The following is a 60,948-nucleotide window of genomic DNA, read 5'->3' as shown; positions in this document are numbered from 1 at the left end:
GTCCGGTATAACGCATGATTCAATGTGTGAGGAGACGTTAAGGACATTTCGCTAATTCAGCCATGTATAATACAGGCCAGTCAAGCTTTTCCTGCAGCAGGAGCTCACTATGGTTGAAGCTTCATGATATACAGAGAAGGGAATGAATTGGAACAACTGCCTCAACGGCTCTGAGCTCTTTTACTGAATAAGCCCCGAAGGGCTGCGAGCGAGCTTCATATTAGCGAAATTCACTGAAGTCATCGGTTCCAGCCCTCGTTTCCTATATTATCCAATCGGAATCACTCTACGAGAACACGCCCTCCTCTAGTCGCTTCCCCATTTGTCTTTCATCCCGCCTCAGGTGGAAGTTCGGGCGCGCGACGTTGCGGACTGTGTAGCTCGCGCTCTGATGACGGCAGCAGAAGTGCAGTGAGGCTCGCGCATGCCCAGTAGCGCTGTGATTAAGTCAGTGTCAGCGCTCCGCTTCTCTGTCCTGCGCTCGCTGCCGGTCCTTACTGACACTTGACCCTTCAGTGCGCGCTGCCGGGGGTTCCGAGCGCTTGGTGTCAGCGCGGGGAGACCGCAGAGCTTCTCTTCCTGCAGGACCTGGCGGTTGGCAGTGACTGTCCCACTGCACTGCTTCTGTCTGTGAGGGACTGTTTGCTGTCACGCACACGGTAGGCGTCGCATATAGATGAATACTGCCCCAGCCTGATATTCCGTAACCCAGCGGCTGCTGGGCTCTATGCGGCCGCAGGACCATGAATCTGCACCAGGTGCTGACAGGAGCCGTGAACCCTGGGGATAACTGCTTCTCGGTGGGAAGCCTACAGGATCAGCCTATCACGGTGAGAGCCGGGCTCTGGCATGTGCGGTACCCAGCCGTAGAGGGGCTGCTGCTCTCTATCTGGGTATTCCAGTCTGCTGACAGACAGTCTGTGTCACGTGTGTGTGTTAACTATTTGTATGACTACCAGTATTGCATAAATGTCTCTTCACCATCCTTGGTTCGTTTCTGCGGTTCCCATATGAAGAAGGTCACAGTGTCACTTGTCACATGAGATTGTGAGACTTTGTTAGCTGTATTTAAAGTGTTGTCTTTGTCTGATCAGCATCAGTTACCTACTTTACTTTTTAAATGACTTTACATTTTCAAATTCTGTGATGTTTTATTGACCGTGCTGCTTTTTAAGTTGTTGTTTTATATGGTTTAGCCTTCTTTGAGTTCAGGGATTTTGCATGGAGGACATCTGAAAAATCTTCAGGGAGATGTATGGGTCCAGCCATGGTTAGACAAGCTTGGGCATTATAGTAGACATTGATGAACACCAGTGTCTTCCACAAGCAACGTCGTAGGCACTGGTGTCCATCTTTTTGGCTAAGGCTCAGGTACGCAGTGATGGACAAATCGCAAGTCCTGTGGTGCATAACATCTACTTGTACTTATAAGACATCTTGGCTCCTTAATCTGTAGGCCATCTACATTGAATGTCCTAGCCCTGTTTATGTGTATCTTTATCTATAATCTACCTGATTAGCACCAGCGCTTGGTATACTTTTCCTTAACTAAATTTATCCAGAAGTTACTCAAAGAGTACAATTGTCTGAGGGAACACAATCTAGAAAATGTTTTAGCAGAGAAAAAACCATTGATGGTCATCATGTTATGGGTTTATAACCGTGTTTGCTTATCATACAGCTGAGCAACATAATACATTTTTGGTACATGTTTACTGATACGTACGATTAGGTGACCACCCATCGCTGATGCAGGGCAAACGTATCTTTTGGTTCCTGGGGGTTTACTTTATGGTGACTGCTCTATAACTGGATTCCTCTTTAGTACATCTTGGCTCTTAAGCATGAAATGCAATTGCTTTTGCAGATCCCCATGCTGGAATCATGTACAATGTAGCCATTTGGTGTTGTATAGTATAATCGTTTTAAGATTAAGAATGTTCAGTTTATACTATTTTGACGTTGCTGGTTCCCATAGCAACTCAATGCTTGCCAAACTTTACTTGAGTTAATTGTTCTTTTCCCAATGAAATATGCTATTAAATGTTTCACATCTATTCCTTTTCCAGATGTAATTTGTAATATAGTTTCTGTAGTGGGCACTATGATCTGTGAGCATTTCCCACTTGCCGATGCTGCAAACCATGTGTGTCAAGCAGGATGCGATAGGCTTCCCTGCGGAACTCATCCCCAAGCGGGTAATGGGACATGGGGAGAGTAAAACAAAAACGTTTTCTTTGGTAATTGGCCATTATCCATCTTAAAATTCAACTAGTTCTTTTAGTATGTTTTTATTTTTTTTCTGGAGTCTGATATTCATTAACATGCCTAGTACTTACAATAGACATTGTTGTGTCGGTGTCACTTTGTAAAATGGGCTATGCTTAATCTAAGATTATTTAGGGCTGTACCAGTTTTTAAGTTCTCCCTGGTAGTATACTGGTGATGATGGTATTTTGGTTGCTAGCATCTGAACGCATGATGGATGTTTATAATTATACGATACCTATTCTTTTTGGTTGAGCAATGATGCCAATCGCTTTGGCACGAATGAAAGTAATACTTGGTTGTGTTATGCTACTACTCCGGACCCTGCTGGGATCTGATTGATCCCCTGCTGGTTGATATTGCCAGGCTATGGATCCATGCTTGCTGGTCAGTGTGATTAGTGCAGGGAAGATCAGAGGGAAAAGAGTGAGAAACAAACTTTTTCCCCCCATTCCAAGAATGGGGGGGGGGCATTTATATAGGGAGCTCAGCAATGTCACCATTATATCACTGCCATTCATAAGATATAATCGAGATCACCATAGTGCCTCTAGCCATATTGCACTGAGAACAGGGTGTGTAAAATATATATCTACATCTACTTATGTTAGTGAGCAACCACACATCTTCTGCCAACTCCAGCCTAAATGAAGAAAAAAACCATTTTTTTTTATGATATATTTATAATTCGATCTTTGTTTTAAACCGTCCCAAACTGCATACACTTTTAATTTTCTTTATTTCCTGGGAGTAGCAGTGCCATGTTTGCTTATGAAAATAATATTGAACAATAGGACGCAGTATGTATTCTAGATTGATATGGGTCCTCTGACATTGGCGTCTTAGAGACTCCCCAGCCATCATATGCACTTTAATGCATATAATAGCATAGAGGCCCCTTTATATCTATGTGGCGTCCCCCTAGAAAACGCATGAGGGGTTTCTGCACAATCTGCATGTAATGTGCATTTGTTGCTTTGCCAGCCCTCTAGCCATTTTCCATTCAGGAGATAGATGTGTTCAGCCGAGCATTTCTCCTGTCCCATTAAATACCAGTTAGCTCCAGCACTGGCTCGGCAAATGCTCCAGGCGGGGGGTCTCACAAGACCCCCTAACGTATCATTGGTTTCAGTGGGAGTTCTTTCCTGCCACTGATTTAAAGATGCACCGAACATAAACTTCTTGACAGTAGACTCTGAATTTGGTAACCTAAAAAAAGCAACAAAATAAGTCTGCAATATTTCTGGAGTGGCATAGGTTCCTATTGTAGGTGAACACTGGATAAAACATTAACTTTAAAGATAAGGTTTGGATAAACCAACAGAGATGCCGGCTCTAATATTTATACTGCGCTTTTTTTCTCTTTTTAAAAAAAAAATAAAATATGTATTTGTATAAATTGTCAATCAGTTTACTTCCTTCTTGCAGTTAATACCTCTGTTTCTGTGGATAATTTCCTATTCTGCGTGGCATGACAGTAGCTTAGCCTGTAAACATGTCATATGGAAAGTATAACATTGCTTCAGGGTTACTATAAAATAAGTGTGTGTATAGAAGGTGCGTGTGCATGAGTGTGTTTGTCTTGTAGGGCTGTTTCTGGAAGGTCTGCTAAGAGATCGTCAATAAACCTTACCCTTCCCTGTAACCACCCCTCAGCACCTTTATTTGTTTATTTTTTATTAAGGGGAACGCCTACCATTTTGTATTTGTTAGACTCAAATTAAGTGTCTTGCTGCTTCCTTTTTTAAACAGTTCTGTCTTTTGCATGATATAATGTTTTCAGACAGCTTTGTTTTAGCTATTTGTTGTTTTTTTGGTTTTGTTTTGTTTGCTTGTTTTTTTTTGTTTTTTTTTTACTAGGCTTACTAGACAAACTTCTTGACTTTTATCATACTCCTTTGTGCTGAGCAGTAGAATACCTTAGTCTTAATCACCCAGACTGACACTGACTAAACAAGTCAATGTCATTTGACAAGCAGGACCTTTAGTATTACCATAAACATAAAGTTTATTTTTTTCTCAATACTAACCTTTTTTATGCTCAAAGACAAGTTACGTATGTATTTTTTCCCCCATATGCCTTCCACTTTAAGTAATCTTATTTTTCATTATTATTCCATCAACAAATGATTTCATTAAAAGATTAGAGGAATGTTTTAAATGTGCGTACGTAAAGACCAAATCTTAATGACCTTGGAAGAAACCACACAATGTATTTTCCTTCTTCCGTTACCCATCCCTCATTTCGTATTAAAAATTACAGAAGATATTCTGTTTTTTTATTTTAAATTCTCTCCATTGAAACGTTTGTCCCGCTTCTAGCTGCTTCCCAGATTAATGTTTGACATTTACTTTCTGCAGTTACAATAATAATGTTAAGTCCCTGTAACCTGAGGTGTGAGGCGAGAACAAATGGTATTCGCATTGATTTAAAACTGCTGCTTTTAAGCACAATCTAATATTTTGATTATAGTGCGCGTTACGGCTCAGATGCTGGCAGAGTTTTTGTATGCTGAAGACTTAAGAGCTGTGTAATTGTAGGTGTCGTATGGCTGCGCGCTGAAAAAATGAAAACTCATTTGCCTGTATTTACATTTTTTGGGGCTCTTTTCGTGGATCCGTTCATTTGGGCCAGACTGGGTATTTTTAAATAAAACAATAAGGAAAATATCACTTTCCTCCCAAATGTTTTGAAATGTAGAGGTCTTTTAACCGCAAAATGGAAATTAGTCAAATATTTTCATCTGTGAATAGTTCAATATTCTTTCTATTTAAAATGCACGTTGATCTGTCGTGTACTAGAATTGTCTATTAGGTTTATTTGTACAAAGGGCTTTAATCACTTAAGGGATAGCTGGAGAGGGAGCTTGACTGTAGTTAGATCTTCCTTACACATTGAATTATGCTTTACACAGGGCTGTCCCAGCCCTTCTTGCTTGATAAAGTTGTTAATGAAAAAATTATTGAATAAACCCCAGCTTATTAATGCGCACATCAGATGTCAATATATTTAATGCTGTAGGTTCGTTCTGTCACATTCATTTATCAGTTTTACATTAATTGTTAGTGGGTTGTTGTCTTGCATCAGACGGTGGTGCTACTACCTCCTAAATAGCTTCATCAGCTGAGTGGCGTCCTCTATGTATGTGTATATGCACGTTTGTATACCGTGTCTCTATTTTTGTTTGTAAATCGTTGCGAACACCAGATGCGGGACTAAAAGCTCATTCTTCTGAACTTTGAAAAAACATTCCACCGTCCATTCTCCCAATTTCACTGTTTTATGGATTTCTCAATCAGACAAGTTTTAATGTTCCCAGTTATACTGCATTACAGACTTGGTGGTACATACCGGTTTATATCCCAGTGCATCAGATGGATGCGGAACCATCTGTCCTGCCTTCATCTGACACTGTTGGGCATATTTCTACTTTGTCACTCCACATACGTTATTTTGTTTATGTCAAACTTGATACCCTGTTTTCATACTCTGCTCCTTCATTAGCAATACCTGTGGTGCTTTATAGCATTTTTCTAGTTAGTGTCCCCGCTCTGTCCTGTTGGACATTGTCGTTGCGTTGTGCCGTGGGATGTTTCCGGATCAGAGAATATTATACAACTACTTGTGGTTACCGTCAAGCATTGGGGTAAATTTGCTTAAGTGGTTGTTTGCACCAAATTCATCAAGCTTTCTGAAGGACCATCCTTGGAGGTCACAACCAGGTTAGCCTTTACACCGATCAGTTTTAAACATTATCGCCCCAGATTGATATTTTTCGTTAAACCAAGCTATGGAAACGGAGCTGTTTGCGATAGTTTTATGCAAGACTGTTGATGGGCATTCTTTCCTCGGTTCAAAAGAACAGCATCATCAGGCAGTTTGACACTGAATGTAGTTTCTAACCCCCCCCCCCATCTTGATTAATTTCTTTTGGGGATCAGATTCTACTATTTCCAACAGTGGGTAAAAGCTATCTTTTTTTTGTATACAGGAAACACATTTTAACTCTGTATCTTTCCTCCCTTGCATGTGATAGGAAGCATGGAATTCCTGTGGAAGCATAACTTCTGCGTGATGATATGTAACATTCATCCAACCAACACACAGCTCGGTCTTAGATATTAACTAGGTCTTATGTGAACTCTATCACACCTTCCAACTGTCCCTCTTCTAAAGGGGCAGTTTTTTGGGGACCTAAACACATCTGTCCCTCTTTCTGCTCTGATGTCTCTCTCACTTCTCGGGGCTCACAGTGTTTGCTAGGTATGCGCGTATCACAGCGTTCTGTGACCCTAAAACAACCAATGATTCCTATTTCATTTTTCCTGTAATTAGTTACATTTTAACACTTTGAGTGCCAGCTACATATGTGGCATTCACCTGGCCCAAAAGGGTTAATGTGCCAAGTATGTACTGGGTTCCCCTTCGCAGAGAAAAACCTTTCTGTTGGCGGAGGTCAAACAAGCACAATTACTGAATGCGTTGTCTAAGAAGGCAGGGCTTGTAAGAAAACGAAGTGTAAGTTAATTGTACGTTTGGTTTGGAATGTATTGGGGGAAAAAAACAGGGGACATGTTAGGTTTAAAAAAATGGTCAAGGCTCTTGGCAGTGGAATATATTTGCCCCGATCCCCTGCCCTTCAAGGGTTTAAGGGCCATGAGATTAAAGCCTTTCTACTTAGAGCAAATAGTCTAAGGGGTTTTCTTAGAGTCGCTGCCCCTGGCAGTTAAATGTGTTGTAACTGATAATGAGCAGTGACTGTTACACAGTGTGTGTATTTGCATAGATCGTTTCTGTGTTTTTACCTAAATTAAAGCTATTTTCATGGGAACAGGATTATGCAAAATTACAGTGAACTTAATGCTTCTGTAGATACATTTACGTCTTGGTTCCTGCTTGTGTTACGGGATACGTCTTCATTTTGTGTATAATATATGTGTATATATACATCACACATGCTTACTTATAGCGAGCTGCTATTTGCACAATGCCCTGTAATTTAGCCATGGCCATATGTTCTGGTAGTAATAAATTCTGCCTCATTAGCTCTTTTTGATTAAAAACGGAGTAAATTAGGTTTTCAATTGGAACTAGTTACAAGGTGTCCCTCCGTGCTTTTCTTCTGATATAGTGAAACACTTGTCTGCTTTACGTCAAACTAGTTTTAAGAGGTAATTAGCAGCGCAGAGAAACAGGTCCTTGTTGAAAAACAAAAGCTTGCATGTATTTTCCCTCTGTTTATTCATAGTTCATTTGTTTGGTTCCTCCATTGAGAAGCAGAAGCTCTGGAATAATCCTTGTTGGAGTGCCCTCAACTGGTTCTTTCTTCTCTGCTCAAGGCACGTAAACACAAGCTTTGTTTAGTCAACAGGCCAGCACAGGAGTGGTAGCTAAATGCTCTGTTTATTTGTGGCATTGCCCTCAGATATCAGTCTCTGGAGGTAGGAACAATACTTAAAAAAGCCTTTGTCCTTTTCTCATTCTGACAAGGTATTGAACCTTCTCAAACTGGTTTAAGAAACACGTAACATTTCGAGGAAGTGGAACAAGCCTCTGTACTCCTTCTGCACCGATATGTCTTAACTGCCCCCTTTTGTAGTGACCCTATGGAATCTCGTGGCCCTCCTATTAATGAAATGTACTGAGGACTGAGATACCCGTATATTCCACGCCATCTGAAACTCAAGATGTTATTCTCTGTGAATAAGACCAGAATGGTGTGGGCCGTGATCGAGTCATGCTGGCTAGGAGAGCTCTCTTGAGTTACGGACAAGGCTATGCTGGGATTTAAACAGTGTGCGGATCGTTGTATGTGGCCTGCTCGACATGTTGCATGATTCACCATGAGTCACGCTTATTTTTAACAATAAATCTTTCACTGGCGGTTCATTGATGTTATAAAGCAGTTTCAGCTCCACGGGAAGCCAAATAGCCATGTTTGGATTAGATAGGACTCGCCAACATAGGGGTGCTTTGACGTAGTGGCGGGCTAAGAAACGTATGCCCATATACTCTGACCAAATCCTTAACATTTATGCTTCAGATAGGTGCGCTGAGTCCTTACTTTATTGTGTGCACGGTGGGCCATTATTATCCTTGTTTGCTTCCATTATTCTGTGTAGTAATAGCAAGACTAAAAAAAACAAAATAACAAATCTGTATCTGTCTTTTAAGCGCCAAAAATAAAGCCCCAAATCCACGTGAACAAGTAAAACTGGCTTGTTTAGAAAGATAATTGTTCTTTCTGTGCATGGCGATGTGCTGAAAGCCTGTAAAAGAAATAAAAGCATCATGTCCGTACCTTATCCCGTCACTCCGGCATTGATGCGGATTTTAATTCTGAAAGACGATAATAAGCGCATAGATCTTTTAGGCTTAAAGAGAAAGTTCCACAGAAAAACACTTTTCTTTCAGAGCATTAAATGCGGTGCAGTGTACAATAATGCAGGTTAGTATTGTATAAACCTCTGGTTTATCTCATTTAGTTCCAAAAGCCTTTCTTTATTTGCAGACCCGGAGGCCGCCATTGTTGTCAATTGGGGGAATTTGGGGTGACTTTACTTGCTCAATCACTACACTGAGCTGATTCTTTATGGCGATGTTAATGAAGCCAGTTCATTCATAGACTTTTAAAATGTGTGATTAAGACTGAGTCACTCTGTTCACCACAAGGTAGTACGATAAGGCGTCAGGATCTTTGTCTTTTAGATTGGGCTTTTTCTGTACTGTCCCAATACAAACGTCATTGTAACATAAAGACTCTCTTCTTTTATGGTTTTAGCTGTTTTCCACTATGAGCCCCGTGTTACGATGTATGTTTATGCTATATAATAACTCGTTTGGCCTTGTCTTATACTGGCTATCCCATGCATGATGTAAGACTTGGTGTGTTTTTCTTTTTTAAAAGTATACCTAACAGGCTGTCCTATAGGTCAGTATTACACATTCTTTCTTCATACCTGGTAGCGAAAGTGCTGGCGTGTGCGTGTGTGTGTGTGTGCGCGTGTATATATATTTAGTTGCCTGTATGGCGCTCTTCCCAGTTTCACCCATACATGTAGTAACCAATTAGGGCAATAAATAGGTAAACAGTTATTATTAGCAGTTTTTTGTTCAACAGCGTGTGGTGAGAGTGCTGTTACGTTGTGTGCACATGCTTGGTGTGAGGCGAAATACAAGCATTCATAAATCAAATCTGAATACAACCGGGTCTCTAGTAAATGGTACCAAATCGGGGGGAAAACACTATGGTATGTCTAGACCCAGATTTTCAGTATCGTAGCCGGATCTCGGTTCTCTAGCACGCCTACTATAACCGGCTGCGTTGTACGACGTTTATCAGCACTCATGGTGTGAGTTTGTGGGTATTTTATCCTATCCTGTTGCCATAAGGAGCAATATGAGGCCAGTACCCAGCTGCTTATAGAATACTCCTGGATGAGTAAATCCTACTACAGCAAAAATGTTATGTATTTTTTTTTGCCTGACTGTTGATATTTGCTGTGACAAAAACCGCTGTATATCCTATTTATATATGCTTAATGTTTCTATTTAATGTTTTACTCTCACAAATAAATGGAGAGCTTTGTTTGGCTTCTTATGTGTTCCTTTTCCATGTGATTTTTGAATATACCTTAGCTGCGTTCAAGGTTGAGTGGTCATAAAAAACAAGATTTTGTTTTGCCTTCTTTCTTTTAGAAATCATGTCATTTGTATTGGAAATAATGTCTGCAACACTAATCCATACAATTTTTTTTATTTTTTTTTCTTTCCTCCCATCCCAGGCCTATGCATCAGGGTGCGATGTTGTGATTTTAGGAAGTGATTTTGAAAGATTACAAGTAATTCCCGGAGTTCAACATGGAAACGTCTTGGTGGGATGCGTTGACTGTTCCATGCAGCAAGGCAGAGTAAGTGGCAACGGGTCCTCCCTTTTATTTATTTATTTTAGTTCCAGAGTAATGCACTTTAGTGTTTTTAACTGGTCAAATTAATCATACAAAAAATAAGTACAATTTGGAATGTACATTACCGTATATTCCGGTGTATAAGACGACCCCCAACTTTTCCAGTTCAAATATAGAGTTTGGACTATACTCGCCGTATAAGACTACCCCTCTACCCAGCGTACAACAACCAGCCAATCAGGGCAAGCGATGTACCTTACCGGTGATTGGCTGGTTGTTATACAGACATATACATACATACACTGCCCTTACACACACACACACAGACACACATATATCTCTACACATACTAACATACGCCTGTCAATACATACACATATATGCACTGCCCTCACCACACACACACACACACACAGACACAGACACACGTGTGTGTATATATATATATATATATATACATACATACATACATACACACTAGGGCTGCAACTAATGATTATTTTCATAATCGATTAATTGGCCGATTATTTTTTCTGTTAATCGGATAAAAAAAAATGAATGTAGTTTTTCATTTATTTAAAATAATTTAATAAACAAATTGTTAAATACAAACAGCAGAATAAAAAAAAAACTTTGATAAAATGCATTTCTTGTCTTTATTTCCCTACCAGCCCCCCCAATTTATGCACATTTGAGCCCAGGCTTGCCACGCTGCCCCCCACATATGCCACTCCACGCTGCCTCCCACATATGCCACTCCACGCTGCCCCCCACATATGCCACTCCACGCTGCCTCCCACATATTCCACTCCACGCTGCCTCCCACATATACCACTCCACGCTGCTTCCCACATATACCACTCCACGCTGCCTCCCACATATGCCATTCCACGCTGCCTCCCACATATGCCATTCCACGCTGCCTCCCACATATACCACTCCACGCTGCCTCCCACATATGCCACTCCACTCTGCCTCCCACATATGCCACTGTGCCTGATATGCCTTATACCCCCTGATACACCACTCCATCCTCCCCAGACATGCCACACTGCCTCCCAGACATGCCACGCTGCCCTCCCCACATATGCCTTATATACCGTATATGCCTTATACCCCCAGATATGTCTCTCCGTTCTCCCCAGATATGCCTTATACCCCCAGATACCTCATAGAGTCACAAACCTGTTCACAGCGCACTGACACCATACTTTTATAAATAAGTACTGGGTTAATCTTCGCTGCCCCAGGATTTAGATTCCCCTTAGTCTGCCCCCCTTTGCCTCTAACTGCGCCTTAAATTAACTTTATTAAATTAATTAAATTAACCGTCAGTCCTCATTAAATTAACCCTAAACACACCATTAACCATAACTACCCCTAAATTAACTCTAAATACCCAAACACAACTATCCTAAATTAACTCTAAAGACCCCATCAACCATAACATCCCCTAAATTAACCCTAAACACCCCATTAACCACAACTGCCTCAAATTAACCCCAAACACCCCATTAACCACAGCTGCTCCTATATTAACCCTAAACACCCTATTAACCATAACTGCCCCTAAATTAACCCTAACCACCCCATTAGCCATAGCTGCCCCTAAATTAACCCTGAACACCCCATTAACCGTAACTGCGTTTGCTCTGAAAAAACCCTAATTTTATCATCGATAAAAATCGATAATGAAATTCGTTGGCAACGATTTTCATTATCGATTATCGATTTTATCGATTAGTTGTTGCAGCCCTAATACACACACACGTGTGTGTGTGTATATATAATATATATAATATATATAATTACACGTGTGTGTGTGTATGTGTGTATATATATATATATATATAACACACTGACCATCTCACACCAACATACATACACTGCACTCACACCCCTTTCTCCCCATCTTCTATATTCTTTCTTCCATCCAGTTGTGGGAGCGCGAGGTCTGTAATGTCAGACCTCTGCTTTACTGCTTCCTCATCGCTACGCGCCGGCAGTTGATGCCGAGCGCCGGGACATGACGTCATCACCGCGCTCAGCATCAATAGCCAGCGCGTAGTGATTATGGAGCAGGGAAGCCAAGGTCTGAAGTGCCAGACCTCGAGCTCCCTAATGTCGGGCTAGTTAGAGGGATGTCGTGATCTCCCCAACCAGCCCTGCTGATCAGGGCTAGTTGGGGAGATCACGATCTTGCACCTACCTCGGCGTGGCCCTGAAGACCGGCCCAGGGGAGTCGGCTTCTCCACTCGCCCCTCCCCTAGAGATACGTGGCTTCGTGAGACTCTCCGGCTGGGTAAGTATTCGGTACTCGGTTAGTACCCGGCGTATAAGACGACCCCCGACTTTTAAGAAGATTTTCTGGGGTTAAAAAGTCGTCTTATACGCCGGAATATACGGTAATATTAAAATGTAAATCTCTTTGGAAACATTTGTTTTTAATCATAGTGTAGAATCTGTAGTTCATTCTATAAGACACCTCCAGGAGGGTGAGTTTTTGTCGTTGGCTGATGTGCTCTGGATAATACTTGATCTGCAGTGTACAAGCCAAACTGCTTGTGAATATGTTTCTGACGTGTATATTGTAATCTGGGATCATGGAGGTGTGTTAAAGCCTTTTGAACAAAAGATATCAAAGTACTTTAGGCTTCTAAAAGCAGCCCAATGTGATGTATTGTACGTAGTTTGTTCTGTTAATAAAAATCAATTAATAAAATAATGAAATACATTAGTAGTAGAACAAACTACATCCATTCACTTTGGTGCTTTTAGTATTTAAAAAAAAAAATATAAAACTTGACACTACAGGCAGCAGCAGTATCCACACCTGCTGTCCCATGGCCTTCCTTATAGTGAGGGTTCTACATATCCAATATTAAAAAAGAGAGAGTAACCCTAAGTGCCGATGTCTGTGTGTGTATAAGAAGCGTGCAACTTTGACGAAATAGATGGTTATGATCAATTATTTGCATCCAATGGAATTCCATCCTCTATTGACAATGTTTTAAAGGTTAATAATTTTGCCCCCCCGGCAGAAACGTGAATGCACAGTGTTTACGCCTGTTGCCCTTGTACCCATTTTGCGGCTGAGTTGGTGCGGATAGAAAGCTCCGTGCCTAATGTGTGCTAAAGCCAATTAACAGTAAACATGTATGTGTTGCTGTACATGTTCATAATTCGCATACCCGTGATGAATTTCATCTGCTTTAAGTGAAAGTTCACACAATTAAATAATAATGACTTGGGGCTTTTTCAATGTTCGATGAGAGCTTGGCTAGCACTTTTAGGTCATGCTGTCTTTGTTATTCAATATGATAGATTTTTTTTTTTCTTTCTTTCTTTCATGGTCTCTAACGGTCCATCCACATGTGGAAGTGATAGCATATATAAGATATATGCAAACACTGTGTATTATTAGACATTAAAGCTTTGTTCCAGTTTTATTTAGGTGCCCATAGTTAGAAAGATGATTTGTTGTCAATTATGTGAGTATCGGTGTGTTTTTATATGTGAGCTTCTAGTTTTATGTTTAGTGGTGGTTCAATGCGTCTGTGTGTGTGTATATATAATATGCATATGTAATATATATATATATATATATATATATATATCTCAAATAACAGATGGAATAAGTATCTTGTGATAATACCTTTTTTTATTGAACTAACAGAATTTTGGAATGACAAGCTTTCGGGAGCTCTTCTCACTTTCTCAAGTCTAACCATGTTCATCTATATGTACCTGTATATATGATAACATGTGTAGACATATACATTTTCATCACTTTATTCCTATTCCCTGTATGTGAGCACTAGCATCTTATGGGGTTTTTTTTGTCAATTTATCTTCAGCAGTGCTAAACCCCCCCTCCCAAAATTCCCCACTCAGAACATTTATGACCCTCTGGAGGGACACATACTTTTACAACATCTCACCCTCCCTTATCAGATCTGGGTAGTAAGCCCCCCTCCCCTGCCACACAACATTGAATTCTATGTGTCGTTTTTGCTCAGAAATGTTTTAGACTTGAGAAAGGGAGAAGAGCTCCCGAAAGCTTGTCATTCCAAAATTCTGTTCAATAAAAAAGGTATTATCACAAGATACTTATTCCATCTGTTATTTGATATTGACACCACTGGACTAATACGGCTACAACCTCTACTCTACACTATATATATATATATATATATATATATATATATATATATATATATATATATATATATATATATATCTAATAGAATAGCCATGAGCTTGAAGTATAGCTGCATGGTCTCTTTAAATGTGAAGTGCTCTCCCCCTTGTATGCATTGGGGGGGATTCTGCATTCTGCCAGCTATAAGCCGTGTAGGGACGTTCCAAGTCAAACACGTCTCCATGCACGTGATACACTCTGTTCAGACACCCAAGGAGGGGGCTCCACAGCTGCATCGACCTAATTGGGGGAAATTTTTCGTGTGTGTGTATATAATTCTTTTTTTTTTGTTGTTGTTTTTAAATATTTTATATAGTACAAGTCCCAGTGCGGTATAGAGTAACATTAGACAGTTGACAGAAAAAAAAATCTGTTTTTTAATGAGCCGGTGCATAGTGCAGACAGTGAGGCAGCATTAAAGACCATAATGAAGAGACAGTAGTGTAATGTAAGTGAGTATACATGATTATGTTTAAAGCAGCGTAGTAGGTGTGTATCGCTGTCCGCTGACTGAATGTAAAATGAAGACTCTTTTTGCGGGAGGGGATGAGACATTAATGAATGCTTTCATCCATCCAGGTTTATTTTTATTGGGGAAACGAAGGCCTCCTTTATTACTGAGCTTCTAGTTCTTCATGACATCATTTCCCCAAGTAAATTTCCAACCCTCAATAGATTTTCTGAGCGAAAGGTTTTATTAAACAGCTCTGTAACCTCAGATCATTTGAAATATCGCAAGTTGGTCATTAAAGGCAAAGTAGCTTTGGGGTGGCAATGTGCAGATTCGTGCCAGGGGGGTGAATGTGTTGGTTTGCTGAGGTCTGTGTGTGTCTGTCCCATTCATTTTCCCTGTCCATCTCCCTCATTATACAGAAGCATCTTACTGTTTATCGAATCACAACTCTGTTACTTATTATACCTTCATTTGTTTGTCGCTGACTGTCTCTCTAATAGGGAGAGCGCTTGCTGTACTCCCAGTCCTTTTGCAGCTACGATAAAAACGATATAAAGTGACTGCTTCCAGCAGATGCTGTCATCGCTTTTAACTTCATATGATGTATAATACAAAATTGTAATGTTGTGTAATCACTTGAGACATGAGAAAACACACTCTCGGTTATCACAATTTTCTGTTATCGATAACGGTAACAATAAAAAAGGTAAAAAAATCTCTATGCTCTGAGGCTCCTCGCCTTTGAAGCATGCGCTCCCAGAGGGAATCGCTCACTTAAAATAGGGACACAGAAAACATCCGATCCAAATATTTTTGGGTGCATTTGTTTTCTTTTTCTCATAACAGAGGCTGCAGTAACACTTTGGTAGGTCAGTTTGTTTCCAGACTGGCATAAAAATGCTTATTAAATTATTTTAAATACAAAGTGTAGAAGATGAAGACCGCATATGCTTTTCCATATGTTATCCTGCTGGCTGTTTGTTGAAATTAGTATTTTTTTAGTCTTTTCCATTCCTTTGTTTTATCTGAATCAATGTTTCTGTACTTACGGATCTGTCACATCTTCAAATATCAAAAAAAAAGACATCTGGATAATTTTATTGTATTGCTCTTTTTCATCCACTGAAAATTCCTTACAAGAATTCTATAATGAAACTACACTGGACAGCTGATGAGAAATATTATTAAATCCATACAGCTGTCTCGCGCAATTATTTCATATATCGTGTCTTTTTACACAGAACAATTATATTTATTCCTGGCATGTCCAATAACAAACATCCATTTTTTTTGTGAGATTTAATGTGCATTGTGTATCTCTTTATATTGTTGGGGGTGGGCACATTTAATTTAAACTAGATAATGAAGTCTTTTGAATAATAATAAAAGCTTTTTGGGAATCGGCTCCTATTATGTACAAAGTAGTATGCCGCTTTCTAAAACCTTGCGTTACTGTGTAAGGGGTGGTTTGGATTTTTTTTTTCTTTTCACTCAATTTGAATTTTGTTAAACGATAAAAATTGTACCATTGGAAAGGACGTAAACAAAGACGTAAGGCTTGCGTTTTTTAGCATTCTATTAAATACATGTTGGATTTTAGTTACTAGAAATCTAGTTTCATTCTTTCTTTTTATTTTGAATAGATTGCGGCTTCGTATGACAATGTGATATGTATCTTTGAACCAGTAAACTTGTTGAAACAAAAGAATTCTCAAACAGCTGTAAGTATGGAAATTGACATAAAAAAAAAAAAAGTTTCTAGTATAAGCACTGGTATTAATAAAATTCATGTATAAAAAGCAAATCCAATCAAATAAATGTTACTCTTGATTGCTCCAAACTCCTCCAACCATGTCTTTATGGACCTTGCTTTGTGCACCAAGGCTCGGTCATGATGGAATGGAAGAGTCTTTGCTCCCACAAAGTTAGAAGTATAGCATTGTCCAAAATGTCTTGACATGTCCCCTTCAGCATACCAAGACATATTGGATAATGCTATGCTTCCAACTTTGTGGAAATAGTGTGAGCTTTTTACAATTAATGATTCTTATGTGAATACCATCATGTGTGCCAAGCCAGTATTGTAGAACAATAACAATTATGGAGACCTCCGAACAATGTTGCCACGTTTGATTTGTATTGGAGGTCTTCTGCCTGGATTAGAAACTCCTGAGCACTCGGTGGCATATTCAAATTCTCGTCAGCGCCTTATTCCCTGCAAATTCCTTTTTGAAGTCTTCAGTATTTTAGTAAACCTTTAGCACCTACATACTGTGAAAATATTTGTTTTCTTTATAGGGAGTTCGAGTCCAGTGGAAGAAGAGTGGTCAAATTTTACTTGACTCTATTGCTCATAATTTAACATGGGACCCTACTGGTAAGATGATATCACTTTCTTTTATACTTTACCATTTGTGATTCCCAACATGTTAACGCAACACACCAAACCAGGAGAATCTTGAGAGGAAAAACGCATGTATTTTGCAGATAATTGGAAACCCTGCCTCTTTTTCCTATTTAGTAATTCCTTATGACAATAATTGTAGGTACTCGCCTCCTGACCGGCTCTAACACTCTTCAGCTTTGGTCGAATGCTACTTTAGAAAAAATAGCCAATGATGACAGCCAAGAGAAAGCCGACGTTGACCTGACAAACTGGAAGTGCATCTGGCAGTGCAAGTAATTACTAACTAATGTCTTACAACCGATTCCCTTATTCTGTTACTTATGGACGTGGCTGTGCTGGTTAAATATACACATATTAAAATGATAGTACTCCTGTAAGATATACAAAATCAACTGGCAGATCAGTCATGTTGGCCTGTGTACCAATCATTTAAAGGTGGTTCAAAGATGCTCATCTAACTAGGGATGTGACGTCTTAAAGGTACACTGCAGCTGTTTTATGTACTTTCATGCATATGATAGCGGAGTGTCACATTATATTTATTTTCTCTTTGGTTTCTTTTCTTCATGCAAATGCACAGTGGGATTTCTCAGAATCCTCTATATATTTAGGATACCTGCCTTCCTCCTTGCACGCAGGTGCTTTCTTGCAGCTATTTACAGCACTGTTTGATTTCAATAGGCGCACTTCCTTGCCAGTGAGTAGCTGCTTCATAAAGCCAAAACTGTCAGGAATTGTGTGAGAAGAAGAAAATATTTAACTGCTTATCAAGTACTTTAATATGTATTAATAATTCCATAGTTTTATAGGTTATTGAGAATATAATTGACTTTTACTCTTTGTCTTTTTGTTTTTGTATTTTTTTTTTTGTAGAACTGCCTTTTCTGTACATTTAATGAAATTTTCCCCAGATGGGGAATTCTTTGCAACTGCTGGGAAGGTGAGTTTTTGTTTGTTTTTTCATTTTCTTTTAGGATTACATGTTTGCTGTAAAATCTCTGGTATGTTTCTTCTTCAGGTGTTAAAAGCTTGGAATTTTTTAAAAAAATGTACAAAAGTATCTAAAAGCAGAATATGTACTACCCGTGTTATGGATACTAAAAATGTTGGATTATTTTACTCAATGCTTTTACGGTTTGTGGAAATTTAAAGTCCTGTTTACAATACTTTGGCCTTTTCTTCTTCCTGATTTTCAAAACGAAAATCTGTTTGAACTACAGTAATGGAGAAGAATAAGGCATTGTTTAATTCTGTTTAATCTGTGTAACCCTTTTTGCTACGGAAGTGTAAAGGTTTTAGACAACTGTATAAAAATAACATTAATTATGGTGTCTGAACAATATATGAATAGTCTTCATGTAATATAGTTTGAATGCCATGTCACGCATATATTATTTATCATTGTAAAAGAATATATTCAACACTCAATTTTTTTAAATTTTTCCTGAAAAAGACCCCCAAAAATGGCTTTGGGGAACAAAATGTGTCTCCCCCCCCCCCCGAGCTTCCCATCTCTAATCATCTAATCTTTTTAGAAAGGGTTTTGTAATGTAGGTTCTTATGTAAGTATTAAATACAGGGAATCCGCAGACCTACAATTTAGGCAATAGAAGTGCAGTTGTTTCCACAACCTTACCAAAGGAAACAAGGAACCCATCTCTGGGTGGTCCGGATACTCTCTATCCTCTGACTGTGGCGTGCTGACATCTGCTGCGTGGTCTGCGAAACAGAGCTCAAAATCAAGAGCTGGAGAGACTATACAGAAAAGTATCTGGTTGCAGATAATGCAGGGCCGTATCAAGGTCAGGTGGGGCCCTGGGGCAAAACTGCTACAAGGGGCCCCACACTGTGCATTAGCAAACCATTGACTGCTCAGTCTAACTCAATTACTACAGTTCACCCATACACAGTCACATCACAATTCAGCCTGGAATTAGAAAGCTTCAGACAGTATCATGTCCAGAAATCATATTTATGAAGACAAAAAGGGGCCACAGACATAATGCAAGTACATGTATAAACACATGACATTTTTATTGTTTAATATAGCACCATCATATTCCTCAGGTAGATAACACATAGTGCATAACATAACAGCTTCACTTACGGAAACCAAAAGTACAATACGATTCCCTACGATTCTACGTAAATAGAAACCTGGATGCAAACGGACTGCTGTAAGCATAGATCCCAGCTCCTAGCTGCAGAGTATCTCTCTTCCTGTAGCTACTGGCAGCAGGAGAGGGCCCTATGCGCTAAGTGGGTCTCTATCTGAGCTCACGCTTCACCCAGCACAGGAATTTCATGCATGCTGTGCAGTGCAGACACATGTATACATTACACTGCAGCAAGCAGGGGCAGTGGGGTTGTTGGCTCCCTCGTGCAGAGGAAATTTGCCCCTCATTTTGGTTCTGGGCTGCCCTTTTGGCGGGTTTGGACTGATATGTAGATGTAGAGTTTTCCTCTGTAATGGCGCAAGAGAGCTAAAGTTTGCTCCCAAGTGGGAATGCACCGTAGGGCAGGCAATCAAGTAGCTATCTGTCCTTGGCGAGCATCTCATATCCTTTTTGTAGTATATTTTACACTTCGGGTTCACCCCAAGTGTCAAGCTGAGTGCAGATGTGGACCTCCTTGCGCTCTTGTGCCGAGGGGGTACCAACCGTATCCCACTGACAAGGCGGAAACGTACGTTACCCTATTTGCCCCATTGTTAATCCGTCCCTGGTGCAATGTTACCTTTGGTAAGTAAGTGTTAGCCTTCAACTCCCATGAACACCTGTTCCTCTATCCAGAAATCTTATTTTGAGTAGTTTGCCATAGAATGGCTTCAATTTTGCCTTAATGAACTTGGCTCAGGTATGATGCACAATAATTGTGCACAGTGTTTTGTTTTCAGCGCTTGTTAGCTTAATAAAGCAATCTGAGTGAAGAAATTGCACCTAGAAATTCAGTTTTCCTTTGTTCCTGCAGGACGACTGTCTGGTTAAGGTGTGGTATAACACTGAAAGCTGGCAATCTGCAGTTTCTTCCCCAGTTACAAGCCCAGAAAAACATGGGCACGGAGAAGTTGACTTCTCTTTTGTCTACCTTGCCCACCCTCGAGCAGTCAATGGATTTTCTTGGCGGAAGACAAGTAAATACATGCCACGGTCAGTGCTACTTATTTAAATATTGCATTGAGGGAATCTGCAATCTGTGCAAGATATATATATATATATATATATATACATATATATATACATATACATACACAAAATGTATTCTTGGTGGCTCCTCTTCAGTTGAATATAGCAGGTTTTTTTTTTAATAGCAACCAGCCTTTTATGTTGCAGGACCACATGCTGGATTAAAAAATATAATATATAATATAACTTTAAAATGTATTGCCCATGTTCAGATGAACCTCTGGGCTTTAGTTGACCTTTCTCAATGTCCTTTGTCAAATGCATAGTCGCATGTGCCATAACTTACAAAGAATAATAATATAGCAGTTCTGCTGGCTGTTCCCCAAACGGAAGAGTATTAAAATACCATAGGCAGCATTAATGTTATTTTATATTGTCTTTATGTGTTTGACAATTCCCTGTGTCTTGGTTATTACAGAGCAATAACTTGCTAACATAAACCACCATCTACTTTAAGCGAGGTTGAATATCTCCAATATATTCTTATTCTTTTATTTGTTGCGTCTTCCCCAACAGAGGCTTTGTATGTAATGTTCTCTTGACTTGCTGCAAAGACAACGTCTGCCGCATCTGGGCAGAAACCGTGCTCCCCAATGACAGTCTTTTGTTTGGCGATGGATTCAGCCAGAAGACTGAGCCAGAGAGCAACAATAGTAACTTCAGAAGAAATCCCTCCAGTAAAGAGCGTGTGCAAAGTGCATTGGAGGTAGACTCGACCTTCTCATTTATTTTACTATAATTGCTGAATGCAGCATGTTTAACTTGTTTTCATACACTCAGAAGCCTGTTGTGTGTGTGTGTGTGTGTGTGTGTGTGTGTGTGTGTGTGTATTCCATGATAGTATGAGGCTAACCTTTTAATTTTCTTGGTTTAGTTAAATTTGCGTCACTTTCGGAGAGGCAGGAGGAGATCGTTGGCACTAGTGGCACATACTGGATACCCGCCTCATCAACAAGATGCACATGACGTCCATCGAAATACTCCATTCCATGGCAATGCACTCTGCCACTTTCATATTGCTGCCAGCATCAACCCAGCCACAGGTGAGGAAACGGAGGGCCAAGGCATCACTAAAAGAGCCAAGTACAGTAGTAATTTGAGCTCATTATTGTCTTGTCAGAGGTGTTTTTTCTTTTTTAAGGGAAAAGTGGAGAAATTCTTAGACAAAGAGCTGTATTTGAGATGCAGAAACATTATATATAATTGACATACAATCAAATCTGGGTTGCCTCTTAAAAATTGATCTAGGACTACCTTCATAATCTAATAAAATTATATATTATAGTATCCATTTTGTTCACATTAGCACTTTCTCTACAATGGTTAAACCATACTATACATGATTTTTATATAACTTTTTAAAAGCTGAATATTGATGGCAGCATAGATTTTCAGTTTTATTTTCTATAATAAGCAATTAAAATTGATCGGGTGAAGTAAGAAAGGTAACGCTTCCATTTTATTCATAGAGCAGTATAAAATCACATTAGAAATGTTTCTACAGATACTTTGCGTACGTGTTTTCCTCTCTGACTCATTTTCTTCGCGTACCCCATACTGGCACACAATTCCTTTTTGGAAATCAGTCTATTCCAGTGGGAAATGGGAGGTGCATTTCTACCATTTATACTGAATATAACACATTTATGATTAAGTACACGGTTATAAGCCTCAAACATAGTGCTACTGAATGTCTAGACTCTTCCCAATAATATGTATAATTGTGCCACATCTCACGTTACAAAGAGGGTGGTAGACAAATGGAACTTCATCAGAAGTGGTAGAAGCTATACAGAATCTGAGATAAGACCAAGGACTCAAGATCTTGATCATGGACCAAATAGTTCTTAATTGCCGTCAAGTTCTGTGTTTCTATATAATTGTTTTAGGGAATGCTTACGGAGGTAGTGGTAAAGTGTTTTTTTATTTTTTATTAACTCATTCCATTTATCTGGAGAAAATAAAACAGGCCTATTTAAGTTTATTTGCTTAAAATGTTGGAGATATCAAAGTTCTTTCTTAATGGGACAGGGTATTATAGGTGGCAAAAGTTAGCTGATCCATTTCTTCATTTGCTGCTGCTGCTTAATTATTTTATATATTTTATACTATCTTATGGTTCCTGTATCAACATTTTTTTTCCCCCCACAGACATCCCTCTTCTTCCTTCTATCACGTCAATGAGCCTCAGTGAGACTGAAGAAAAAAGTGGGCCATTTGTAGTCCACTGGCTAAACAATAAGGAGTTGCATTTTTCGCTGTCGATGGAAGTTTTTTTGCAGCAACTTAGAAAAAGCTGTGAGCAGCAGTCATCAGAACCTAGCACTGAGGACTCGAACCTCGCTGAAGGGAATTCAGATGAAGGTATCTCCTCCTGTATCCTTCTGTATACATTTACAGCATATAACAAGATTGAGAGGAAAAAAACAAAGCTAGTGGTCCTTTTCAATAATCATTTCATATGTATGCAAAGAAAAAGTACATTAGGAAATGTTTGAAAAACAATTAAATAGGAATAGTGGCTTCAACAACCAGCAGAAGGCTATTAGTGGGAGAAACGTCGGCATATGCATGGTACAAATAGCTTAATAAAAGACATGCTGTATGATGAACACATCTCCTCCTTAATCATGTTTAAATATCCTTATATACTGAAGAGAAAATAAAACCATTGGTCTAGTCTTTACTATATTTTTGTATGCTCTTATTTTGCATAATTTATTTTATTTTTTTCCTTTTCAATTTTTAGAAGCAGATGATTTGGGAACAGATGATCAAAAAATGCCCAACGGAAAAAAAGAAATGAATGGGGACAAGCTGGCCTTGACTTCACCCTTTGTAGCTTTGCCCTCATCTGTCATAGATCATGAGATCGAAATACTGTTGTCGGAATGGAACAAGAATCCAGACATGCTTTTCAGTATCCATCCTGTTGATGGTTCTCTGCTTGTGTGGCATGTGGACTGGCTGGATGAATACCAGCCAGGCATGTTTCGCCAAGTGCAAGTAGGTTATTTCAATATATCCTCTATTTCTTCAGCATTTTCCCAAAGTCACTGACTGTAGAATAAATGTTGTATTTATTTTCCTCTAGGTGTCCTTTTCTTGCAGGATCCCTGTAGCGTTTCCCACTGGGGATGCAAACTCTCTCTGCAGAAGTATTGTAATGTATGCCAGTAATAAAAATGTGGACTTGGCTATCCAGCAAGGCAAGCACAAACCTTCTAGCATGGCACGTTCCACATCTATGCTCATTTCTGCAGGGCAAGGTAAATCACCCAACAGCTTAAAGCTAAGCATTTTCACTCCTAATGTTTTGATGATCTCAAAGCATGCGGATGGGTCCCTGAACCAGTGGCAGGTCAGTTTTGCAGAAGAATCTGCCTTTTCAACAGTTCTCAGCATTTCACATAAATCCCGTTACTGTGGGCATCGTTTTCATCTCAACAATCTAGCTTGCCATTCAGTATTGCCACTTCTGCTGACAACGTCTCATCACAACTCACTTCGCGCTACAGAGGAAACGGGTGAAAACAAGGCACATGATTCTTTAGAAGTGGAAGAATGTGCCCCGAATGACAAAAACAAACAAACTTTATCTGAAATATCTCAAGACCCGAACGCAGTGTACAGTGAACTGATTCTTTGGAGGGTGGACCCGGTGGGACCTCTGTCATTCTCTGGTGGAGTATCTGAATTGGCTCGCATCAACTCTCTTCATGTTTCTGCATTTTCCAATGTGGCGTGGTTGCCTACCCTCATTCCCAGTCATTGCTTAGGTGCGTATGTTTGCTGCAAGTTTTCCTTTTCCTTCCATAAGCTAAAGATATATTTAAAGGTTCTAAATGTACATTTCAGGTACATACTGCAATTCGCCCAGTGCTTGTTTTGTTGCAAGCGACGGACAGAACCTAAGGCTGTATCAGGCTGTGATTGATGCTAAAAAACTGTTGTGTGAGCTGTCCAATCCAGATATTTCTGTAAGTACTCTTTTCTCAGCTTCAAAATAATACACGCTAAATGTGTTTTTGATTGAAACGAATGAGTAAAACAGTTATGTGCAAGTCTACTAAGCCATCACCTTTAAGTGATCTAGCAGCCTAGAGTATCGATGTCAGATGGTATGTTGGCAAGCTCATTTCTGGATACATATGCTATGTTACGCCTTGCTGGTGCCTGAATCCAAATACTTTTTGACTGATTGGCTTTGTTGCGTGTGGTGTAATGTATCTACTCGGCTTGGCTCGTTGTATTATATGTTTAGCCTCCCTTTTGCCTTCTCTTGTATTTGTTGCATAACCTCCTCCTATGACAGCTCATAGGTTGTTGCCATAACAAATCTCTTCCCTTTTCCTTGATGTGTTATACAATGGTGAAAATTTCCCTCGTCTCTTGCACAACATTGTGGGGGGGTGGGGCAAACACCTTCGGGATCTTTATGTAGGATTTTCTGTTAGTGTCTACATATACTTTTAATACAAAAAAGGTGAGTAAATACCATCTTGCCCCATGTTGTTACATCTGAAAATGCGTTGGCATTCATTCCTACTTCGTTTTGCTATGTATTTCATAAACGCTTTACTTTGAAGCCAGAGTATGTTCTCCTTGCTTTAATAGCAACATGGATATGCAAATTCAGGCATGATGTGTTGTTGATGATAGGTGTTGGCTATTTTCTAAGTAATACAAGCCACATATTTGTTAGGGTTTGCCAAAGCCTGCAAGGTGGGTACAGCTCGAGCTGAAAACAAAAGCAGTTTTACAAGTTATTTTGAGTGTAATCCGAATACACTGGTCACGTTTAATTTTATGGTAAGGGCTACGAAGATTTCATCACATAGTCACACTATTTAATCTGTGATTCTGTACAGTTACATACATGGGTATTCAGGCATGTCTGTTGGGTTTCAGGTGAACTGCAATGTTCCCTGACATTCTGTCAAGCTATTTTGTTATTCCACATGAGTTTCATCTCTTCTCTCATTAGCATCTATTGGAGATAAGCATTACTTAGGCGCCAGATAGGTTTGTCTTGTTTTTTGTTCTTAAATGTAAAATGTTTATAGTATACTTTTTTCATCATGTCGTGTTTCCCCATGTTGTGCCTGGCATGTAAAAAGAGAGAGGTCCACTTATTCCAATAGGACAGGATTCTACAGCCTACTCCTTTTCCGCATTCTACCCCTTTATTTTCCTGCCCTACCTGGTCACTAAGCAGCTCTCTCTTCACTCAGGAAATAGTATCTGTTGGCTATTTTCTTTGGCTCCTTCGGGAGACTGTAACCCTGTGCTTGGTTGTGGATTCAAAGTACCTTTCATAAATGGGACTGCTTCAGGCCCAAGGGGCATTGTGTTTCCTGGATGAAGTCAACTTTTGAGCAGTTTTGTAATCTCCATACTAAAAAAGGGGAGCTTGGAGAGGATGCTTTTGGGCAAATTATACAGTTCAGAGGGTGAAAGCTGAAACATGCAGAATTCTGAACAGGACTCCTCCAGCACAGGTGGCAGATAAGATCTGCTTGTGGCCAGCTTTCAGGCTCACATGGTGTTCCGGAGACCTTTGGTGCAGCCGTTTTCTAAATAAAAGATCCCCGCTCCTCCTCCTAAGGTATACAGGAGACAGAGAACCACTCAGGCAGCACCAGTAATGGTCTGTTAAGGAGCTGCATGTACAAAGTAAAGTGGCAGACGATGCTCCTCACGCTCAAGTTCCACAGTAAATGGGGATGGCTGGAGTGCAGGCACAGACTGTGGGTCAGGGAGCGGAAGGGCACGGGAACTGCCAGGGTATACATAGGAAATCATGCTCAAGGTACACTGGTAAGTTAGCTTCATACAAGTCACATTTGAGTCAGGGTAGCCTCATTAAGTAGGCCTAAAGAGGGGAGTGTCTGGTACTCAATAGGCTGGGGATAATATCCTTTGAAGTCTTGGAGATGCTGTCCCAAAAGTATTTGCCCCCTTAATTAGTAAATTAACCAAATATAATGGATTGAATTCAGTTTGACTAGACACATCCAGCCATGATTACTGCCAGCTCTGTTGAATCTAAGCATCAATAAGCAAAGTACCGTATTTGCTCGACTATAAGACGACCCTGATTATAAGACGACCCCCTAAATCTGAATATTAATTTAGGAAAAAAGAGCCTGAATATAAGACGACCTTAAAGGAAAAAAGTTTTACCAGTAAATGTTAATTCATATAAACTATTTTTTTTTTTTAATAAAAGCTATGATTGAGAAAAATATTTTGGTTTTATTTCCTTCTATTTTCCAACCTGCCCCCCCCCCAGTTATGCACATCTGCCCCAGAAATGCCTTATACCCTCTAAATGCCACTGTGCCCCATGATATGCCTTTTAACCCTATATGCCACTGTGCCCCATGATATGCCTTTTGACCCCCTATGTTCCACTCTGCCTCCAGAAATGCCTTTTACCCCTATATGCCACTCTGGCATTTAGAGGGTTAAAGGGCATATTATGGGGTAGAGTGACTTATTGGGAGGTTTAAGGCATTTCAGGAGGCAGAGTGGCGTATAGAGGGTTAAAAAGGCATTTCTGGAGGCAGAGCAGCATTAAGGGGGTTAAAAGGCATTTCACAGAGCACTCTGCCTACAAAAATGCCTTATGCCCCCCATTTAATACTCCCTTCCCCCGCCCCGCCCCCCCCAAACTTACCGGAGCTTCTGAGTCCCCTGTCATGTAGCCGGAGCAGCGTGTAGAGCTCTACGCGATTCGCGTAGACAACTTAAGCTGCAGCCAGAAGGAGGTGCGGCTAGCAGCCGGGGTTGTCTGCGTCCATCGCGCAGACCATCCCCGACTGTCAGAGAGAATTCACCTGACAGCCGGGGAAGGTCTGTGCGATGGACGCAGACAACCCCCGCTGCAGCCGGGAGGAGGTGCGGCTAGCAGCGGGGGTTGTCTGCGTCCATCGCACAGAAGTTGTGTACGCCCATTGCGTAGAGCTCTACACGCTGCCCGGTGCTTAGTCCGCTGCCCGGTGCTTAGTCCTAAAGGTGTGCATTTTACAGCATGGAAGAATGTAAAGGGTAGATGATCTGAATTACTCTAATCTTCCTTTGCATTCTGTTTGTTTCTATGTTATTCCTTTAAACCTTCAAAATAATTATAGCTTTATGCTGTTTCTAAATGTAATCAGAAAGGGACATTTAAATATTTGATGTGTTCTTTGAATATTACAGAAATATGTTGGGGAAGTTTTTAACATAATTAGTCAACAATCGACTGCTAGACCAGGATGCATCATTGAACTGGATGCCATCACCAGCCTGGTAAGCTTTATTTCCTGTTGTATTTGTATCATATGGAGACCTATAAGTCCGTAAACTTTTGGTAATCGTTCTTATTTTTAGCATGGCCGAAAAATACAACTGCTGCATGTTTTCCAAGAAGACTTCATCTTGGGCAACCCTAAGAAAGATGAAGACCCAGGAAGCGGCCACATTCTCGCGTGTTCTGGTAAAATTTATGCCTCGCTTGGATATCTGCAATAGTCATCCTCTGATAGTGTTATCTTCTCTGGTCCTTCATAATATCAACCTTTTTCCATGCTTTCCTATAATTTCCTAATTTTCTACTCTATCTAATTTGCTTTTGTTACACCAACCAGTGTCTTCTGTGGTTTCATTTGCTGCCCTATGTATTAACATCCACTTAAACTTTTCTCTTCCTCTAAGCAAACTATTTAAATGCCAGATTTTATAAACTAGTTCTATCTGATCTATATGGTATTACCCATGCTTCCAATATTTTGAGTTCAGGCAATGATGGCATTTACAAGTAAGCGGGATTCAAGTCTGGGCTCTCCAGTTTGGGAGAGTGCTGTGTTAGCTGGGAGATGCACAGGTCTGTCTCAATATGTATGCTTGAGACCGTAGCAGGAAAGTACTTCCATTAAAATCAGTGGACAGCTGCAGCTTTCTCAAAGCCAGCCTGGAAACTGACTGGCGGTAAGTATATCACATTTCCTACAGGGAAAATTGTTTGGAGATAGAGAAGGGGCAAATACGTATGGGGGAGTCTGCAAAACCCCCCATGCATTTGCGAAGGAGACGCCACAAAATTTTTTAAAGGGACCACACAGCTTTTGATATGTATTATACTGCATGTGATGAACTTCATGTCCAACAACTACACTCCATTCATAGCATTTTACTTTTTGTTTTCTACATTAGAAAACCCGCAGAATGGATTCTCCGAAAAATTCTACTTGGTTGTAATTGAATGCACCAGAGAAAAGCGTTACATGCTGCATATGTGGAATTTGCACTTGAAATCTGTTCCTGTGTCTGTGGGTAGGTTTTCCCCATGTCTAAAATGCCTTTTTTATATAGTGCCTGCTCTAATACCACGTTACACATACTTTCAGTTCTGCAATTGTTGTCCAATTATGTAAAAACATATTTCAACTATGTTTAATTCTTGATATTTGCTTACTTACTAAAGTTGAATAACTCAATTACTCAGACTTCTGCTTTAAGACAAGAGTTAAGCATCCTAATCAAAGAAGCAATTCTGCAAAATACTTGCAAGGAGTATGCTTGCATATTTTACGCGGCTCTCCATAGATTAAATATTGAACGAGGTTGAGCGGGTTAAATTAGTTATTTTATGGCAATAAAAATGAATTATTTTATTACAAAAAAACAAAGTTGTTTACTTTCACAGAGGAAAAATCTGGGTCGGACACTTCAGAAAATGTTCAGTCTAAAGATGACTCTTTTAGTTCTGCTTCTGGAGAAAAAGTCCAATCTCCACTTACACAAAAATACCAGACATGCAAAGCAAACCTTCAGAGTACGAGCAAGATGACTCTTTCATCTGAAATAGTTTACAGCCAAGATCTGAAATTGCCTGATGGTGTGGAGGTGATCAGTGTTAAACCATCTGCAGGTAAAAGAGCTTCAGTTATTCTGTTATTAGGCTCCCTGGATCTTTACATCTGTTTTTTTAGTTTTAAAAAGGCCTGCAAGAACATACACATGACTTAAATATTTGTTCTTATTTTTCTAAAGGACATTTGAGTTCTTCATCAATGTATCCAGTATGCCATGCTCCTTACCTGCTTGCAACTTCTTGTTCTGATGGAAAGGTACGATTCTGGCGCTGCCGGGTGGAGTCCGAGCAGTCGTCTTCTCCAACTGATCTAGAAAACAGTATGTTATATGTATGGGAAGAGTGGCCTCTGTTGATTGAAGAAGGGCTTCAAAATGGTTCTGTGAGTGTTCCAGGCAGACCCATAGAAGTCAGCTGTGCTCACACCAACTGTCTAGCTGTTGCATTTAAGCAAACACCAAATAAGCCTGGAAATTCTCAAGAGTTTTCGATGCATGTGAGTATTTTTGAATGTGAGTCAACTGGTGGATCATGTTGGATTTTGGAACAAACCATTCGTTTTGATGAACTGAGTGCAATGCTGGAGCCTGGCATTAGTATTGACAGCAATCTTGTAGCATACAGCAAGCAGGATGTGTTTTTATCTTCCAGCAAGTACCTTCAGCCAGATATGAAACCTTTAGTCCGCTTAGACTGGATGTCAAGGGAAGACGGTTCACATATATTAACTATCGGCATTGGTTCAAAACTGCTGATGTATGGTCAGGTGGCAAGAAAGGGACAAGAACAGTCCTGCAAAGACGATTTTGCTCTACACCTTTGGGAAACTGCCAAAAGCACATCTCGGCCTCGATTTGTCCTTTTACGATGTGTGGATCTTGTATCTTCTGTGGAAGGATCTCTTCCTTTACCTGTCTCTTTGTCTTGGGTGCGCGATGGGATATTAGTTGTTGGCATGGATTGTGAAATGCACGTCTACTCCCAGTGGCAGCCTTTTAATAAACAAGACTCTGCAAACACAGACTCTTACAATGGAAGCACTCCATCCATTACAAACCTTCTAAAACAAAGTCAGTCAGTTGGATCTGGCATGTATCCCCCGAAGAAGCCAATGACTAGGTCGATGACAAGTTTAGCACAAAAACTGATGGGCAAGAGGACTGCGTTTGATCTTCCGGTGGAAATGGAAGATTTGGGCCTCTTTGAGGCAGCTCATTCTCTGTTCCCAACTTTACCTCAGTATCACCCTTTGCAGCTCTTGGAGTTGATGGATTTGGGTAAAGTCCGTAGAGCAAAAGCAATTCTTTCTCATCTGGTAAAATGTATTGCAGGGGAGGTGGTTGCTATTAGTGATAATGAGCACGGTCCGGAGCGTAGGCTACGGTCGCTTTCAATCAGTGCTAGTGGAAGCACTGCTCGAGACCCTAAAACCTTTACCAAATCAGAGAATGCGGATTATACAGAAATTGATTCTGTCCCTCCCTTACCATTGTATGCCCTTCTTGCTGCAGATGAAGATTCTACTTTCACCTCCACAGTGGAGAAATCCACTAATGCTAATAACTCCAACAAATCCAACGAGAGCAAAGCAAATGGTGAAAACTATGATGACCTTTTCCAAGTTCCTCCTCTGAGCACCGATGAGCTTACTACTTTGGACTCTGACGAAGAAGAAGGCACAAAACCCCAAGTGATTGACCTGTCACAATATGGCCCCACTTACTTTGGTCCAGAACATTCGCAGGTTCTGTCCAAACATTTGCTCCATTCTAGCCTGCCCGGCTTGACTCGTATAGAGCAGATGTCTCTGATGGCCCTAGCAGATACAATCGCCACGACAAGTACAGAAATTGGAGAAAGCAGAGATCGCAGCCAAGGTAACTTTTACATTATCACTTTGCATGGTGGTAATCTTAGTGAGCTTTACAGCTGACTTTTTGGTTTGTGTTTTTTTTTTTTTTTCTCTCTCCTAAAAGCATTGTAGATTGTTAAGTGCGTTACTTAGTTGAAACTACTAATTACGATCTTGATTTTTTTAAATAAAAAAAAAAAAAACTAAAAATGTCATGCTTTTATCAAATAAGCCCATAACTTTTATGTAACAAAGGAAAGGGTCTGATTACATATATAGCATTATTTACTGACATACATTATTTCTGTTTTTGAACCACTGCTTCAGGACCAAAACAAACAAAGTTGAGACCATGTTTTGTCTTGGTTTATAGGTGGGGAGACCCTTGATGAATGTGGACTGAAATATTTCCTGGCTGTTCGTCTTCACACGTTTCTTACCACTTCTCTTCCTCCAGCGTATAGAGCACAGCTCTCTCACCAAGGTACCAGGCCCCTCCGTTTGCTGGTCATAATGTCATAGGTTTTCTTACACCCACCAACTCCTTTTTGTCTTTCTCAAAGTTGCACCGAGTATAATGTTTGTGATTGATTCTGTTCTATTGGCTGCCGTTTTAGGCTTGTCTACTAGCCATTTTGCTTGGGCCTTTCACTCTGTGGCAGAGGAAGAGCTGCTGGAAATGCTTCCCGCAATGCAGAAAGGAGATCCCACGTGGTCCGAGCTCAGAGCTATGGGGGTGGGCTGGTGGGTGAGAAACACGCACAGCCTCCGCAGATGTATTGAAAAGGTATATGGGAACGCTACACTATAATTTAACATATAATACTAGATAATAAGATTGGGATCATTCTTGCATACCCTAAATCTCTTCGTAAACAACATTTGGGGTAGCCGAAGGGTACTTTTAAATGCACGTTGTGTCCCCATTACTAATGCATAGACAGGTTCTGCAGAATCCCTGAGCACTTCTGACACTGACAGACATACCATCAGTTAGCTCTGGGGTAAGAAGTTGTAAATTAGTGCATGTTAAAATATATGAAGTGCATTCTTTGATGAGGAGGTTGTCAAGGACAAGTATGATTAACTGTCAAATATGGTGTTCTCAGTGGACTTACATAAATAGATGATTACAATGAGCGTGGTGATTTGTATGGAAAGTGTAAGGGTTTCTAGTGTATTTAGGGTGCTTTTATTATGTTTTTACAGGTGGCGAAGGCAGCCTTCCAGAGAAATAATGATCCATTAGATGCAGCTATATTTTATCTCGCAATGAAGAAGAAAGCTGTAATATGGGGTTTATACAGGTATATGACGTCTTTTGCCGTTGTTCAGATATATTTTTCAGCTCTACCAAAGGGGGATGTTTCGGTAATGATGAAACCGCGCATCTGCTGTTTAATCAGAAAGTGTTGTTCTCATTGTTAGGAATTCCCTCTGTTCATATAAAATCTAGCCTTTAGGTATTTTTTGGAGACCAAAACTGTAAACTGCAACAGAGATCAGTATTATGGTTCACAGAAAACATATTCTACATGATGAAATGCCAGCCCTGGCACGGTTAAATAATCACCACCTGTTCTGCTTCACGCCATGCCGGGATAATGCCTGCTTTCATTATTTTGTGCTTTCTTTCAGCTCATTAGCATACAGACAGCTTCTTAATTCTTCATTCTATGGGGTCTGTTTTAATTAAGTTTATTGTTAATTACACCTTCACTTTTTTCTTTTTTTTTTATTCGTGGCAAAACATTTTCTCACACTAGCCAAGCTACTGTTTAAAACACGTGGGGTGATGCGTGTCTCCGTATTACAGATGGAAACAAGAAATGCCTGTCAATATGCATTTCTAACTCAAAACAAAAATTTCCTAGATTTGTTATGGGATTGTGGATAATGGGATATTTCTAACGTGTATGTGATTTTTACCATTTCAGATAATACATAAAGCCTGGCTTCAAAATGCCCCATCTGCTTAGTGCAGTTTTCATGCAGTCATAATGCAAGCCTAATTACTATTGAACATATCTAATTCAAATACCAAAAGTCCCTGGGGAGTCTGTATAATGAAAGCTTTGTAATGATTAAGCAATTAGATGTAAACGTCAAGGCTGGGTAGATAGATTTGCTGGGGGCTGTAAACAGGAGCTTGTGACATTTGCTGCGTCTTAATCAAATGTGACCACATTGTGTACCTACAGCCATGTGTAACGAGCCATCACCGCTTTATAGTTCTGTGAAGATGTCGGACAAAGCCCGGCCTTTACCGTTTTTAACATTTTTTGTTTTCTTTCATGCTTCTTTAGGTCTCAGAAAGAGGCAAAAATGACAAAGTTTTTTGGGAACAACTTTAATGAAGAGCGGTGGAGAAAGGCGGCTCTGAAGAATGCGTTCTCCCTGCTGGGCAAGCAGCGCTTTGAACATTCGGCAGCGTTCTTCCTTTTGGCTGGCTCTTTAAAGGATGCCGTGGAGGTGTGAAGAACTCTGTGCTTTTTTATATTTCCGAAATAAATCACTGAGATGAAGTGTTTTGTGTCACCTCAGCTTATTGAGGAATAAAGCCTGGCCCTCCACGTGTTACTGCACCGCAAGAAAGCAACATGATTTCTCCCTATGGGTTTAAGGGAAATGCAGCAAATCATTTCTTATGTAACATTATCATTATTATAATTGTAATAGTTGGAGGATTTACCAAGTGATTTTTTTATTTTTATTTTTTTTTTACCATTGATTTACAGGTTTGCCTAGAAAAATTACACGATATCCAGCTAGCCCTTGTGATATCAAGACTGTTTGAGCCTGAATTTGAAAAATCCACAACCTATAAATCCATCCTGCAGAAGAGGGTGTTGGGAATCGAATCCCCTGGCAAAGACCCCATCTTCTCAAGTGTACATCCCGATCCTTTTGTACGAAGCATGGCTTATTGGATTTTGGAGGATTATAGCCGGGCGCTGGACACTTTACTAAAACAGCCTGTGAAGGATGAGGAAGGTAAATGCGCACTTTACAGTAACCGCTCTAAAGTTTGTATAAACCTATATGTGCGATACGCTTCAAAGGGAAATATTTAGAATTTTTCTTCTTCCACTCCCCTCCTCTTTGGATTTGTTCACATCGGCCTTTTCTGTATGACGTGAGAGCTTTTCTCACTTCATATTGAGAGCATATTGGGCTGGCTAGTTTTCAATCATTACAAAAGGGGTTATCTCTACCGTTGATCTTCTTCTAGCTCATTTGAGGTTTCCCTTTATAGATTGGCCAGCAAAGAATCAGATGTAACGTATGTCTTATTGCAGACGATAGTAATGTCTGCCACAGGGTAGACACTCCTGGCAGCTGCGGTTTAGCGTTTATAAATGTAAACTAGTGCATCATGGACATAAAACTCTAAGGACAGAAAAATGGCATTGGAGGCACAGTCCCATTAGAGACAACAGGAGTGAGATCTGGGAGTGATTATTTCTGAGGAGCAGCGAATGGTTTGCAGGATAAATTGTCAGAATAGGCCCAATATGCATGAATACAATAAATGGGATTGAACAGAGTACAAGAGGGAACTAGATTGTACAAGGTGAGAAATCTAAAACTATAGTTGATGGAATTGAAACATGCATGGGATGGGACAATTCTGAGTCTAAGACCAAGGACTGATAAAGGTCTGAGTCTTTACATCAGGAAAACCATCAGACTACATGGGCTGAATGGATCTTTCTGTAGTCAAATTCGATGTTTTGGATGCGGGGGGAAAAAATGCATATTTTTCTTTTTAGTTTAACTAGGGTTATAATGGGCTCAAACTACTGCACATGCCTCCAAGTCTTAGAAAATCCAAACATTGAGAAGGCAAGGCATTGTCGGACCAGCGGAAGGTAGTCGGAATTTAACTGAGCAGCGGGTTAGACTTTAAAGTACATAAGCAGGTAGTTCGGAGTGGTGCAGTATCTTTAAGCAAACTTTACAAAATGGTCCTACTATTCAGGAAAATGTTAGAAGCGGCGAACGTTGGCAGGGGGAAGATTCATGTGTCCAAGGGGCTGCAGGCAAAGTAGAGCGAAGTGTTATAGTACAGCAACAGATTGAATTTCTCCCTTTTGTTCTTCTCTATAGGCGAATCATGGAGTTTGTCCTCAAACTGCGATCCATCTGTTTTTAATTTCTATAACTTTCTACGGACTCACCCCATGTTGTTGAGACGCCATTTTGGATCCTCTGAGTCATCCCCTACCAAGATATGTCTTACAGGAGAAAATGGATTGGCTGACAAAATTAATTTAGAAGAAAGAAGACTGTTTTTCACAACTGCCCATGCTCATTTGAAAGCTGGGTGCCCAGTGTTGGCCTTGGAAGTGTTAACAAAAATGCCCAAGGTTGTAAAACGATCAAAGCCTTTCCTTCGTTCATCAAGTTTCACAGACACAAGTAAAGTATCAACCCCTCTGTCTGCCTTGCCAGAGGAAAAAGACTCAAGTTCAATGGTTAACGGCTTAGGGTCCTCTGTTATGTTATCAGATAAAGAATCGCATTCTGCTCTTTCATTTGACTGGAGTCAGCCATCCATGACAATTGAAGATGAGGACCTTGTATTAAAATGGGACAGCGATGGTGAAGAGGAGTCGGGGGAATCTGGTCTTTCAATGAAAGAACTTAAACCTTCTCATGGAAAAGAGAGTTTGAAGCCTGAAGAAGCTAGTACCAGTTACTCGGATGCTTTGAGCATTGATGAAGATGATATTCTTAGTCCATCTGAGGATGTTATAGCTGCACAGTTGAAATTCCGAGCTTGTCTGAAAATCCTTACCGGGGAACTCCGAACATTGTCCACAGGTTATGAAGTTGATGGTGGCAAACTGCGATATCAGCTCTACAGCTGGCTTGAAAGATCAGTAATTGCTCTTCAAAAGATCTGCGATTACAGTGTCAATTTTGACGAGCCAAGCTCAGGAGGCGCGGTTGAATATTCTTATGATGAAAGTTCTTATGATTCCATTGACCAAATCACTCCAATGCAGCAAAAAGAGCTTTTCCAGAGGCGACAGTGGCTTCTTAAGTTTCAGTCCCTGCTTCGAATGTTTTTAAGTTTTTGTGTTCTTCATGGCTCTCATGGTGGGGGTTTGGCTTCTGTAAGGATGGAATTAATATTGCTTCTGCAGGAATCCCAACAGGTAATATACATTAACTGGTTTAAAATGTAATTTAGTCTTGTTCAGAAAGCAATAGACACGATAATACTGTAAATAGTTGGATTCAGTGCAGTTTGTGGGGGTAGTCTGTGGGTCATTGTCATATAAAGATATAAACTACAATTCTTCAAGTGAATTCTTTTTGTTAATGAATATCTCCTTTTTCTTTTAGGATAGCGCAATCCTTTCAAATCCACAGACGGAGCAGACCTCAGTCCCACTTCTTTTTGCTTGCACGGCTAGTTCAAAAACAGTTGTGGCTTCCCCTTTACTGCACCTTAGCAACTTAACCCATGATATCCTGCATGCAATTATAGATCTGGATTCACCGCCTCATCCTGACAGTCATAATAACAGGGTATGTTGTGTTTCCTATCCAAGATGTCTGTTGTATTTTTAGATTTCATTTTTTTTATTGTTAAGCAAATATGATCACTTATATTTTACAGATCTATGTCATGCACACTCTGGCTGCGTCACTATCTGCTTGTATATACCAGTGCCTTTGTGGAGGGCAAGCTAACAGGTACAGAACTAATGCTGAGAACCGCGATACTGATACCATCTAAAAGTGTTTACTTGTTGTTTCCATGTGCCGCATGCTGTTCCATGCATTATTTTGTACTCCACAGAGTTTTGTGAATATGTATATTGGTGACATGGTGACAAAGCGTGCAAAACCTTTGATTGGGGAGCACTTAACGCTTTCCACGCTGTTTCTGGAGGGATAATGGACCCCTCAAAACACTGGCTAGAACCTTAGGGACTTGTGGCATAAAAACGGAAGTATTTCACTCGGTTAGTGAAGCAACCGAAAATTATTTTGCTGTAGATTGGTTAAAACTTTACAGTGGAATTGGACATTTGCCAGTATGCTAAAACTGTGTGTTTTCAAGACGATTTGGTCTTTTCAGATGGAGTGTGTTTTCTTCACAGTTCTTCCTTGCAAACAAACCTGTTCACAGGCATGGTGTACCAGAGCGTGTTGCTTATCCAAAGACACCCTCTCAGAACTACCAGCTTAGATGAAGCGGTGACTCCGAATACCTCACCCACTCACTGGCCAGGTAACCGATAATATCTAGAAATGTGCCCGTGTAATGTAATGGACTCCTAATGTGGTGTGTGTGTTTTTTGCTATGCAATTGCGGGTGTTGCAGTTGTTTAAACAGACATGTTTACTTGTTTTATGGGGGGGGGGTTAATAAAAGGTGATTCCAGTCCATTCTGTTGGTTTGCTGTGGTGGTAATACCTCTTCTCAAACCAGAATCACTTTCTATACATAGCTCATTGTAAATCGACAATAGTGCACAGTTAGAAAAAGCTGTCCATCCATTGTCCCATGACCTTTGTTTCTCTTGAGGTCATTATTTGCAGCCTTGTTTTGATGCCAAAGAGCAGCAGTTATCATTTATTGATCGCTTCTCTACCCATCCTGTAGGTATAAGTGCTTTACTTCGCTTGTTGAGTTCTGCTGGCGAAGAAGCCCAGCCCGGACTCACTGTGCTGTTGTGTGAAACTCTCACCGCTGTGTACTTGAGCCTTTTCATCCACGGCCTGGCTACCCACTCCAGCCAAGAGTTATTCTGCACTGTTGCCCATCCGTTGAGCGATAAAATGTGGTCTGCCGTTTTTGGAGGAGGGGCAAGGATTCCTGGAAAAGGACCCGTTAAACCGGTAACAGGTTAGTTCACTTTGGAAAGCTACATAAATTGCGGGTAATGTGCTGTGGAGCTTGTTGGAAGAGAATTATGGATAAAGTGCTATAGATGGAGAACATAATAATTATTATTATTTCTAGCTATGTGTTCGTTATTTCTGTTTTGGTTTTTACAACAAAAATCACCATAATAGTCGCTTTCTTCCAAGCAATAAGACTGGGGGAGTGCATTGAAACTAAATCATGGACTGTGATCCTCCAGCAAAATAAAATCCATGTGTCATAAATGGACATATCTAAACAGTCCTGTGCTGAATGAAAGGAAGATTTCCAGAATTGGCAATGATTGGAATTCTTTCAGAACAGGTTTATTTAGCCCGTGTTGGCATTTAATTTTGCAAGTATTTTCATGATAGACTAGTTTTTACCGTTTAAATTTGTGAGCATATTTCAAACATTGGTCAAGAGGGGGGAAACATTTTTGCACTTCCCGCCACGCTGCTCGCCATTCTCACTGTAAAACTAACTGACCTAACCAACTATCTTTATTCTGAAACGTAAAACTCCATAAATGTATTATTTCAGAACGTAGATTTCAAAATCCACAGTTATTCTTGAAAATTGGGATTCAAAATTAAACCAAGGGCATTGATGTCTAAATGTCCAGATAGGCAACAGTCATCTGCGTCTCCTAGTTGTTTTATGTCTACGGGAACCTGCCTTCCCTAAATCAAATAAAATAAAGGGACCAATTAGGCTCCTGATGTGTCAAAAAAAATAAAAATGCTGAAATTCGACTACTGTGTCAAGTTGTATACTGCTCCCTGTGTGCACTGAATGTTCTCTCTCCTTTTGTTTTGGCAGGAAAATACTTTTCTATTCCTAGCCCACATCAGGTAGTTGTGTTCTCCATGGAATGTGTTGGGTTTTCCAAAGCCCTTACTACCATCAGTCCCCATAGTCCTCCCAGCCCTGCAGGCAAGACACCGCTCTTTAGTTTTTGGCCTTTAACCTGAACGTATGCACCCTTGTGATTTTGCGTTATTAAAAAGACAGGCCAGTTTTCTTACTGATTTCCCCCCCCCCGGTTACTTTTGTTTACTTATGGATTTCTAAATGTTAGTCAAAATCAGAATATATTGGCAAGCAGTGACACCATTTTTCACATTTTATTCATGCTTAGCAATACAAAACTTTTTTTAAAATACAAACTATTAGAAATCCATTTTTCGTATTTTTCTACGTTCTACCTCACTAATGTGTTATGACGGCTGTATGCTTTTGGACTTTGTGTGATTTGATTTTTTATATTTTTTTTCTATAATTGATTTTTGTGTGCTTGCTTTCGAAGAGCCGTCTGACTAAGCTTTCCTTTTACTAAGTTTTTTTTAGTTTTTTTGACTTCTTAAGCAGTGCACGTATGATTTTGTTCTCTTACCACTACTATTATGTTTCTTTTATTATTCCTCAAAATATGTGGGTTAGAAGCTGCCAGAAAGGACATAGAGAATGATTCAGTTGAAACCAGGAAAATAATCATAAGTGTCAATAGGTTAAAAAGGTTATTTAAAGGAGGTGAACCATGTTTGTGTTCCTTTAAATGCAGAGGTAGGCCAGGAACTCGAAAAAGAGAAATTCGTATTTTCATTCTTCTGCCTGCAAAAACACTTTTTGTAACGGTAATACTGGCGTTGTCCAAAAGTACTTCCTTACCCTTGGGGAGGCGTTTGCTGTCTGTGTCCCCAATCTTTAAACGTAGCGACAGATGCCCACGAAAGCGAGCTTTACAGTATTTGATGCTAAAGCTCACACTGTACCTAAACGTGCTTTATCAAGACTGGAAAGATTTCAACAAAAGCGGGTCGGCATGACCAAGTTATATAGCCGATTGAAGATTAGATTTGCTGAGTATAAGCCACACAAAAAAAAACTAGCTAAAAAAAAAAGAGCCTAACATCGCATTATTCTGGATAAATTGTCAGATGACTAGATTTCAAGTGTTCCTTTTTCTTTTTTTTTTTTTTTAGTGAAGTTTTTCAAGCTTAGTGTTTTCTACTCCAGCTCATACTTGCTAATGGAAAATGAATATATTTTATATATTATTATATATAATTAACGGTTATCCCTTAAGCTAATTGTCTGACCCAAGGGCAAAGCAAATGCCCAGCACAAAGTATATAGTAAATTTGCCACATCTGATGAAAAACAAACGAGAAGAGACAACTTCACACGACACAAAGGAAAGACCATACTAAAATGAAGCATTAACATGCCAACAATTCTCAAATTTACAGTGTTTTTTACTGTGGATTCACAATTCTGCAAATATAGTTGACTGCTTTGTACAGGAGGATGAGTAATGGGAAACTCACAGGAAGAACCTGGAAGGTGAAGTCTCATTGGGTTTCTGTAGGGGTTGGTGTGGCCTGTGGGTCCTCTAGTTTGAGTTTCCCACAGAAGTCATCTATCGTAACCTGTTTTGTTTGTAACTCTGTCCTGTGTGGTGTCCTAAACCCTGAAGTGAGGAGTACAACGTTAAGTAGTCTGAAGACGTGCTTATGGTTTAAACTGTAAATAAGCAACATTGTGGAGAATGACCTGAGATAATTACACAGATAGTGTACCATGAACCATAAGAGACACCTTTCTCAAACTTTTTTATGTGGATACTACTTTTTTCTTTTCATGTTAGTTGGTATTATTTATTTCCACTTACTTGCCTTTGAACTTTTATTTGTGCATGCGCATGTGGTCTTGCACGATATTCCGTAAGCTATGTAATTGATGGAATGCATTACGTTGCAGCTTAAGTAATTCCATCTAAAACAAGGTAAGTTGTTTCTATTTGTTGATTTTGGCCAAGGGGTGTTTGCAATTCCCTTGTGATTTCGGTCTTATGCACACATCGAATGTTTAATGTGTGTTTACAAGATGTGGAGGCAATTTGAGGATGCCTGACAGTTTCAGGCCAAGCACCGCATATAAAGGTGTAATAAAAATATGAGAATCTGGTTGAATTACCCCCTATTGAAGTTGAGACTAAAAGATACAATACGATAATTACTAATGTAAAAAGGCAAAAATCCCTTAAACTTCTCAAATAAAGTACTTGGGGTAAGACATGTGAGATGTGCACAAACCTGTGGTGTCTGTAGTTTACCCAGTAAAAATATTGCTTTGGTGGAGATAACATTTGGCAACTAGAAAACTATACTTTTACCTTTACCCATTTTCCCCTAATTTCTCCTTATGGATATATGGATAATTGTCAAGGGGGTAGAAAGACTGAGATTCAGAATTTCTAGACTGGCTGAAGTATCTTGCAGAGAAGATGCCTACTTGTCCGCACCGCCTTGTAACTGGACCCTGAAGAGAGGAGAGTCCTTTCCACACGTGGACTAATAATAACCTTCTCCTCCTGGGGAAGCTGATCGATTTCAGTCATTTTGTGTTAATCTGCTCTTGAGAGGAGGAAATACCAAAGGGTCAGAGGCAAGAAAGACCATCATTTAAAGCCTCAGTGGCCCTTAACGCTACACACCGAATCCATTTCACAATGCATTGAAAGATCTTTAAGTCAGACGTAAAGGTTTCTTTTTAGGCATTCAGCATGTGTATACACATTATTGTACAGATATGATGTAGCGTCTAGGGTGCTTTTCCTTATACCCCAACTTCAATTATAAAAACATTGTTTTTTTGTTTGTTTTAACAGTATCTCCCCCAGTTGACGAAAGTGAGAAGGCCTCAAAACGCTTCAGACTTTCTACGAAGGTTCAGGCCCGAGAACATCCGCCTGTGCTTGCCTCTCCTGTGGCAGATCAGGGCTCATCAATCTTTCGAGAGAGATTTATCCCTCCGGAGCTCAGCATCTGGGATTATTTCGTAACCAAGGTGACCTAGGACTATTATGACATAGTATCTTAAAATTAAATAGAGCGTATTGTTACTACCCCAATAACTTGAATGCGCTTCTTTTTTTATGTGAAAATCAATTTAGGACTAAAAATACTATTCTAATTGTTCAGATTCCAGTATCGCTTTGTGGGACTAATAATATTGAAGAGAAACAAAACTGACCAAGTAACCAAGTCAGTAGAAACCAGTGTTTTTAGAGTAAACAGCACTTCAACCTCTGATTAAAACGTTGGGAGAGATTCCTTTTTTTTTTTTTTTTTTTTTTTTTTTTTTTATTAAATAATCCTAATAACGGTAACTGGGTGGGTCAAACAACCCCCCCCCCGTAAATCCATGTAAAATGTCAGTACTCGATCAGTTTTATTTGCTATGAAAATAGTGATATTTTTTTTTATAATTATGGGAAAATGTCGGCTGTCAAAGGGGTTGTTTTCCAAATGGTGGATTAAAATTACGTTTTACATCTATAATACAATCGAACACCATTTATTATGTTTCATTTACATGTAATAAAGGGATTACAGTTTACATTGGGTTTTCCTTTTTATAAACTTTGTTGTATTTACAAACCCCCTGGTCACATAATGTCTAATATGTCAGGGGTCATGGGGATTGTAAATAAAACTGTCTTGCTCATACCATATGAGAGCGTCTCCATGGAGATCTGTTTGTATGAACTCATAGAATACACCCTGTATATTTTACACATTTGCTCATAAATTGCGTAACGGTTTATTTTGCAGCCTTTTGTTCCACTTTCGCAAAACATACTGGAGTATGATTCGGAAGAAAGTCAAGGGAGTGATGATGAGGAGGAAGACGATGTCTCGTTGTCTGATGTTCAGATACAAGAACACTCCAATTTTAACTCGTATAGGTATAAAAGCTTGTATGCCTGTGTGGACAACATTTGGTTACAGATGACGTGATGATGTTGCTAGGTTGCTACATCAGCCCGGTTAAGATGTGAGGTGGAATCCTTATTATATTATATTATACTATATTTACCATCTTCATTGATAAGATAGAGTCACAGAGATGGCTTTCTAAGTGTCCTGTCGTAGTTTATGGTTTCCTATTACCCACTTCAACCTCTTTAAACATAGTTTTAGGAAATGCGTAGCTTTGATATTAATAATTTAGCGTCTTAGAATCCAAGTGTTTGGATGAATAGACTACCGTAGCTATATTTGTTCAGATGCACCTGGATATTTTTAAAGTTTATAGTGGTTTCATTTTTATTTTTTGTTTTGTTGAACCAACTTCTTAAAAAGACAATATATTTACAAGGTAAGTCGTGACAGCAAGTGTTTCAGAATTTTATGTTTGCTATTTGTTATTATGTACTGCAATGTCTGTTTAACTCTGAGTTCACAAGCATGCTCAATCTTCAACTTGCAGTTGGGCTTTGATGCGTCTTGCTATGGTCCAGTTTGTGCTTCAGAACCTCAAGAACTTCTATCCGCTGGCTGGACATGAGCTGTCAGGTATGATTGGCTTCTCCTACCTTAGAGAAGGAGGTTGATCTGAAGCCTCAATATGTTAACTTGTACTCTACTTTATAATTGCTCCAGAGCTCCCAGTAGCATCTCCTCTGTGCCATGCTATTCTCAAGACATTGCAGAGATGGGAGCAAGTGCTGCTAAGAAGACTTGAAATTTATGGTGGTCCACCCCCTGACTTCATCACCATACCTACCTCAGAAGAGGCTTTGTCTGCTGGCCCTGCTATCTTACGACACAAAGCATTGCTGGAGCCGACAAACACCCCTTTCAAGTTAGTATCTATTTAAAGACACTTTCAACAAGTATTTGTGCAGAAACATAATGTCATTTACTATCATTCTGTTTAATGCAATTATCAAACATGCAAATCTGTGTTCTATTTGTATGTAATATTTAATATCACATCTTCTTGCTTGATTTACTTTAGGATTTGAAAATATATTGCATTCGTATTAATTGCTGTAATAAATTCACCAGTACCTAACATGGTTTCTAAATGATTTGTTGTACTTGGTGTTTTAGAACCAAGAGAATCGAATCATGCTTAAGATGTCTTTTCCAACACAATACAGTTTCCTATGACATTAGGTCACCTATACAAAACCACTATCAAAGAAATATTGTACAAGTACTAATTTAGTTCCAGTTTAGTTTTTTTTGTGTTTTTTAGTTGCCAGTATTTAATCAGCAAGTGCACATATTTAAAAATGGCTGATTTACTAGAACTGTATTAACCCTTTAAATACATAGCTTTACCACATATAGTAATCTTTTTGCGTTCCTGCTTTACACGTGTGCATCTTCATTTTATAGCAAAAAGGACCATGTCATTGATTAAATATGTTTTCAATATAACGGCGATATATTAACATCTGTTCAGTTAAACTTCCATTACTGTTTCAATTCATTCTCATTAGGTCAAAGCATTCGAGCACTTTACCAGTGAAGAGGCTTTGGCAATACCTGGTGAAACAAGAAGCCATCCAAGAAACATTTATTAGAAACATTTTCGCAAAGAAAAGATCCCTCAGTGAGGTATGCATCGGAGTGTTGTATTACCAGGCCTCGTGGCTAAAATGTATTATCCTTTATAAATGGTTAAGCCCAGATAAGGTAGTATATTTGTGTGTTGGAAAATATTCACTCTATTCTCTTTCGTTTTTAACTCCTTAACGACCAATGACAGGCACGTCATGGCATGAAATATGCTTAGAAAACAATTTTTTGTTTATTTTTGCAAAAAAAACATAGGAACATCAGGTATTTCTACCTCAGGACAAATAGTAGAATCTATTTAACACGTTTTTTATTAGCTTTTGTAGACGAGTAAACATTTTTCAAATGAAAGTGAGAAGAGGTGCATTTTTTTTTCAAATTTTCACCATATTTCATTTATACATATTTTGTAAATTAGATATGATTAATATCATACCAAACATGGTATCTGAAGAAAGCCCATTTTGTTCTGGAAGAAACAATATATACTTTGTGTGGGTTCAGTAAATATGAGAGAAGAAAATTACAGCTAAACACGAGCACCATCAAAGTGTAAAAACAACCTTGTCACAAACGGCACAAAAAATAATAAAATATAACAGGCTGGTGCTTAAGGAGTTAATGACCTAAATGGAGACCTGTAAACCAGCAAAATATAGACAACACGAGATTCTACGGCACCTGTTTTGCTTTTAATATATATATATATATATATATATATATATATATATATAATGTTGCATTTAATATGACCTTAAATTCTAAATTTGTGTATACGTTTGTGTGTGTGTATATATATATATATATATATATATATATCTTTTTTCCCCCAAGAAAGACAGGAAGCCATACATAAAAAGCGTGTTTATTTAATAGGGCATGTTTCATACATAAAAACAAAACATAGACCAAAAAAACTAAATCCTAGCTCAAACTTGAAGCGCTAACTAAATAAGTTTTCCTAGTTTTCTATCTCTTCCAACACACAGAATAATAGCACAAAGCCATACATGTGTTATATCTTACAGCACAATTTCACACTGTGCTGCAACTTCACAGCCCCGGTTTGTTCTGACAACTATTTACAACCAGCCTCAGAAAGGCCCCTTTTCGTAATTAGTGGCTGCCGACGAGAGTCTGGCAAAGCCTTTCATTGCTGAACGCTGTCAAAGGCTGGAAAACATTGGTTACATGCGCACAAGCCCTCCATGTGGTGGTCTGCATATTGGCTTAGACCTTAGACCCAGAATTCCTGACTAACGTCAGGAGGCAGTCACAGGACAGTAAAGCAAACTTGGTTTCCTTGGTTGGAACTTGAAAGAAATGTGTTACGTTAATATGATCTTAACACATAAATTATTGCTTTTGTTTATATTTTGTTGATCTTGTAGAATGTCATTTCTGGGGAAATTATTATTATTATTATTATTACAAGCTTTTATAAAAATTATATGTGTGATGTTCATTTTTATATTTTATTTCCATTTTCTCTAGACTGAAGCAGACCAGGGACCTTCTGGAGGAAGAGCTAGAATAATCCACAAAGACTCTGACATAATTACAGCTTTTGCAGTAAATAAAGTAAGCATGACTGTAACTTTACATTTTTTTTTAAGTTTTTCAGTGCAGTTTTTTTCCTACAGTTAGGACTTTCTTAGAGAATATCTGGAATGCCCCCAGTTGTGCAGCACAGAATGCTGTGGCCCTCTTTCTCAAAAGGATTTGTTTACCAAGCGAGGGTTGTCAGGGGAGTTTGCAGTTGTGTTTTCTGCTCCGTTATTTCGCGATTCGTTTTGAAGGACCAACGCAGGCAAGTGTCTCAAATGAAACGACTGAGCTGGTCCTGTATAATGGCTAATTCTATGGACATGGAGACATCAAGAGGTTTGGATAGGCCAACTAAGCTCTTCCTGTGATGTATGCTTTATGGGGATGGGTTTTCGTAATATATAGTAAAGTCAATTGGAAGGAACTGCAACTCTAGTGAATAAACCACAAACTGTATCATGCTTCAGAGATGGTCTTGAATGTTCCACATTACTGTGTCTCACATCATTGCATGTGTGTAAAATCGCCATTACATCATGCAGAAAATAAATGCAAGGTTTTGTGCATGGCGTGTCTCCACTATACACTAATTTGTGATCTCTCCCGCTGTTGAATTCATTGGTCTACCCTGCAGGTCAAGTTCCCCTCCTTGGAATTACACTTGACTCCACTCTCTCCATAAAGTGCAGCTCGCCAAATGTTGCCGCCTTCACCTGTGAAACATCACCCAAATGTGTCCTTTCTAACCCTAACCTTACTGATCTGTTTGCTTATTTAGGCAAACAGAAACTGCATAGCAATTGCTTCCAGCCATGATATTCAGGAGCTAGATGTGTCTGCGATCCTTGCTACTCAGATTTTCTCCTGGATTGATGATGAATTTGAAACGGACAATAAAGGGTATTTATTTTTTCCCCTCTTGTATTGACATTCTATAACGGCATCAAGTGTTCGGCAAATTTGTAACCGATAGTTTAGCGCTATATGGGATATTTGGGAAAAAATGGTCATAAAAGCAGTGGAACTGTTGCCCGCAGGGACATATCCTGGCCTAGGCTGACTACTCATAGGGCAGCAGATTCAGGGGGCAGTAGTCTCCTGGCTGCAAAACCAAGGGACAGATCGTCCTTGTGCTGCTACTGAATGGGCTAGTTACAGGGGAGATCTTCACAACTGGCCCATTTACACAATTTATGCTGTGCCTTCATAGTGTACCTGCATTAGAAGGCAGCCTTTAAGACACAGAGCGTCGAGTGTCTCGGTTAGCGGGCGCCTGGGTGCAGCACAGCCATCTCGGCTGCCTATGGGAATATAAATGCACTTTGGTTTTGTCCTATTTCTTCCTGGTTTTATGGCTTGCTTTACAGTATGCCTTAATAGGTCAATCTCTCACAATTTCTCAGACTAAGAGCATTACTGTACTTAAAGGTTCTTTCATAGGAACATAGAATCCCATGGCCCATTTTTCCTGTTGTAAATTCACTATTCAAAGAAAATCAGCAGCATTTGGCCTAGACGCAGTCCCGTAAAACCAAGAAACGGCTCCTTCGCTGTGGGAAGACATCACCGTAAGGCTAGGTTTCCACTTGGTTTTTTTTAGCTAAAAACGCCAATAGCGCCACCTGGCGTTTTTTTAGTGAAAAAACGCAGCAGCCAGATGTTAGCTGTTCTTCAATAGGAAATCGCAGAATGCCATATCCACTTGGCGTTTTTCTGTCTGGCGTTTTTTCAGTCCTCTTTGGCGTTTTTCTGCTTTTTTGGGCTCTGTGGCAGTTTTTCAAAATCGCAGCATGTTGACACTCTGGCGTTTTTTGCAAGGAAATCTTGGCGTTTTTCTCCAATAGAAGTCTATGGGAGAGAAAAAACGCCATGAAAAAGCCATGTGGGTTTATTGCCTTGGCGTTTTTTATGGCGTTTTTTCCACAGTTACAATGCAGAGGATGGACCCAGTATCTGTGTGTCCTACGAGAAATAGGCTGGAAACAAACAGTTTCACACAAAACAAAGTTCATATTGAATTCTACACCATTTGGAACAAACATGCCATTACAAACAAACATACGCGACACATCAACTGGATCCTGCGTGCCAAAAGCAACAGCAAACAATTTGCACCATCATTTGGGGCCAATCTTCCTAGAGGAGCAGACATTCGGAATAAAGCATGCCTTACAAACCACAGAAAAGAGACAAAAGGGTCCGCCGGGGCGTTTAAGTAGAACTCTACCAAGTAAATGACATCAGGGGGCAGATACTTGCCATTTATCCTAATCCCCTTTAGCTGGGTGAAACTTCTAACTTGTAAAGGCTGAAAAAACTGCCTAAGGTCAAAAAAAGCAATTTCCACAGAAAGGCTAAAACGCGATGCTGCGTGATGCTGCATTTACACAATCTTTACAGCAAGTCCCGTTTTGCAGTCGTCTGTAGTCTCCTCTTACACCCAGTAATGAAGCTGTCACAGCGCTATACATTTGGAGTTTTCAGTCTTCTGTTTGTTAGCTATAGTGACAATTGCTTCCGCCAACAAACTCAGAAGCAAGGAAAAGCACACGGTTATATGTGATCAAAACCTCCAGGCATTTCAAAGGTGGCTGGAAGAAGAAGACATTCCCTGACCATTATAAAGAGGTCTAGCAGTTACATTGTTTACAAGGAGGGTTGCTATGTATAGAATATCCACTCTGGGGAAGTTAGGAAGTTCAACACTGCACTTGAAACTCATACTTCTGTCCTGAGAAACAAAGGTAGGGTTGGCGCCGCTATCTGAATGTTTCTTTATGTTTTCGTATTTCTTTTTTTCGTAGTTCTGATGATTTCTTGGTGGTGCATACACGTGATGACTTGTCAGCAGTTCAGGGTTCAACCCCTTATACACACAGCAATCCGGGGACTCCTATTAACATGCCCTGGTTGGGAGGGATACAGACTGGAAGGGGTGCCTCTGTTGTAAGTTCATCCCTTTTTTTTCCTTTACCACGCTGCGTGAAATGCCGCTACCGTTACACATGATCTCATGCAATGCGGCAAAGTGTATACTTTGTATTTCTTATAAAATACAATCTTATCCTTTTTTAATAACCACGTGTATGTTAGACGTTATGTATTTTATATTACATGGTTATAAGATCTCTCTCTACCCTGGCTCTAACAGATGATAAAGAAGCCTACGAATAATGTCCGAAGAATGGCCTCTCATCCAACACTTCCTTACTGTGAGTTTGTGGTTCTGATCTGTTTAGATGTATTTTCCATTTGGGAAGACGGCATGTATGTAGTCGTTAATTCATACTAGAGTAACAGCTATTAAGATGAAACTTAACTAGATTTAAAGTAACTTAAAGAATATATCTCACGTTCCAAAACACTTTGACTATCCCTTCAGCTAATCAGAAAAATCTAAATCTCATGGGATTTTAGGTACCGTTTTGAGTGCAGCAAGTTATAAAGGCCATAAGAATACCTTTTTCCCTGTTTTGGGTACCCAAGTCTGTTTCGGTTTCATCATGCTGCTTGGCTTACAGAGTGGCAGCCGGGCTTAATTCCTGAACACGGCCCCCATGGGAGAGCATTTCAGGGCGTCTGTGTATGTAACCGTGCACACAGACCTCGCCACTTTCTACTGCATTCATGACAATAGAAGGGCATGAACAGTTTGTGAATACCGTTCATTATTACCGCTGTCAGTATTATTGAATATCTTGCTATTATTTATGTTTTACTACAGACTTGACGGGTGCCCAGGATGGCAGCGTGAGAATGTTCGAGTGGGGTCATTCCCAGCAGATAACATGTTTCCGGACAGCTGGAAATTCGAGAGTAACTCGGATAAGGTTTAACCACCAGGGAAACAAGGTATTTATTCTCAGTGTCATAGCTGCATTGACATTTATTGAGAAAAAGATTATAATATATATGAATATATTCTGAACAGAAATATTTCTCATGCAACAGGATATTTATAAACCATATACTCCAAAAAAAAAAAGTTGAGCCGCACTAGATATGGTAAAGAATTTTACAAGGCATAAATAGATAGGGAAGCACTAAGAGCAGGTTATGAGAAGCTTTACTATCTAAAAAGAGTTGACGAGCCTCGTATAATAAAGAAACCTGTAGAACTAGTATCTTACGTGAAAATACTAGACATGTATGGGCTAGATGTTTGATGTATTGCAAGGCTTGATTGTAGACATACAGGCAACTTCTGTTTGTGTGTTTTAAGTGTGTCTTTTATATACTTGTTAGCCGCTTCATGTTTAAATTGTACAGTGCTGCAGATTATGGTAGCATTTTAATAAGTAGTGTCAGTTCATGGTGGTGGTGTTGTAGCCTAGAGAGACCTTTGCTGCTATACTCAACGATGATGCTCTTTTACAAGAATTAGTGCAAAGTTTTTGCAAAGTTTATTAATGCTAGTTAAATATTTGTGTATTGTATGTGGTGTTTAAGATTGACACAGCTTCCTCCAACATCTGTCCCAGTGGTCTGTGGTGTAAACCTCTAAAGTGAATTAAATAGTTTAGTATTATCAATAATGACTTATGGTTTGTACACAGAACTCTGACACTTATTGTACTTCTGCTTAATTTTATAGTTTGGAATTGTTGATGCTGATGGGACTATCAGTCTGTATCAGACAAACTGGAAATACAGCACTGCCGCAGGAAGCCCACCCAAACCTTACTTGGTAGGTCTCCCTCATAACAGCACGGACATACAATGCGTTTGGTAAATGTTTGAATAACCTTTGTGTGTTTTATGTTCCCGTCAGACATGGCAATGCCATAACAAGACTGCCAACGACTTTGTCTTCGTCAGCTCTTCTTCCTTAATAGCAACAGCTGGACTGTCGAATGATAATCGGTAAGATGCAAGAAGTGCTTTCTAAAGATATGTATATACAACGTATGCTCATATAGCCTATCTTATATCTATTCTGTTTTTTTTCTAGAAATGTTTGCCTATGGGATACATTGGTATCGCCAGGAAATAGTTTAGTCCATGGTAAGTACACCTTTAGCTAAAGCAAACAAGTCATTGCTGGTAGGGGATGGAAAGGTTTCGGCAATCAGTAACGGCCTCCTTCCCAAAAATATACTAGTTTTATTGTTTTGTTATCGGTGGATATAGGTTCCTAATTGTTAATAGTCGGTGATCCTTTTTTTGTGGGCTAGTCACCTGTACATATATACCGTTTAATAAATATAACTACTTGTCTGATTGGTATTTGCTGTCCTTATAAATGCAGGTGCAGCATTGCAGCATTGGGACAATCTTACCTTAAGAGACTGCGAAGGTTTATCATGAATGTATTCTCTTTTTTTGTGTGTTTTGCAGCCTTCACATGCCATGATAGTGGAGCAACTGTAATTTCTTATGCACCAAAAAATCAGCTCTTAATATCTGGAGGAAGAAAGGGTTTCACGTGCCTATTTGACCTACGCCAGCGGCAGCAAAGACATGTTTTTCAGAGCCATGATTCTGCGGTGAAAGCCATTGCTGTAGACACAACAGAGGAGTATTTTGTCACTGGATCTGCAGAGGGCAATATCAAGGTACTTAATGCCAATTTAATGTGTGTTGGTTATGCATGATTTTGAAACTAATTTAGACCCTTTAGATCCTTCGTCTGAGCACCAGAAGTGTGAGTTTGTGTGAGTTTGTGTGAGTTTGTGTGAGTTTGTGTGAGTTTGTGTGAGTTTGTGTGAGTTTGTGTGAGTTTGTGTGAGTTTGTGTGAGTTCGTAAGAAGAGAGGAAGGCCTTGGACCAGACTTTCCTTTAAAAAGGATTGTTCCTGTAGGACAGCATAGCCAACTTGAAGTTCTCTAATGACTGATAAAATAAAACAATGACTGCTTGCTGTGGTTACTCGGCTTAAGGTTAGGGTTTTTTAATGCAAAGGTTTCCAGTGGGTAGTTTTTGCAAGCTATAGGTGGGTCACTGTGCCAGGAAGTTTTTAGCCTACCAAAGCAGAGAAGACCAGCGCACACCCCTAGTATGGTAATTCACAGAAATAAACATTTTCAGAAGAAATTTTTGAGAAGAAACCACATTTTAGAGATTAATGATGATTTACTTATTAAATTAGGAAAGATTAAGAGACATTCACTCTTAATACCCATCTCTCCTGATCCACACACTTTCTGCAACCAGATGCTTAACTGAGCTGTGGGGAAAACTATGCTTAGATTAAAAGAAAGGGATTCCTGAAAAAGAACATGACGGCCTCATTTGTGTCCCGAACAGCTACACAAGTCCTAGTATCCTATGTTATTTGCTATGCAGCACTTGCACAGTATACATATCATATACATATCTCTGCTTTAACGTATACATATCTGTGTTTTTCTCATAGGTCTGGAGTCTGTCAACCTTCGGTTTGCTGCACACCTTTATCAATGAGCATGCTCGCCAGTCCCTATTCCGAAACATTGGAACAGGGGTCATGCAGATAGAGACCGGCCCAGCCAATCACATCTTCTCATGTGGAGCTGACGGCACGGTTAAAATGAGAATATTACCAGATCGCTTCAGTACCCTTAATGACCTACTAAAAAATGAAGTAAAATTTGTGCTTTAATTTTCTTTTCTCGGTCTTTCCTGTTTGCCGTTTTGTTTGTTTCTGCTTTTATTGTTTAAGCCAACACACACCGAAGTGGTTTCAAGGAAGGAGAGTGTCCGGCAGGTGAAATGTGCAATGTTCCTTTACAGATGTGCCATGAAGATGACAATGCTTTTTTTTCTGTACCTCTGCCCTGACGCACTGATGCCTTAAAATAATTAACATGATCGTTCAGCAACTGAATATGAGGAAAAATATGAAGTAGGAAAAATGTAAAATATGATATGTACACATACCTTTTGCTGCTGAAGTTCCTTTTTTTTCTAGCAAATTTTGTTTATAAAAATCTGCACACTTAGAAAATATGTTTAAAAGTATGTGTATAGCCTTGGAAATGGGATTTCGTTATTGTGCATATAAATATATATCTATATATATATATATATATATAAATTAAGATAAATTATATTTATGGGATATTAAAGAAAGCTTGAGCAGGCTGTTAGGTAGAACTTTACCTATTTAAATTTTCTTTTTCTAAAATTAGAACCCTTATGATGGTCAGATCACTTTTTAGCACATACATGATCTTTTCAATGCACTTGGCTACTAGGGTTTAAGCAGCTCAGCACAAGGTGTTTTTCATATGTATGCCAGCTTTATAGTAAAGAAAAAAAAATATATACCCAGCTAAATATATATATTTTTGCCAAATTCTGTATGAGCATTTTTTTTTTTTTGACCAAAATACTAAAAGAGCACAAAGAACCTACATTTTTTTTAAGATATTAAATATATATTTTCTTTATCAACTAGAATTAGGTTAACAGTTAACTAAATAGGATGTTTAGCAAAACACATTCTCTCTAAAGATACACATTCTTATATACATGAGTACATCTGAAGGTACATAGCGTGCTATAGAAATGAAGGCTATAGAGGCTGACTTTTAGAACTTTCTCAGGATTACTTATTTTCCTTTTTTGTAGGTAGGTAAGAAGATGATGACTTTGTAAAATATATTTCATTGTTTCATTAATCGATTTTTGCCGTTTAATACAAAACTACACATTTTCAGTAGAATGCTCATGATCCCGTGCAATAACTTAGCAGTTTAATGCGATGAAATTACCTGTAACAGTGTAACAAATGAAAATCTGATGAACTCTTCTGCGGAAAAACGATAATCAAATAGCTGATTACCTAAAGCTGGGAACAATTGTATGTTTTTTAATTTGGATTTCAAAAGTCAAGAAATTGTGATTTGTCATGTATTTACATTGAGTAACAATCTTTTAAATAAATAGGTAATTTGTTGAATGCCAATGGTATTTTGTATTGTTATTAGACAATAGATGATTATGTGTAGGACAGATACTAAAACTCCAGGTTTTATTCATGGGCATTACAAGGATATAGAGTTGCCAAACGTTTTGTTTTATTATAATCTGGCACCTTTTGTATAGGTGCCATTATTTGCTGGTGGTATGTTTTTCCCTTTGTTGTACCGTATAAGTCCTCCCCTTCCTTACAAATGTTGCAGTCAACTTCCATGAGGTATATATCCATAACCAAATACAAAACATTGGAGGAATTCAAGGTGCGTTTTGTTGAGTAGTGGCTTCTTCCCACCCAACGGATAAGCGGTATGCTGGGATATTGGTGACATTTGCTCACTTCGGTCAGGGCCTAGACAGATGCTTGTAGGTCTTTCCGTTACCATGTTGCTGGGTCATTCACTTTGCACAGGAGAACTGGTTCTGATGCTTCCATTTTGTCAGCTCACATACAGATATCCCAAGTGACACAGTTTGGACTGTTTCTAAGATAAACATCACAAACTATCACAAAATACTTTCTATACAAGAGCAGCACACCTATTTCATCATTTAAGTGTACAGAACGTTAAAGAAGACTCGAGGAGGTCACCTAATGCATATTGCAACTTTCACAATACATATTGAGGTCCAGCCACTTTTTAGGATTAGTCTGACCACTTTTTGCTTCTCAGTTCAATTTCTTGTGTTTTACCTGCTTCCCACACATTGTCTTCTCTCACTATAAATACGTCTGTAAAACTATTTTATTTGATGGATGTGTCGGCCTGAAGAGCAACGGTTGTCTAACTGGCATTGAAAAAAGGCCACATATACATGAGAAATCCCATCTTTAAATCCAGCTATTGTTGACTCTTAACTCTCCATGCTTGGAAATCTTATTTTGTATTAGGTTTATGTTCTGTTTTAATTAGTTATTGCTCCTCTTTTCATCTGACTGTACAAGCCATTAGCGACGGATACGCACCTTTTGGTTTGTCTCAATAGTCTGCATTTTTTACATTGTCAGGGTGATACCTCTTCAAATCAACTTGTTGACAGTTCCTTTATCCAGCTACAGTTAAATTAGAAAACTTCAGATGTTACAATATAGATATGAGTAGTTAAAAACACTTATTCTGGTTTCTTATCCTGTTTTCCTGCTAGCTATGGATCTTCCAACCACTGTCTGCATAGTCATACAGTGCCCAGTAAACCTTTGGGCACATGGATTTTCTTCAGGGGCAGACAGGGCCCATGATATCTACCTGTAATCACTGATGAGTAGCACCTTTTGCAGCCTTTGCATTTGTTACTAGGGCTGCTTCTCTTCCCGTCTGTCCTCTGGAGGACCAGGCTATGATAATATTCCCCGTGCTCGATACAACCCCACTGTTACTTATTTATATAGTGCCGTGTCCAGATTCTTTTGCATACAATGACTTGTGTTGCTTTCTTTGTGATCGTTTGTATTTGGGCACACATGTTCAGTGTATTTTTGCTTGTCTTCATTAGTAGTACAAATATATGCATTAGAGAAATTGTGGAAATTAAAATCTACAAACTGGTGGACTGCTGCAAGCAGGCCCGGACTGGCCATCGGGCACACCGGGCGTTTGCCCGGTGGGCCGGGCCACGGCAGGGCCGCATTGACTTAGGGGCTGATGGAGCTGCAGCTCCAGGCCCCTATCCTACCTACGGCCGCATTAACGCAGGGCATAAGGGGCACCTGCCCCTTAAGCCCGCCGCAACTGCGACCGGGTCCGCCACTCTAAGGGGCCGGGAAGTCCCCACCAAGGCCGGCCTTACGGGTCTGCGGCCGCACAGGGTTTAAATTAAAACATCGGGGGTTTTTTTTAACTTTATTTAACATCCTCCATGTTAAATAAAGTTTTTTTTAACTTTATTTAACATGGAGGATGTTAAATAAAGTTGAAAAAAAACCCCGATGTTTTAATTTAAACCCTGTGCGGCCGCAAACCCCTAAGGCCGGCCCTGGTGGGGGCTTCCCGGCCCCTTAGAGCAGGACCGCCTTTGGGGTGTGCGACCGCACAGGGCGTCACACTCTAGGGTGCGGTCCAACTTGCGGCACCCGGCACCCCTCCAGAGACGGACAGTAATGTCCGCCGCTGGAGGAGCAGGCTCGCAAGGGAGCGGTATCGGAGGTCTTTAACAGACCTCCGGTTCCCTTGAGTGATTTTAAGCCGGGTTCAACCCGGCATAAAATCACTCAAGGGAGCCGGAGGTCTGCTAAAGACCTCCGATACCGCTCCCTTGTGATCCGCGCGGCAACAGCTGCTGTGCGCCGGGGTTTGTTGTTAGATCCCGGCGCACAACACTGAAGCCGCGCCCACCGCTGTCCGTGCCCTCTGACCCGGAAGAAGACAGAAGAACTGAAGAAGAGGAGCGAAGAGGAGGAAAAGGAGCTGTAAGGAGAAAAGAGGAAAGGTAGGAAAATATTCAGTGAGAGTGGATTAGTATATATGTGTGGATTGGTATATATGTGTGGATTGGTATATATGTGTGGATTGGTGTATGTGTGGATTGGTGTATGTGTGGATTGGTATATATGTGTGGATTGGTATATATGTGTGGATTGGTATATACGTGTGGATTGGTATATACGTGTGGATTGGTATATACGTGTGGATTGGTATATACGTGTGGATTGGTATATACGTGTGGATTGGTGTATAGGTGTGGATTGGTATATATGTGTGGATTGGTATATACGTGTGGATTGGTATATACGTGTGGATTGGTATATAGGTGTGGATTGGTATAGGTGTGGATTGGTATATATGTGTGGATTGGTATATATGTGTGGATTGGTAAGTGTGTGAGAGTGATGGGTGTTATGCTGTACCATTTCCAATGTCTTTTTCATGATCTAATTATGCTCTAAAAGTACATCATAACTCCCATCACTCTATACTGTTCCATACAGTGGCAGAGCTGGGAGGCAGAGGCCTTGCACCCTCACCGCAGGACTCCTGAAAGGTAAGTGAACTTCAAAGAGGGAGAGGGTAGATAGTTAGGAGGGGGTAGATAGGGAGAAGGGCGTGAGACGGGGGAAAGGGGGTAGATAGGGGGAAAGGGGGTAGATAGGGGAGAAGGGAGTGAGAAGGGGTAGATGGGGCAGAAGGGAGTGAGAAGGGGTAGATAGGGCAATCATACTCCTATCATGCCAAGTCTGCGAGTACATCCTGGAATCTGGGTATGCCTGGGCATGATAGGAATGTGATTGCTGTTAACAATCATATATATATACATATAATATTGTTTTTTAATTGTTTTGTCCTATTTTGGTGTGTTACTTACTTTAAATAAAAGGGTTTTTTTTATGGTGTGGGGAGGTCATATTCGGTTTCGGACAGGTAAATGCTGCATTTTCGGTTTCAGTCCAGAATTCGTTTCGGTGCATCCCTACTACTAAGCCAGACAATGAAGTGGTAGGCCTACACCACAACAATGTTTGGCGTAGTATATAGTGATTGGGGTTATGCTGCACTATTGTCAATGTCTGGCTCAATGTATAGTGATGGGGATTACGCTGTACCACTGTCAATGTGTGCCTCAGTATATAGTGATAGGTGTTATGCTGTACCACCGTCAATTTCTGCCTCAGTATATAGTGATAAGTATTATGCTGTACCACCGTCAATGTCTGCCTCAGTATATAATGATAACAGTGAGAAGAGGCAGAGGTGGTAGATAGTGATACAGGGGGATAGATAGTGAGAAAGGGGAGTTTTGTTACAAGTTTTTATTCCTTTCTTTTTTTGGGATGGGGGGGCACCAGAGGAGTAGTCCGCACAGGGCGCCAGAACACCTAAGGCCGGCTCTGCCTTAGAGTGGCGGACCCGGTTGCAGTTGCGGCGGGCTTAAGGGGCTCTGCCTTAATGCGGCCATATAGGCCCAGTCAGTCTGGTCCTGACTGGGCCTATTTTAAGGTAGGAGCCTGGAGCTGCAGCTCCATCAGCCCCTAAGTCAATCCTGCCCTGCCACAGGCGCGGTCGCAGTTGCTGCTTGCTCTGGCAACAAGGTAAATAGGGTGAGGGAAGGGGCTGCAGTGAGAAGGGGCAGAGGAGGGTTAGGTAGTGAGAAAGGGGGAGAGGGGATAGATAGAGGCGGGACATATTGAGAAGTGGGGAAGGGGGTTACATAGTGAAAAGGGGGAACATAGTGAGAAGGGGCAGATAAGATGATGAGAGGGGGTAGTGTGAATGGGTATGAGAATGAATGAATAAATGTGTGGATGAATTGTGTGAATGCGTATGACAATTAATGAATTCATGTGTGGATGAATTGCTTGAATGATTTGTGAGACTGCATTAATGAATGTGTTAATGATTTGTGTGAATGATTAAATGCAAAGATGGTACATGAAGGGTGGGCTTTAACAATAAATAAATAAATATGGGCTGCTCAGGCTTAAATGCCCGGGCCTATTTTTTGTCCCAGTCCGGGCCTGGCTGCAAGATGCAGTTTTACCACTAGATGTCTACATCCTACCTCTCATTAGTAACAATACTTTTAGAACCAATCTCACGGATAGGCAGTAAATGTCATTCAACCTTTTCAATGTTGATATTCTGTGGTTAAATATTTTCTTTTGTTGGATGCATCTTTAATCACAGCCCATATTTTGCATTCAAAAGTTGAGAGGAAACACTTTCCAGATGTGTTCGGCCAAACACATCTGCTGCCTACGTTGTGTTATTCACACACGCAATACCTGCAATAGTGTTCCCCTTAATTTCAAATCAGGACCATAGAAAGTGGGGGCAGTGCGCTAAAGTTCTGGAGCTGCAGCTCCTCCTTAAGGTAAGTACATTTGTTTAAGATATATATATATATATATATATATATATATATATATATTTATTTATTTATTTATTTAGAGAAAGCATATTAAAAAAACTTTAGACTATTAATCCTTTGGTGAGGCTGCATGGTGCACTAAACTGCCCGTGTAACTAATACACGTGAAGAAACAAAGGTGAATGAATGTCTCTAAGAAGAGCCATTTTTGCTATTCATAAGGTACTAGCGAAACCTTGACTTGTGCCCACCCCTTGCCAAACTTCATAGGTTCTGCAAGCACCAACACCAATATTTGACATATAGGGTTCTCCATAGGAGTGTTAAACTCTTTGGCTCTTGGACACAGAAATGACCTACTGAGGAATCTACAGACCCTGACAGCCCTAACAAAACTCATGGAGAGTTTTTGAATGTAGTGCCAACTTCTAACTTTCTTCAGAAACCTGCTGGGGTTAGTGTTTCATAATGCTTGGGATAGTTACAACTCATGCTGCAGATACACGGTTTAGCTCATACGCATTTGAAATGTATTTTAGAGGACCTTGCATAGTAACATAGTAACATAGTAACATAGTTCATAAGGTTGAAAAAAGACCAAAGTCCATCAAGTTCAACCTATATACATATTGTGTCCCTACTGTGTTGATCCAGAGGAAGGCAAAAAACCCTTATGAAGCAGATGCCAATTGCCCCATACCAGGGGGAAAATTCCTTCCCGACTCCAAATATGGCAATCAGAATAAATCCCTGGATCAACGTTCTGTCCCTATTAATCTAATATCCATAACTTGTAATATTATTGCTTTCAAGAAACACGTCCAGGCTCCTTTTGAACTCTTTTATTGAGTTTACCATCACCACTTCCTCTGGCAGAGAGTTCCATAATCTCACCGCTCTTACTGTAAAGAACCCCCGTCTGTGCTGGTGTAGAAACCTTCTTTCCTCCAGCCGTAGAGGATGTCCCCTTGTTATAGATACAGTCCTGGGTATAAATAGGTCCTGGGAGTGATCTCTGTACTGTCCCCTTATATATTTATACATAGTTATTAAGTCCCCCCTAAGCCGTCTTTTTTCCAAACTAAATAACCCCAATTCTGATAATCTTTCTGGGTACTGTAGTCCTCCCATTCCCCTTATTACTCTGGTTGCCCGTCTTTGAACCCTCTCCAGCTCCACTATATCTTTCTTGTACACTGGTGCCCAGTACTGTACACAGTATTCCATGTGTGGTCTGACTAGTGACTTGTACAGTGGTAGAATTATTTCCTTGTCGTGGGCATCTATGCCCCTTTTGATGTACCCCATGATTTTATTTGCCTTAGCAGCAGCTGCCTGACACTGGTCGCTACAGGTAAATTTACTGTTAACTAAAACTCCTAAGTCCTTTTCCATGTCAGTCGTCCCCAGTGTTTTCCCATTTAATACATATTCCCAGCCTGGATTTTTCTTCCCCATGTGCATAACCTTACATTTATCTGTGTTGAACCTCATCTGCCACATCCCAGCCCAAGCCTCCAACCTATGCAGATCCATTTGTAATCGTGCGCTGTCCTCTATTGTGTTAACCACGTTACAGAGCTTAGTATCGTCTGCAAAGATTGATACTTTACTATGCAATCCCTCTACAAGGTCATTAATAAATATATTAAAAAGAATAGGACCCAAAACTGACCCCTGTGGTACCCCACTAGCAACAGTCACCCACTCAGAGTATGTACCATTAATAACCACCCTCTGTTTCCTATCACTGAGCCAGTTACTTACCCACATACACACATTCTCCCCCAGCCCAAGCATTCTCATTTTATGTACGAGCCTTTTATGTGGCACCGTATCAAATGCTTTGGAAAAATCAAGATATACGACATCCAGCGATTCACCCCGATCCAGTCTTGAGCTCACCTCCTCATAAAAGCTGATCAGGTTAGTTTGACAGGACCGATCCCTTGTAAACCCATGCTGATATGGAGTCATACACTTATTTTCATTGAGATACTCCAAAATAGCATCTCTTAGGAAACCCTCAAACAGTTTACACACAACAGAAGTTAAACTAACAGGCCTATAATTCCCCGGGTCACTTTTTGTCCCCTTTTTGAATATTGGCACAACATTTGCTATGCGCCAGTCCTGGGGAACAGACCCTGTCACTATAGAGTCCTTGAATATTAGAAATAGGGGTCTGTCTATTACATTACTTAACTCCCTTAGAACGCGGGGGTGAATGCCATCTGGACCTGGTGATTTGTCTATTTTGATTTTTTTTAGGCGGCACTGCACTTCTTCCTGGGTTAGAC

The 60,948-nt window shown here is 39.9% G+C and overlaps 1 protein-coding gene across 1 annotated transcript; it reads left to right on the top strand.

Moving 5' to 3' along the window:
- Positions 1-743: 743 nt before the first annotated feature.
- LOC149302960 (dmX-like protein 1) lies at positions 744-52,526 on the top strand. The gene is made up of 44 exons (XM_089481905.1): positions 744-830; positions 10,054-10,179; positions 16,475-16,552; positions 17,130-17,208; positions 17,378-17,510; positions 18,112-18,178; positions 20,209-20,387; positions 20,940-21,129; positions 21,298-21,466; positions 22,575-22,787; positions 23,173-23,429; positions 23,518-24,202; positions 24,282-24,403; positions 27,630-27,719; positions 27,801-27,890; positions 28,628-28,742; positions 29,116-29,340; positions 29,463-31,160; positions 31,509-31,619; positions 31,753-31,922; positions 32,345-32,442; positions 33,442-33,607; positions 33,874-34,129; positions 35,246-36,300; positions 36,491-36,676; positions 36,768-36,844; positions 37,255-37,385; positions 37,761-38,003; positions 38,844-38,957; positions 41,695-41,873; positions 42,641-42,774; positions 43,299-43,384; positions 43,472-43,673; positions 44,320-44,437; positions 45,893-45,979; positions 46,725-46,846; positions 48,751-48,892; positions 49,098-49,158; positions 49,671-49,798; positions 50,541-50,633; positions 50,718-50,809; positions 50,898-50,950; positions 51,284-51,501; positions 52,302-52,526. Exons 1-44 carry the CDS (start codon positions 744-746, stop codon positions 52,524-52,526), a joined length of 9,150 nt encoding a protein of 3,049 aa, XP_089338031.1.
- Positions 52,527-60,948: the final 8,422 nt, after the last annotated feature.

Source organism: Sceloporus occidentalis, unplaced genomic scaffold, assembly GCF_023333645.1.
Source record: "Sceloporus occidentalis isolate IW3139 unplaced genomic scaffold, rSceOcc1.0.p SCAF_16, whole genome shotgun sequence".
Classification (NCBI taxonomy): domain Eukaryota; kingdom Metazoa; phylum Chordata; class Lepidosauria; order Squamata; family Phrynosomatidae; genus Sceloporus; species Sceloporus occidentalis.
This window is presented reverse-complemented; position numbering and strand designations above follow the sequence as displayed.

Bases quoted from the DNA above. Each gene is read 5' to 3' on its own strand.
- LOC149302960 (XM_089481905.1), top strand. From the start codon at position 744: ATGAATCTGCACCAGGTGCTGACAGGAGCCGTGAACCCTGGGGATAAC. The intron at 831-10,053 runs GTGAGAGCCGGG...CTCCCATCCCAG, and splicing joins TACAGGATCAGCCTATCACG to GCCTATGCATCAGGGTGCGA. The intron at 24,404-27,629 runs GTAAGTACTCTT...TGAATATTACAG, and splicing joins TGTCCAATCCAGATATTTCT to AAATATGTTGGGGAAGTTTT.